A 72089-nucleotide genomic window follows, 5' to 3' on the forward strand; every position below is an offset into this window, starting at 1 on the left:
ATATGAGATTGGACTGGAGTAGGCCCCAAACGCGCTTGTGAATTACACTAGGCTCATGCTCCCTGTAACACGTACCCGTGCATTGCATTGCGTAGCTCACCCTAGGGCCTAATTCAGAACTCCTGATAACCAGCTTCTGGGAGAAAAGAAGCTGGGAACATGATACATGATAAGGAGGAACTAGCTGGAGGTTGAGCTGTTACAGCCCTGCTCAGATGTGACCCTGCTAGGAAGCACGAAGGAACAGTACCTCTGGGGGTCATGCATCTGCTTCATCTCCATCTGGAAAGCACCCTGTCATCCCAGAACTTTGAAGGGTGTCAGAGGCAAAAGTGTCAGGAAGTTAAGGGCAGTCTAAGCTACATAGGGGTGTTTGAGACCAGCCTGGGCTACTTGAGACTGTCTCAAAAACTATCACAAAACGAAGAGATGGCAGCAACCTGGTCAGAAGCCCTAATCAATGTTAACTGAGTCATGCTAGAGGGCCAGAAAATAGGGAGAACTGATTGTGATAGCGATATTGGAATAAAATACTACAAAGGCACACATCATGTACCAGGCCCAGTTCTAATTGCTTTGCCTGTAGATATTTTGAGTAGTAAGCGAACAGCTCTCCCAGAACAGGCTGTGTGGGAATATTTATGCCCTATTAACTTACCAACAGCTTTCTTCATACAACTCAGTGCTTGTTCAATGAACTAGTGTACAAATTGCCCCAGGGCAACAATAGTTGCTATGTGTAATTTCTATGTGTTGCCTTTCACATTTAACTTTTAGCTTAAAACACGTTATCTAGTCATTATTAACCTTGTGTTGGATTTTTTTAAGTGATGCTGGAGATTGAAGCAAGGGCCTTGTAGATGATAGGCAAGCACTCTACCACTGAACTACGTTCTCGTCTCTCTTTTTACTTCTTGACACAGGTTCTCAGTAATTTGCCCAGGCTGGCCGTGAACTCACTCTGTAAACCAGACAGCCTTTGAACTTACAATCCTCCTACCCCAGCCTCCTAAGTAGCTGGGACTGCAGGCCATGCTTTTCTTTATACATGAATCATAACTATGTCACATTATTATAGTCCACTTAGGGAAAACAAATGTCAAGGGAAGGGAAAAATTTAGACAAAAAATATCTATAGGCTTTTTGGAAGGTGAGATTGTTCAAAGGGCTCTTCCTACTCCTAGCCAAGGAGAAGATACATGCTATAATGCAGAATTATTTGGATTTAGCTAATGACATCCTAAAGGAAGGCCTAGAAACTGCAGTGTCTATTTGTTACAATAAGGCATCTAGGCTGAAAAGGTGGCAGAAACAAGGTCTTCTGTGATCTTCTCAGCCACGCCCTCTGCCATGCTGTAACCCCACTTGCCAGGGATGATTTTTTTCTCCCTGCCCCACCTGCCTTCAAGGCCTGACACTTGGGTTTCCTGAGAAGTGGGGAACTCTATAAACCCAGTGGCCTGTGGAGGACACACAGCAAGGGTGGAGTTCTTTATGACTGATTCACTCTTACCTCTGCCAAGCACTTGAAACTCCGGTTTTATTAGACCTACAGTCCTCAAGTTCTTCAGGACCCTCCATTATCTCCTAGTCCCCATTTTTACATATGTGTCACCTGGCAATGAGGTAACCTTTGACACAGTATCCACTGACTCCTTCCTAGGATGCCAAAGCTGACTCTGACTGGATAGCATAGGTACCATCCAGCCTCCTGAGGAGACCATGGCTTGCACCCCAATTGAAAGACCTGCTTCTAGTGAAGACCTCCGTGGGAGTGCATGTAGATCTGAATCGTTGGCCATAGGTAAGAGGTAACAGCCTGTCTGGCTGCTTTGTGGTTGTTTTTCCCCCCAATCATTTTTCCTAAGCAATAAATGTTGCTTTAATTGCATATAGAGTGGAAGAGGTGGCCATTACAAGGGCCTCATTACCCACAAGACTTTCTCAGTGACGGGGAACCTATTATCACAGGAATTAGAGATGGTAAGTCTTCCCACAAAGAAAAGAGCAAAACTTCCCACATACACTCAAGGCAATGTCTGGTAGCCTTTGTGCTATGTCCCTTAGTGAGCAACGGCAGAAATGCCTTTAATCCCAGGAGAGGACTCTGGGTTTCCTGTCTATACAGGTGCTTTGACACCCATATGGATAGATCAACTAACATTCTGGCTTCCAAGCCATCATCTCCTTACATACAACTACCCTACTGTGTGACTAAAACTTAAGTTTTCTCTCTACCCTTCCCCCAGACACCTGGAACACCATCAGACATACAGCATCCACCAAGGATATTAATTTAGCTTGGTGCCCCATTCTTGGGCTTAAGACTCCTAGCCACAGACCCCACACACACCAGTCCTTAATCTACCTGATCTACGAATCTTTCTCCACATCTGTTCCATTGTCCAGTCTCTTCTGTCAGTCTTTGTAAGCACTGTTTTAAGTCAGGCACCAGAACACAGTAGCTAAGATCTAGATTCATGCTCACTCCCCTTGGTCCTGTGTTCTTATTCTAAACCCAAATGCCAAAAACCCAATCCTGGGAGTAAACCAATACTCATTTTCTTGGTTGCTGTACCCAGATTGCCATTCATACTGTTAGGGCTCCAGCCCTTCCCTGCCCTAATCATGAGCTCTATGCACTATCAGGATCTTCCACTGCTTGATGTCTCCTAAGTCCTGTCTGCACAGTGCATTCTCCCAGGCTTTGCAGCAGTCCAGGCCTTTCATCTCCTCAGGGACTGGAATGCATGGATCAGTGGTCAATTTTTCCCTCTCCACTGTAATATATTACACTCTTCTTCCCCGAGAAAACGTTCTTTCGTTTGGGTCTAACCACTCCCATTTCTCAAAAGGAGAGTCAGGCCTCTTTTTGAAACAGTGTCTTCTGAGACTACAATCCCCATGTTTCTACCCCACAGAAAGCCTCCCTACTCTAGAGGAGAGAAATGCCTGACCTACTCCAGAGAGATGTGCTCATTCTCATTCTCAGGAATCCAACCACCGTGATGGAAACTTTGCCAATTGTTTTTAGGATGTGACAACCTACCCCCAAAAAGGCAATAAACTCAGAAATGGCAAATAGATTTAATATAGAGTGTCGACTTCAATGGATAGATAGTGGCTGCCTAGAGTGCTGCGTTGAGTAGATTTCTGGGAGCGCACCCTGGCTTGAGAAGAAGATGCTGCGATTATTAGCAATATCTGCAAACACAAGTAAAGGAAAATCAGTCAGGCTCTAGCAAACAGGTCACAGTAAAATCACAGAAGAGTTCCCACGTGCTTCATGCGTATCTCCAACCCAGGCCTCAGCTCCCCATCCCACCCCCATGGGCCCCCAAGACGGATACCTGCATCTCACTTGTAGGAGAAACCACAGGCACCAGAGCTGCTGCTGGGACTGGCCCCAGCCCCACTAAGGCCAGCGAAGAGCCCAAATGTGAGAGTGGCAGTCAGGTTGGAGCTGGGACTGAAGCCACCACTGGCACCAGCACTGGCACCAGCACTGGCACCAGTACCAACACCGCCACTGGTACTGGCACCAGCACTGGCACTGGCACTGGCACCACCACTTTCTTGGGCCTTGGCTTTAGTTTCAGCTCCTGCCTGGATCCGGGCCTTTGCCCAGGGCCCAATATCAGCTTCGTCCCAGTTGCAGGGCCCAGCGGCATTCTCGGAGCCGAGGCCAATGCCCATCTGAGCTCGAATCTCAGCCCTCGCCTTGGCTTCAGCAGCAGCCTCAGCTGCAGCCTTCAAATCTGCTTCCATCGCCTCTCGGTACTGAGCTGCCCATTCCTTGGGATCCTTCTTTTGCACCTGAAATGGAAATAATAACCTTCAGAAAGTTCACAATCAGAGAATTTAGAATCCACTGTTTGCAAGGCAGCATACTATACACTGTATGTCATGTAACAATGCAGTTAGTACTCTAAGTAATCCTGCACTGACCAGTCCATCCCTTCATCAACTCTTAACTGGCTCTATGATTTGGCTACATTACCCGCCAACTACTCTGAGGCTGTTTTCCTATGTGCAATACAACAAAGCCATACCAGTTGTAAGGATTAAATGATCTAGATACAGTGCTTGTCACAGTGTTTGATATCTCAGAAGCTTTAAAATGTCCAGATATGAATATCTGGACACTCTGAACATAGAATGCCCCATCCCGGGGCACCCCATAACCTTCATATTCCAAGTACAAATGGCTCTCCAATTACCTTACAAGCAAACTTGAGAACCTTCATCTTGCTGGTTTCATAGTAAGAGCGCAGGCCCCAGAAGAACTCATATTCAGGAGGATTGCTATTGGGTACTCTGGCGTAGTCCAAGTACCTATGAAAGAGAGATTCAAAGTCTATTTCTAGGGTCAAATGTGAACCACTCATGAATGGACTAGATAGGCTGTAGATGCACACATTCTCAACTAAATACTTCAGTCCTTCCCCAATATTGAACCTTATCGTATTGGTTATGCCCAGAAACCACATGGAAGAACTGGAGAGAAACATGTAGGGCACTTGCTCACAGGAGAACAAAGTGTTGTACTCCTTGTTACAATGGCCCCAGATTCCTGTTGGGTGTGTTGTAAACAGAGAAGCCATTCTTCAGGGTCCCTGCTCTGAGGACACCACACTGCAAGGATTTGGAAGGAGGACTGGCCAAGCTCTGGAAAGATCCACTATTTAAAAAAAAAACTGGCCAGGCATGGTGGCACATGCCTTTAATTCCAGCTCTCAGGAGGATGAAGCAGGAGTTAACAGTGATCCTTAGCTACATAAGTTTGAGGCCAGTCTGGTGTACATGAAGAGAGAGAGAGAACTGTTCTTGACTAACTATTCCTTTCTTTATAGACTCTCCCCCTCTGTCTTTGTGTGTGTGTGTGTGTGTGATCATGCTCCTAAACACACCTGTTTCTCTATGTGAGAGCATGCATATTCTTCTCTGACACCTAATGATACAAGGTAGACTCCTAGTTACAAAGTTAACAGGTTAGGACTCCAAACCCAAATGAGCCTTTTTTTAATCCCCTGTGGGCCAGGCTCAACCATCCCCTCTTAGGGATCATATCCCTTACCCATGAATGGTACACAATTATGTAAATGAAATCAAATGCACAAGTCTAGAGTACCCAGCACTGTCCTGGGTTGCCTAAGGGTACCACTTGATGCCATTTTCATGGAAATCAATTTTTACAAAGCACTACTTAGCAGAGTAAAAAAAGCCATGTTCTAAACACAACTTTTATTCTGAGCAAATGGCATTAATTCATTAAGACTGTTTCCATCTCCCTCACAGAGCTATTCTGAAGCCACATATAAAACAGAAATCTGTGACTGCTCTCAGAAATAACCTGCCAATAGCATACACACATGCACACATTCAGACCACACATGCAGAGACTTGCACAGAACACATCCATTATCAAAAGAGACAAAATGCATGGAACACACCAACAACAGACACAGGCACTTACTTCTGCTTCACAAACTCATCAGTAATGAGCTTCTTCACATCCCCAAAGAGTGAGTGATGTATCCTGAGAACATAGAAAGCTGAATAAACAAATAAATATAATCAAATCTGTCACACCTCCCAGATGCTGGTAGAGGCATTTTCACAAGAGAAAATAGATGTACAGTACAGAGAAAGCTCTGTGGAAGCTCAAGAGACAGTGAGAAGGTGAGCAGAGATGAGAGACATTTCCCCATCCACACAGGTCAGACCCCTGGACCCACTACCCAGCTTAGTATTCCCCACCCCCACCCCACGCTCCCCAGACCACCAGGTTGATGCAATCCTGGGACCGTCCTCTCTTGCCAAAAGACAACACGGACAGCAAGCGCTGAGAGAGCCCAATCATACCCAGGACGCAGCCCCAACTTGCGCAGCACCTCCCAGATGACAGCTGTAAGAGGAGGCAAGGAGAGAAAATGAGCATCTGGAATTCAGACAATAGCCACCTATTCAACTGCATGCCCAGCCACTCACCCTCACTGGACCGATTTCCATTCATGAAAATGATGCTAAGAAGCACCATGAGGAGGCCGAGCTTAGGTGAGTCCTTGGTCCTAAGAGGATAACAGGACAAAGAGAAAGTTTATGATCATAAGTCATCATCTATCCAACACAGTTCATTAGGCCAGCCTCTCCTAGATTCCTCAGATACAGAGAATTCGGCCTACTCTGTGGTCCCAGCTATCTATGGCCCAAAACAAGGTGCTTTCACTCTTGAGTCAAGGTCTCCAGTAAAATGGGAAGCCACATACTATCCCTACCCAGGGTTAGCAAGACATGGACGAATGCCTGTCAACCACACAGGCGCTCAGTTAATGGGAGTCTTTTCTTCCTCTCCTAAAACCCCTGGCCCCGAGAAATTCTAGATGGAACCCCAGTGACACCCCTGCCCTCAAGCATCGTGATCCACACCAGAAGTCCCTCTGAGAGCCACCCTTCCACAGCCAGGCCAGGCACCCAGTAGAAGAGACAAGTAACAAGAGGCTGATTTCCTGGGAGCCTGTGAGAAAGCAAATGTGGCAGCAGGAATGCCCCAGTCCAGGCTCTGAAACCCTTCTGTCATAATCTGGTACCACTGTTGCTCACAGGGATCCAGTCATGTGTGGGAGCTGGGACATGGGCATTTAGACCATCTTTCCTGAGCTTCTCAGAGGAAGCAGAAGCCCCTTCCCACCCTAGCACTTTCCCAGCTTACGTTCCCAGTATGCCTGCATCAGTGGGCTCTAGGGTACTGAGAAGAATATACAAGTGGTCACTCTTGTCGATTTCCTTCAGTTGGATTCCAAATACCTGTGGATGAGAATAGCTTATAAATTCATAAAACGCAGCTTCCCATGGCTCCTTATAGCAGCTAAAGATTTTTTGTGTGAGAGAAACTAAATATTGTATATAAAGCACATCGTTAAGTGCATATTATACATGTAACAAACATAGGGTGGTCATCCATAGCATCTTTGTGATCAGTGGAAATTTAGGGAGACAGAGAGGTGTGCATCTGCAATACATGAGACGGTGTATCCAGCAACAGACACAAGCTAGGACTGAGCTACATAGCTTTAGTACTGGCTGTGTTTCCACTGCTGACTTGCTGAGTGATCAGTGGCTGCCCCTCCCTAGGCCACTGTGTGCTCATCAGCACAGTAATGAGAACGTATTAGGTCTCTGTGCTTCCTCCCAGGAGGGTGATCATATACCTTTCTTCTGTTTAAGGTTTCCCCAGTGCACCCATCCCCCAGGGCTGCCCCTTCACCTTCTCCAAGGAATAGCCTGCTCGTTCTATGATTTCAGGGTATACATCAGTATATTCTTTTATGATGTCCTTCAGCATATCTGCAAAAGGAGAGTGTTGTAAACATCTGTGCTGTAGAGATACCAGGTGACCCTCATGCCCAACCTACAGACCCTTTCTTGTCCATGTCATGGGTGGTATAGTCAGGTTTGGGGCTTATCAATAAAGATGCCAGTACTGGGAGAACTCTGGGAGAAAAGACAGGGACAGATGTCCCCGGAACACTGGAGAGAAGGCAAAGCTCAAGAGAGGGAAAGTGTTTGTAGGACTGTACCTGAGCGCCTGATGGGAATCTTTGTCTGATCTTTAGCCAACAGGTACTTCACCAAGTCATTTGCCTAGGGGAGAAGGAAATGGTGAAAAGACTAAAAAAGTCTGCAGAAAACTTCAAAGCACAACAGAGAAGAAGTCGGACAAGGCAGTGGGAAAGGTGGGCTGCAGAGGATGGAGTTCATACCCTTCCTTGTAAAAGGGCCACATCTCTAGGTGGGGGTGCCTCAGGTTCTTGGGATGACTGCAGCTTGGCAGCTCTTCTTCGGGCCTTGCCTCTCCGAGCTCTAGGTGACCTCAGAGAAAGCAAAGCTCTCCGAGCCCAAGCAGCCAACCGAGTCCTTGATGCCCTGCGGGCCCAAAAGGCTATGGGTCCCCTTGAAGCTCTGCGGGCCATGGAGGCCATTAGGGCCTTTGAGACCCTCCGACCACCTGTGGTTTCCGAAGCCTGACTCTGATCACTGTTGCCATCCTCTTCCCCATCCAGGTGTTTCACCTGCATCAACAGAGGAGGGTCAACACCAACAAGTGCAGCAGGTAGTTCTTTCTCCTACCTCAGTCTCTTCTGGGATGTATCCCCTAAGCCTGCCCTTGTAGTAATAGTCTGCCTCACTGGACACTAGCCATCCTGAGTCATGGGCTTATCACTGAGTACCAGTTGGGAATTTCCTCCTTGAGTGGATCAGGAACAACTCAAAAATGAGGCGCGAGGCTTTTCTTCTCCCTATGTCCACCACTGACTCTGCTTATACCACCCTGGACTAGTCCTGTCTCTGGACATGAGTTTCTTTCTCTAGAGAATGAAACCATAGGAGGTACGTTCAGATATGAGACTACACATGTGCATATGGCCAACTCGAGGCCTAAAGTGGACAGCTACTGTGTAAATATAAACTGATCACAGTCAGATTGCAGCTATGTGTATTCCCGTCTCAGCTCCCCACCAGCCTCTGAGCTCTGTGGATACAAGCACTATAATACATTCCTCTTAGTGTGCCCTGTGTCTTTCATGAGGACAGGAATCCTTTTAATGCTTGCAGAACAAATGAACCGAATGACACGATGACTGTGGAGAAGCAAGGGCAGTTAAGGCAGAGGCCTTACCTTTTGGGTATTCTTGGCTTTGACCTTGGGCCGAGTATCCTGATTCTCCTGGACCTGGGCAGCTGCACCCTCAGGCTCTGGTTCATCTGCTCCAGCCTGAGAGGCAGCAGCCTCAGTCTCAGGGGCCTTTGTATTGACCTTCGGATCAGTAACAGAGCTGACCTTTTTGGTCTGGGTTGCAGGCACTGTCACGGCCTGCAGGTCAGCCTTCTGCGTTTTGGTGTCAGCTGCTGGGCTCTTGGTTTCAGCTGCTAGAACCTGGGTGTCAGTCGGCTGTGTGGTAGGTGAGGCCTTGGTGTCAGCTGCCTCAGGAGCCTCTGGAGCCTTTGAGACCTCTGGAGCCTTCGGGTTTCCAGAGGCTTTGGGGACCTCTGCAGCCTCTGAGACCTCTGGTGCCTTTTCAGCCTTTGGTTTCTCTGAGACCTCCAAGTTCTGGGTCACGGTCAACAGGTCCTGCATCGTGGAACCGCTGTCCTTTTCTGAAGCTTTGCCCTGCAAGGGGAAACAGGGAACTTCACTGACCTTCTCCCCACCCTCAACTATGCAAATGATCCCCCCAAATTCCGAGGCAACACTTCTCTAACCTGTAAAGACTCCTACCTGCAGTGTGCTCTGACCATCTCATCCTAAAAACGCCTCCCATTCCCTTTAGCAAAAAGTAATGACAGAACAAGGGCCCGCCCACCCTCTCTCCCTTCCTCCTGGCCTCCTGGCCTCCCATCCACTGGGGAGAGGGGATGCACCCTGGCAAAGAAGTGGGTGGACAATGACAGGGATGGGAGGAGAAGCTCCAAGGATTTGGAATAGCAGAATGGGCTGGAAAGGCAAAGCATAAAGAAAGAGGGGCCAAAAATCGGGCTTACCTGAAAGCTAGTTGGACCTGCACCACTCTCGCTTGATTCAGACATGTCTCAAGTTCAAAGCTGAGTCTGAAGAGAAGGCCTGGGTCAAGTGGAGAGCCTGCTGAACGTCGTATCCCTCGTTCTGCCTAGAAGCTGAGCCTCACCTCCTCTAGGGCCCCAATGCCCAGCCCCTCCCCGAGCCCCAACCAGTAGGTTCTCAGATACAGAAATTCTGTCTCTAGGTCTCAGTTCTCTGCAGCCGCACCCTCCCCTCCTCCAGGAAGATGTGCCAGCGCGGCAGCTCTGAGGACCCCGCCCCCTTTTCCCAGCGCACCCCCCCCCAGCCGCAGGCCTGGAATGCGCATGCGCGTCTGCTGCAGCGCCCTTTCAACCCCGCCTGCTTTCCCAGTACAAACCCGTTCTTTGAAGTTCACCGTGCACATGCGCATTCAGCAGCTGGCCCTGTCTCCGTGCTAGCCCTTCTCAACACGCCCCTTTCTCGCTATACATAAAGCGCATGCGCAGTGGCCGCGGTCTCAGTCCAGCACCCAGCCCCTACACACGCCCCTTTCTAGGTCCGCAATGCTGTTCGGCCCCGCCCCCTCCTCAACTAGCCTTCCTTCCAAACTGTCGCAGTGTCTGGTGGTCTTAGCCCCTCCCCTACTCACATCCACCCTATCAATTTCACAGAGCCTCCAGGTCCCGCCCTTTATCCTAACACGCCCCCCTCCAAACGGTAAAACCCAAATTGGGTTTGGCTCCTTCCCTGTAACACCCCCTCCTCAACTCAGGACTGAACTTGTGATTCCATCTTGGGCCCAGCTAAACGGGGTCCAGTCCCCTCCCTTCCTAACTGGATGGATTCGGTAAGATTTGGCTCTTGAGGCAGGTTTTCTCCAGATCCCAGAGGGTGGGGCCGACCCCTAGCAGGCTCTCATCCAAAGCTGGGGCCCATGGCTCACCTCGTCCTCCTACAATTCCCGAGTGTGTCCACTCTCTCCAAGCCCCTCCGAAACTCAGATACTGCCCTCCCCACTAAAGGCCGGAAGTGGTCCCGCCCCTTTCCGCCTCCCTAGGGGGCCTCCGTCCCAGCCCGTCTGCCCTTCCCCCCCCCCATCACTCCTTATCCTCCCCCCCACCTCCTTATTCCCTCTGCCTGACTCCGGACTCCCTATTTCCCACCGCATTTCCTATTTACTCTACAAAATCTCTTCCCATTCCTTACATCCTCTTCTGTATTACCTATGCACACACACACCCCAATGTTCCTTAACCCTTCTCTGCAAACCCCTATTCTCCTCTCTGGATCTCGCCTTCCCCTTCACATTTCCCCGTATTCCTCGTTCTCCTCCCAACATGCACAGTTCCCCCCTTTTCTCGCCTCCACCTCCACCAGTCTCTGCTGTCCAGTCCATATACAGCCTACTACTTTCTTGGTCGTTCTCTTTCCCACACCACATTAAATGCAGCACCTCTTCTCCAGCTACAGTAGTGAAATAAGAATTGTCCACCTGCCCAGCTGTAGATTTCAGGGGGTTAGAACCAGTGTCTGGTCACCAGGAAAGCCCAATCTTGTCCTCTCACCTTGTCCTCTAGCGAGTCTGGGATGCGTGTGCCTGCTCTCAGTCCCTCTTGAAGTCTCAGCCTCCTGGACTAGTGCTGCAGACAGCCCAGCCCAGCCCAGCCCAGCCCCTTTCCGCAGCCCCCTACCCCCGCCCCCCTTCCTCGGGGGTGGGGCAATGGGGCCCTGCTCAATGCTGTCTGACGCCAAAGCCCATGTTTATGCCACTGTACCAGGCTCGGTCTGAAGCCCTTCCAAGCCAAACTGCCCCACGAAAACGATTCATTCATTGAATTTATTTATTTTATATCGTTATTTTCTCATACTACAAAGGTAGTGTGTTGTATGAAAATCAGAAAAATGCAGAAATATGTAACAGATAATGAAAGGCTACCTTTAATCTCATTCCCCAGAAATAGTCATGATTAGGACATTTTTTTCTATTCATAGTCTGAATATTTGTGCTTTCTCTCCACACAGGCTACATACTATACGTACTGTTCTTATAACTGCTTTTTTCAGTTATATATTCAAACTTCTCTTCCTTAGTGTGTATTTTTCTTAGTAGTGCATAATGTTTTCATGTATAAATGTCCTATAATTTATTTGCTTGGTTCAGCTTGCATGTACTTTTGGATTGTTTCCCCCTTTCCCGCACGATTACAAACAATGCTACAAGGAACATCCTGGTGTCTATATTGGACTCTTTCGTTACTTTATAATGTTTTTGCTGACTCAAATCGTTTGAAAAAAAAACTTCCATTTTCAGCATAAGTTAATTGTACAAAGTAATGAGTTTTATTATGGCATTTACATACTCGCCCTCATTAAGGTTTCTCACTAATTTGAGAGGGCACTTCTGTTACCTAATAAATTCACATAAAGAATTGGGTCTCTTCAAGAGAACAAGATAGAATACAAAAACAAAGTGAAGTAGACAAAACCATTATTAGCAATAGAGCATATGAATGCAGACCCAGAAAAGTTTATTAGAAACTATAATGTACTACACGACAGTTATAAAAGTCAAGATCTTTCTTATTCACAAATGGTCGCTAGTCTGCTTCATGAGGTCACCTTTCCCTTTACTCAACAAAGGAAGTATGACGAATCCCTATGCTCTATGCTCTACAGACATTTGACTCACATACATTTCACACATCATCAAGGCAGGTTTACGCACTCCTGTTTCACCTTCTGCGAACGGTTACTTCCCCAAAGTTTGAATGTCACACTACCACTTTCTTACCTCCTAGCTGTCTCTGCTGATCACATTAGACTAGTCTCTCACTTTTCTTCCAACTTGGGCACCCCAAATTCCTCTCCCTTCCAAGTTATGACAAATCTTCGATATCAAGATAATAAAGTACCCAACCCTGAGTGTACTGAAGGTCTGTTAAAGAGCCCTACAGCTGAAGACAGCATGGATGTTGTAGGTGTGTGTTTTAGTGAGAAGGTCTTGGGTGCTGTGTGGAGATTAAGTGTCTTCTTGGAAATAGAGAGCATAGCTATGACCTTGGTGGCCGTCCAAGTGAGCAGTGCTTGTGGTTCGTCCTAGAGTGTTAGCAGGAGAGATAGTAAGGAGATGGGTGGGGGTGGGGTGGGGTGCACATCAGGACTTGAGTAACTGGATTTTGTAGGGATGGATCGGAAGGAGGAACATATTCAAATCTTGAATCTTTATTTCATAGAGTGTGTGACTCTTTCACTGAGACACGGAAGAATGGATTTAAGAGGAAATGAATGTTGATTTTGAGGCACCCGTGGTACATCCAAGTGGAAATGCTGTATTGGCAATTGAATAAGCACGTTGGAAACTCAAGAAAAAGGCCTAAGTAAAGGCTGTCAATCTAGAAACTGTCATTATATAAATGAGTCTTTAATTCACAGGAAAGTAAACCCAGGAGGAAGGAATTCATCAGGTTGGAAGATACTGGACCTAGAAATGAGCCCTAGAGACCAGAAACATGTATGGATAGTATGGATGAAATAAAAGAAAAGAAGCTGCAAGGAGTGACCAAAGACAAGACAGGATTTGAAAAGAATTTTTAAGAAGTAGTTCTCAACCTGTGGGTCGAGAGGGTTGAACGATCCTTTCACAGGGATTGCATATCAGATGTCCTGCATATCCGACATTTATATTACGATTCATAACAGTAGCAAAATTAGTTATGAAGTAGCAATGAAAATAGGTTTGTGGTTGGGAGAGTCACAACAGGAGGACTGTATTAAAGGGTCGCAGCATTAGGAAGGTTGAGAACCAGTTCTACAAGATAGAGAGGTTGGCCTGGGGAACCAGTTTAAGTGTTAGAGCACACGTCGAGCGTGTATGAGCCCTGGGGTTGATCTCTTGGCACTGGTTTAAAAAATACACATAGTGCTGATTTTTTTTAATGGCTGGGCATACAGTGACAATTCCAGCATTTAGGGGCCAAAGACAGCAGGATTAACCTACCTGGGATACATAGGGGAGGACAGCAGACAGGGAGAAGAAGAGAGAAAAGGAAGGGAGGGAATAAATGCATTTATGATGTTAAATATTGCTGAAATCTAAAAAAGCAAAGCACAGAAAAAAAGTATGGGCATGTTTGCAGGTAAATCTCTGGTGAGCTTGGAAGGAATATCTTCAGTGCAGACATTTGCAGAGTCCATTGCTAATTACTTAACCTGATATCCACTCTCTTCGTTTTCTCTAGTCATAGAACATCTCATTTTTAGGATACATAAGCTCTGCCCTGGATAAGACCGAGAAGACTACAGTTATACTTTAGGACACCATCACAGTAAATGAAAAGAACCTTATTCCTGACAACTTGGTGGAATGGGCTGCCTACCTCAGGCTTTCTTTTAATGAGATGAATAAGTGTATGTCTCGTTTAGCCATTGTTATTTCGGAGTCTCTGCCATGCAACAGTTCCCTTGTGGTCCTGAATGTCATACGTCATATTCGTGACAGTGAGTAGATTTTCAAGAAACACCTGAGTTTACCATCTAGCCCTATTTGCCAGCCTTTTTTCTGCTGTTTTTTTTTCTTTTGAAAAGTATATGTAGTTGCCTATATTCCGGTTAAACAGAGCACTTCACTATCAGCTGGCACTTCCTCTTGCCTGGAAACCGCTTCTCATGCAACTGCTTCCCTTGTTCTCTGTCTACCCTCTCTCACAGTTTCCAACATTTAGAGTCCCACATTGTTTCACTCGTGGTCTCGGGAGGAACAAAATTAGAACCTTGAATATTATCGAATTCAGTGAAGTAAGCTAAATCTCAGTCCAAGTTCATCAGAAAGATAATGCCCTTCCGTACTTTTACTGCCTTCCTAACACAATGTCATAAATATCCTTATCTTAGGACCTGGAGACCAGAGAAGGGGCGGCAACCTTATGTGAAAAGAAAAAAACAATTAGCTCAGAGTCTCTGCCCTTTGACTAGAGAAATTTCCTTCCATTTTCTTCTTATGTACTGTAGAATCTTTTGATCATCAGCATTAATCTACAAAATCTGAAGAGCCTCAGTCATTATGCCCAAGGCCTGTTTCCGATAACCATAAACCATCAGAAAAATACCTGAGATTATGGTCAGCAGGCACATGTGCTTGCCCTAGAACATGATGACCTGAGTTTGGTCCCAGGGTCCCACGTGGTGGAGAGAATGGACTCCAGAAAGTTGTCTTCTGACTTCTACATATACACCATGGGGCGCGCGCATGCATGCACATACATACACACACACACACACACACACACACACACACACACACACACACAATGTATAATAAAAGTGTTTTAAAAGAAAAGAGATTACATAGGTCCCACATACCAACTTGGGGGAAACATGAAAAGCTGAGTTTCTGTTAGACATTGCAATTAAGGAAATAGAGAGGCCTGGCTAAATATTGCTTAGCATAGAAGAGCTGGATGAAACTGTCTTACGTAGGAACACTGAGATTCCAGACCCCTGAAACTGAAAGACAGAGTGCAGGAGAGCCTACCACCAATCCTGCCTAGCAAACTTCTCTTCCCCTGGACTACAGAGAACCAATGTTGAGGATTTTGAAAAAGTCAGAGACAAAGCTGGAAAAGAGTGGCAAAAATTCCTTCCAGGGCTACTTGTCATTCCTTTTGACACCTGAGCTGCCCAGCACAGCAGATTATGAATTGTCGATCAGACTTTCTCATTCTTCAAACCCCACAGCCTTTCTCAGTACCGGGAAAAGCCCTGTGCCTCATGCTTGGTGGGCATCTTCTACCCTTATTGGCAGCCTCCTCCTTTCCACTTCAACGTCTCTCTTTCTCCTTCTCTCTCTTCCCCACCTTCTGATAAGGTTTCACTATGTAGCTCTGGCTTTCCTGGAACTCACTCAGTAGACTAGGCTGGTCTAGAACTCACAGACACCTCTGACTGTATCTACTGGAGTGCTGGGATTAAAGGTGGCACCACACCGGCTGTTTTCTCATTTGATCTACTGGTAGAACCCTGTTGTAAGGCAATTTAACTCATTCTGTGTTACTCCAGACTCTGAGGGCTATCTGTTCAAAAGGGGAGACAAAGAGAGAGGGGGGCAGAGAGAGAGACTACCTTTTGTTAAAGAAAAGGCAGGTTCCCCATATATATAAAATCCTGATACCTACTTCTGCACTAATACCACTTCTACCACGTTCTTTGTACAAAGAAGCCTCCTAAAAACAAACCTGTGAGAAAGGATTGGGCTACTGAGAAGAAAATGGGGACCAACTGTCTACCAAGCACCATCACAAAGGTGGCCCTTGCTCATAAAAGGCTTAGATTTGAACAACTCGTTTTCAAGTCCTCTTCTGGCTACAGGGAGCTGTTTCCTCTACTCCCCAGTAAACTTTACGAAAGCAGAAAGGCTTACATTTCTAGAGTGGGAGTACCAGCCTCATGGGATGGAAGACACTAGGGGATAAGAAAGATAACTGACCAGAGGCAAGCTTTCGTCTAATGGGTATACAGCAAAAAGGGATTTGAGCCTAGCTCAATGGATGTCCAATACCAGCGTTTTAACCACAATACGACATTGCCTGTGAGGTGTTAAGACCCATAAGCTTTCCAAGTACTATGGTTTGGTTTGGATGTTGTTTCTCTCCTAAGGGTTCGTGTGCTGAATGCTTAAGACTCGGTGGACTGATTTGAATTGGTGGAATCTTTCAGAGATGGGGCCAGGGAAGAGTGACAAGGTCCCTGGGCTAATCACTGTTGAGAGATATTGATGTCATTCTCTTGGGACTCAGGTAAGTTTCTATAGTTGTGAATTGTTAGTAAAAGACTCACGCCTCACCACTGGACCTCTCCTTGTTTGTGCTTCCACCATGAGGCTATTAGTCTTGTTGAAATTCAGGCAAGGCTGCAGGAGATGGGACCAACTAACCTTGGACTTTGAACATGCAGCCTCAGGCACTTTGCTATAGCAATAGAAAACAAAATAAAACACCAGCACCCTTCCTAAGTATGTGAAGGAGATTGCAGTATGATTTTCATCTGTGGAGGCAAGTCTAACCGGATATTCCCATTTAGAAAGTGTCAAGACGTAGACATTTCGAGCCAGGTTTGCTGGTGGAAACCAGTAATGACCATGCTTGGGAGGCAGAAGCAGGATGATTGCCACACATTCCAGGCCAGCCTGGTTTACATAGTGAGTTCCAGGCCAGCCAAGACCTACAGTGTAAGACCCTGATTCATGGGAGAAAGCATTTTATTTTGTTTGTGAGGTCAGCATAATGTTTTTAATATTTTTTTATTAAATTCTGAAGTGTACGTGATAACAACTCAAACAAAAGAATATTATAAAAATGGTCCCATGTGCCCGGCGGTGGTGGCACACGCCTTTAATCCCAGCACTCGGGAGGCAGAGCCAGGTGGATCTCTGTGAGTTTGAAGCCAACCTGGGCTACAGAGTGAGTTCCAGGAAAGGCGCAAAGCTACACAGAGGAACAAAAAGAAAAAAAAGAAATAAAAAAAATGGTCCTGTGCCTCAATCCTCCACATCTCCATCCTACACTTCTGAAGCCACCTTTTGAAATGTTTTTTCAGTTTTCATGCAAGTAGATATTGCATTGCTGCCTATATTTCCCCCTCCTCCTTTTCTTTTTCTTTTTTTTTTTTGGTTTTTCAAGACAGGCTTTCTCTGTGTAGCTTTGCGCCTTTCCTGGAACTCACTCTGTAGACCAGGCTGGCCTCGAACTCACAGAGATCGGCCTGCCTCTGCCTCCCAAGTGCTGGGATTAAAGGCGTGTGCAGTCACCACCCGGCTTCCCCCTTTTCTCATCCCTCTTCCCCTTAGCCCTCTTCGTTCTCCCAGGCACTTTGACTTCTGCTTTCGTCGACATGATTGTATGTATCTATATACAGTCTAGGAACCACAAAGAAGAGAAAACATGTATGTGTTTCTGAGACAAGCTTCATTTGACTAATAAAATGATCCTCTCCAGTTGGATCTGTTTTCCCAGAAACAAAGTAACTTTGTTCTCAAAGCCACTTTTCCCATCCACCATTGGGTCTCTAAAGCTCTTGATAATGCTACTTCTTAGTTCATAAAATTGAGACAATATCCCATTAAATAACTCCCCAAGATGGCAGTGAAGATGCTCTTCATGGCCAGAGCGTCCCTGCTTTTCTCTCTGCTCCCCTGCAAAGGCTAGCTTTTTTTGTTATTGCTTAATTTGTAGCCTGAAAAAAATGTAGGCCTCTATTCAATATTTTGCCAATTCTTTTACAAGTATTTCAACTGCTTGCTTTTTTATTTTAAATTTTTTTTATTTTTTTGAGATTATTACTACATCCTTCCCCCCCTTTCCTCCCTCCAGTCCCTCCCATGTACCCCTCCCTCACTTTCCTGTCAAATGCGTTGCCTCTTTTTAAAAATTGGGGTTACAGTTTTTCTATAAATGTATATGTGTGTTACATATATATCCCTAAATATATAAATATAAGCTGCTGAGTCGTATTTCTGTGTTTTCAGAGATGACCCTTGGTATGGAATAATCAGTGTGCTCTTCCTTGGTCAGGACTCTTTCTCCCACTCTCAGCATTCCTTAATTGCCTGGACTTCTTTGACCTTTCCACCTTCTATGGAAGTATATCTATTGGGATCTTCCTTGTTCAGATCATGTTTAGGCAGCCATGTTGTTGAGAGACTTTATGGGTCTAACTTCTCTGACATTTCTAGGAGACAAAATCTCACAGGAAACTTCCTGTTTCTCTGGTTCCTACAATCTTTCTGTTCCCTCGTCCGCAATGAGCCTTGAGCCTTAAGTGGAGGAGATGTCTTGTAGGTGTGTCAGTTGGGACTGCACATCTCTGCAGTTGGATTGGTTGTGATTTTCTGTAATGGTCTTTCTCTCTGTTGCAAGGCTTCCTTGAGGAGGGGTGAGACCTATGCTTATCTGCAAGTATAAGTACCAGAAGGTGCAATGGCAGTTTCAAAGGGAGGGGGGCCACCAGTACTACTTACTGCACAGCCATGATGGCCATGGACACAACAACAGCTGTCATGGCACTACAACCATGAGGGTGCAATGGGAGCTGGATACGGTTGGCAGTAACCAACCTCTCTCTGAGGAAAGCATGCCTGGTACTGGAAACCTCGCCAACTACCAGGGCTAATGAAGTCGTGGATCTTGGAGGAGAACCTACAACTACCACTTTACAAAGCCAGCATTATTCCTAGCTGCCTGCTTTGAAAAACAAAGATATTAGCCGCACATTGCCCGTCAATGTCCTACATTATCTCTGTGATCTTTCCTTTGACGTTATACATATTATTGACATTTATGTTCTGTTCTGCAGTATTAACGAGATCTTCCTCTCTTTGTCTTTCCAGGGTAGCTCTTAAACCTAAAAACCAATAAACAGTATTTACATTGTCTTGACTATGTAAATATTTTTTCCAAAATCCAGTTAAGTAGTGAGCCAAGAATACACTTCCTCCTTTGTAAGTCCAATGTCATAAACCTTGGGCCTCTTAAAGGAGATTTTTTCTAGCATCAAGGCCTGTCTTATACTCCATTAGTTGCTTATAACCATATTTTATTTTGTTTTATATTTGAACCACTACTTTCTTGCATATATGTAGACTTTGTAACAGGTTTTATTCTTCTATAAATGATATCCCTTTATTATGTCAACTCATTGAACAAATACTTATTGAGTGTCTACTAGGTACTGGATGCTATTCTGGGAGCTGAAGACATAACAGTGGAGAAGACGGATAGCAATGCCTGTTCCTCGTGGAGCTGATTCTAGTAAGGGGAGGAGAGGAAACAATCGGCTCAAGGAATGAGATCTGTAACAACTTAATAAAGTGCTATGGAGAAAACGAAATCCAGGTGTAATGGTGCACTCCTTAATCCCAGCGTTCAGAAGCCTAGGGAAGGGAGATGTGGCGTTTGAGACCAGTCTGAGTTACACAGTGAAGCTCTGTCACATAGAAACAAGGTGCAAGGGGACAGAGAGGAACTAAACAAACAAACAAACAAACAAACAGGGTAAAAGAGAGAGGATAGCAGTGAAGAAAGGAAGTTATTTCAGTTTTAAATAGGTTGCTTAAGAAGTAACTCAATGAAATGGCAGGATGTGAACAAATGCTTGCATGAGGTGAGAGAGCTAAGTAGACATCTGGGAAAAGATTTTCCAAGCAGAAAGGATGGTGCAAAAACCTACCCATGGCGTCTTTTCCCATCCTTGGCATTTGGGAAGAACATGAAGAACTCCAGGGTTGCTAGAGTAGTGGAAGAAGAGAGAGAAGTAATGGGCTGTGTGATGAGAACAGTATTGAGGGCTTGCCACACTCGCTCGGCTCACATAAGGCTCTGTAAGTGAGCCTTGGTGGTTTCCACCATTTTAACAGAGAGAAGAAAGAAGGTGGATTGGGTTTTAAAGGGACCTGGAAACATGCTGATGGAGGACAGAAGGAAGGATGATAACGTGGAAGAGAACTGGTGTGCGATCTGTTGCAGTGACTGAGATGGAGTCACAGGCTTCTGGGTTCACTCTTCTGGCACCTACTCTAGAGATCTTTCTTTAGCTGTAGGAAATTAACTTCTAATACATTTTTATTTTGGTTTATGGCTACAGTTTCTCACTATGTAGCTCTGGCTAGCTTGACACTCACTATGTAGACCAGACTGGTCTCTGAGTTGCAGCAATCCTCCTGCCTCAGCCTTGCCAGTGCTGGGATGACAGGTATGCACCATCATGCCCAGTTCCTGATTCATTTTTTAAAAACTTTTGTTTAAAAATTTTTCCATCCCTTTTCCTCCTACTGGGTTGCCTTGTCCAGCCTTAATATGAGGGGAGATGCCTAGTCTTACTGCAACTCGATATGCCGTGTTTGGTTAATATCCATGGGAGGCCTGCCCTTTTCTGAACAGAGACAGAGGAGGAGTGGATGGGGTGGGGGCAGAAAGGAGGGGGAGGGACTGGGAGGAGAGGAGGGAGGGGAAACAGCGGTCAGCATATAAAAATAATAATTTAAAAAACCTTTTTCCATATAATATATTTTGATCACATTCTTTCCCTTCCCCAAGCTCCTCCCAGATCCTCCCCACTCTGCTACCCACCCAATTTCATATTCTCTCTCTCTCTCTCTCTCTCTCTCTCTCTCTCTCTCTCTCTCTCTCTCTCTCTCTCCCTCGCTCCCTCTTTCCCTCCCTCCCTCCCTTATAAAACCTAGGGAAACATTTCTTTTTAAAACTAATTCTAAAAAAGGAAAGATCAATATGACAAATATACCAAAACAAAACCAAAAAACACACAAAATATTTCATTATTTTTCTTTGAGTCTGTAACTCGTTTCTCTAAATGGGTCTGCTGTGTTGATCTGTATCTTTGACATTTTTTCATATTTCCTGTTTGTTTTGTTGTTTCACCTTACATTCCAAGAGATTTCCTCTATGTTATTTTCCAATCTTTCTGTTGACCCTTTTATTTCCAGCAACTTCTTTTCCGTTTCTGAGGTGTCTTTCTGTTCTCCGATTGTTCTTGTTTAGTAGCATCTAATTCTTGTTTCACGCATGCATATTTGTTTGAGTGATTGACAAGTATAATTTTTCTCCTGAAGTTCTCTTTTGTTACTCAAATTCCCAACCTGCTCTGGGTTCATTTGTTCCATTTGTTTTGGCTTCTTGCTTTCATGGTACAGGCTTTCTTTGCCTGGGAACCCCTGGTTATCTGTTTGTCTTTACGAGAGAGAGTGGGAACCTGATGGAGTTTTCTCTGTCGGTATATAAACAAAGCTTTTCTCAAGCTAGGACTGTCCCCTATGAGGAAATTCTTTTTTTCCCCCTCTTCATTTTTTAAAGACATGGGCTCATATATTCTAGACTGTCCTTAAACTCCCTATGTGGCTGAGGATGACCTTGAGCTTCTGATTCTCCAGCCTCTACCTCCTGAGTGCTGAGATTACAGACAAGCTGCACCCCATCCCATTTACACAGTACTGAAGACTCAGCCCAGCACTTCATGAGCGTTGGCAAGCCTTCTGACATCCCTAGTGTCTGCACCTCCACTGAGGAGACAGCAATGGGAAGCTTTGAGTGGCCTTAGGGCAGGTGGCAACTAGTAAGATTCGGAACCCCCAAAGGCTAGAATGAGACTTTGTTGTGTAGTGCTTAATGCCTAGGGCAAATCCTTTGCCATCTTTGTGCCAATTTATCAAAAGTCCTCAGAGAGTTTTTCCCTTGTTGCTAGATGCTTGAAGTCTTGTGAATGTAATCTGTGTTCATATAAGTGCGATAAAGGTTCTGATCCGTGCTAATGGCCCCTGTGCGGGCACTTTCCTCAATCCATCTTCCACAGGACCTTCAGACACTAGGCTCAGAGCATCCCAACTGTTCATCTTTCTGCCCCTTTCATGTCTCCAGTGTGACGGGGGCTCCCCATGCTCTTTTGTTGGTGTTTTCGAGGCAGGATTTCACTGTGTACTCCAACCTGGCATGGAACTCACCATGCAGCACAGGCTAGCATCAAATTCATAGTCCTCCTGCACCAGTCTCCCAGATGCTGGGATTATAAATGTGTAGTACTATGCCTGGCCGCCATACTTTGATTTTTGCCTCTTTAGCACTTTGTTTCTTCCTTTTCTCGTGTGGTCTTCATTTACCATGGTCTCCTATTCCTTGTTCTCCCTCTCTGTTCTTGATCCAGCTGGGATCTCCTGCTCTCTTTCCCTCGACCATCGCCCTTCATTGCTCCCACTCATGTCCAGGTTGTTTATGTAGATCTCAGCCATTTCTCCATCACTGGGCGATCCTCGTGTCTTTCTTGGGGTCCTGTTTTCCAGGTAGCCTCACTGGTGATGTGAGTAGCAGTCCAGTCATCCTTGTTCCACATCTAGTATCCTCCTATGAGTGAGTACATACCATATTTGTCTTTCTGAGTCTGGGTTACCTCACTCAGGATGATTTTTTCTAGATCCATCCATTTGCCTGCAAACCTCATGATGGCATTGTTTTTCTCTGCTGAGTAGTACTCCATTGTGTATATGTGCCACAATTTATTTATCCATTCTTCAGTTGAAGGGCATGTAGGTTGTTTCCAGGTTTTGGCTATTACAAACAATGCTGATATGAACATATACCTCATCCCAGTATGCATTTACTGAATACCTACCACAGGTCAAGCATTCCAAAAGTACAGGCCCAATGTTCATAACTAAATGCTATTGTTATCCTCATTGCACAGATGGGGGAACTGAGGCGGCAGAGTGGTAAGTGTCCTCACTGAATATCATGCAGCCAGTGAGCTGTGAACTGCAGTTCCAACCCAGATGGTCTCGGTCCTGAGCCTATACTTTAAATGACTGAATTATGCTCTTTCTCATCTCAACTGCAGCCCATCTTAACCTCTGGGTATTCGTGAGACTAGAAACCTCATGTCTGTAGAATCTCTACACTGCTAGAGTCCCTCCTCCTGTGTCAGGACTAAAGTGAGCAACAGAAAAGACCGATGCTGGGGACTTGCCTCTCCAAGCTTCTTTAAAGGCTGCTACCTTTTTAAGATGATCAGTGCTCAGTGACCTTTCTCTGGCTCCAGTGGATGTTTATAGGAAAGAAAAACCCCACCCTGAGCCAACATAGCAAACAGACAGACCCAGCACTCTGGTATGTTTAGTTTCCATTCATCTTACAGCTGGATGAAGGGGGAAAAGGAGGCACGGAACTGGCCCTTCTCCAGGCACGATGCCAGCCTCAGCTCTTGGACAATCCTGGTTTGTGTAGGCCTCAATGCCACATTCAGAGACTTCCCCACCCTGTAGCATGGTCCCTCCCTCTCAAGAGAAGGGATACCTGGAAGTTTAAAAGAGGGAGGCCTTGGAGAGCAGGGCCAGACATTGTGGATGAGAACAGCAGGCCCGGGCCAGAAGTGGCACCATGTCTGCATGGAGGTGCCTCAGCTGTGTCAGTGTTTTGCTGACCGTCCTCCTAGACCTAACACACCAGGGACCCCATGGCTCTGCCTCGTCCAACAGCAAGGTCAGTTCTAGCATGAGAAGTCAATGCTCTGGAAGCTGAGAGAAACAGCTCCTTGGGGCGGGAGGAACAGAGGTTTCTCGGTCTGCTTCTGCAGGGCTGAGAAGCGAGGGCCAGAGACGAGAGTTGCTGATTGCTAAGTGCCAGTCAGGTGGTGTGCCAGTAGCCTTGGTTCTGGTTTCAGTTAGTCCTCCCAGCGCCCCTGTGAGCCACACTCTCTTGTTATTCCCATTAGAGAGAGGGGAAACACAGGCTCAGAGGTTAAGACAGGAAGCAGCAGAGCCAGAGCTTGAACCTACACCCAACTGATTCCAGATTGCCTCTTTGTCCCACTTCCCCACACTAAGAACAGACGAGATGTACGTGATGTGTGGGTGGAGGGAGGGGTCATAACTTCAGGGAAGACAGGGAAGAAGATAGTTATCTCACTACTGTGTGACCTCAGTGTCTGAGCCTCAGTCAACGTATCTGTCAGATGTGGAAAATACTAGAACTTAACTCCTCACACTGTGAGGATTAAATAGGATCATGAGTGCTGAGCACTTATCATGATTGCAGTATTTTACTGTACTTATCAGGCTCAATCTTTATAGCTGCAATCATAAAAACCTAAATATTTATCCCACTGCCTTGTAATAATGTAGGGCCCTGTGACTCCATCTTTTCTGTTCCATTCGAAAGCTTTTGCTAAAATGTTATGTTCATTCTAAAGTGAAATCTGTGGATCACCAGCAGCAGCGGTGGCAGCTTCAGGGAATTTGGGAGCAAGGAAGACATCAATCACCCTCTCCCTGGCCCAGGGTTGCTAAATTAGAACCCATGTTTTGTGAGATCTGAGTTCAGTAAAATCAGAGAAGTGCTTGTCCAGAAGCACTTTGATTTGGAGTCATCTGGGAAGCTTTACTTTGAGATTCACTTGCTGCACTCTCAGGTATATCCATCTAGAACAGAGGTCACTTTCTCGAGGTGCCTCAGTTTCTCCTCCAGTTCAGGAACCTTGAGCTCCCACGTACCAGCCCATCTTGGCCAATAAAGGGCTCTCTCTAAGTCACCTCTCTTGTATTCTCTTCCAGTTATTGATGACGAGCTATTCCGTACATTCCACTGTGGTGTCTCGTTATGCACACACTCTGGTCACCTCTATCCTCTGCAATCCCCATGATGAAGCCCATGAAGCCACCTTTGACCTGGATCTACCTCGAGTCGCCTTTATCTCCAATTTCACGATGTAAGTCTGCTTCCAAACTCATGGCTTCATTCATTTGTGCATGCATTCATTCAGTCTGTTTGCTCTTTCACAAGTGCAGAGCAGTTAAGAGGATGGATTGGAAAATCAGACTCCTTGATTTTGAATCCTGCCTCTGCCAGCTGTGGGACTCAGGACATGCTACCTAACTTTTGAGTCTTATTTTACACACCTGTAAAATGCGGATAAAATTAGAAACCACTTGCAAGGATTAACATGTGGAAATCTATGCTAACATCAGTGTCTGGTGTATGATAAATACTTGAAAAAGTTAGCTTTTTCAAAAAAAAAAATCCTTTTCCTGACACCGAAGGCATGACTTACATGGTTCTGGTTAGCTGCTCTCAGTCTACTGTCTAGTGGGGAACACACAAAAAAGGAATCAGGTAATTGAAATAAATAATGGAGGAGGAAAGAGAAATCTGAATGCAAAATGGTGGAAACCCCGAGGCCCAGCAGGAGACAGTGATCAATTCTGAATTCCCGTCAGTGGAAGAAACCCTTAGATAATGACACTTAGAGCAGACCTTAAATTATGAGATGCTCACTAGCTAAGCGCTGTGGAAGCAAGCCTGGAAACTCAAGGCCAAGGAATTAAGACACAAGTGTTCCCTCATGAGGAGAGAGTGCATGTACTTCTATGTCACTGAAGTCTGGATGATAGGCAGAGTGTAGAAGTGTGATCAGAAACGAGAACTGAGAGGTAGGAAAAGACTAGGCTCTTGGGGGCTTCCAGTGTGAACGCAAGGTCATGGAGCACACACATATTAAATATACTAAAGGACAAATATGGATTATGAGGAGTATACATCTAAGCCATCAAAGAATAATGGGAATCTCTATAAATAGAGCACTAATCGTCTTCCATTCCCTTTTCTTTGTCCCCAGCATCCCCAGGGACCTGTACACCCCATTGTAGAGATAGTGGGGCCCCTTAGAGAAGAGACATGGCAATGTGGTAAGTGAGCAGTGACAATAGCGAGGCAGGGCTGAGCTGGGAGAGCCAGCCAAGAAGCTGGGAGGCTGGGAAGTGCCCTGTGCTAGAGCATGGAAGGAGAACATGACGGTGGGATTGGAGAGACCACTGGAGAGAGGAAGAACCCGCTCATGGGGGGAATCTGAATGGTGATTGCCCCTTTTCTGGTTTGTTTGTTAGATAGGCCATGGATGAGATGAAGAATGAGGGGAGTCGATGAAAGGAAAGCTTAGTGGGGTTGCATTAGCCCACATATATCACAGTGAGAGTTATGAAAAGGCTTCTGGAGTTGGAGATGTAGCTAGGTCAGATGTTTTCCTAGTATGCCCAAAACCTTGGATCCAGTTCCCATCACCAGATAAAACTGCCATGATGGCACACGCCTGTCATACAAGCACTGGGGAGGTGGAAGCAGGAAGCTCCGAAGTTCATGATGATCATCCTCAGCTCCATGAGATCCTGCTTTAAAGGGACAAAAGGAAAGGGGACTTCTGTCTTGGAGTGGAGACATTCTCTGAGTTAGTGGATTAGGGAGTGCTAGCCAAACAGACTTTCTGTCCTTGCTTGGTCACTCCCACCCCATGACTGCAGAGAAGGCTCTTGTGCTATAAACAATCTTACAGCCCTAAGCCCATGTCCTGCCATCAAGAACCTCCAGGCTGCACGTTGGAGAATGGCTAGCTTGGAAGAGGTGCTTGGTGCGAAGTCTGTATAGGGAAGAAGAACTGAGATAATGAGAGGGAACTTCCCTGGAACAGGATTTCTAAGTGGGTAAGACTTGAAGTAACCAAGATCGTTGCAAGTAGAGGATCAAATGAACCAAATATGAGAATAAAAGCAGTCCCACAGACAAACAAACCAACCCCAGGCATGATATGAAGTGTGGGGCCAACCTGAGAGGTTGGCAGTCAGTTGATGTAAAGACCAAGCAATAGGCAGAATGGGGGTTCATTTCAATAGGGGGAAAAACACCAAAAGGATTTTTTAAAATTTTAGCAAAGCAGGCCGGAGAAATGTTCCTGGGCAGACTCTGTGGAAAGTATGCTGGCTGGAGGCAGCTCACACACAGAGGCCCCAGTGTGCTACTGCCAGAGTCGCCCCACCCTACCACCCCAGCCCCCAGGAGACCTTGAGGCCCAGCCAGCTCTGTCCACCCCCACACTAGCCCAGCCTCAGCAATACTGTTTCAGCTGCCTTGAAACACTCCTTGTCTAAGTAGTCTCTTCTGCCAGCTGCATATCTTCCCTTCGCATTCCTGGAAGCTGCTACTATCTGTGCCCTAGTTACTCCGTTCGTGAAATGGAGACAGCTGTTCTTACCTCCCACGGAGGTATATTCATGTCCTCTAGGACACCAAATTCTCACAGCTCAAAGGTAGCTCTGACCCCATCCATTTCTTCCCAGTTTGAGATTTATCCAACACTTCACATTCCTTGCTGCAACATGAGCTCATGGAGTCTTGAGTTCAAAGTCCTGGATTCTCTAGCCTTCTTTCTATAGCTCCCTTCTCTTTGATCCACTATTCCATGAAATGCACACTGGCTTTTCTTACTGTCATCCTGGGTCACTCATGAGATGATGGAGTGAGTACTGCATGCCAGGCATTAGCAGCAAACCCGGCAGACATGCCTTTGCCCTTAAGGAGCTCATAGTCTCCTAGAGAAGATGTGACATGGAAAACTTAAACTAATATGCATCAGTTTGTCTATGAGAAAGACTACAAAAAAGAGAGTAGCAAATAGAGCAAAGGAGACAGACTGGGTAGAGGTATCAGCTTAGAGTGATCAAAGACCAGGTGACATTAAGCAGAGACCCGAAGAGAGAAGTGTGAAGACTTACAACAATCTGGAAGAGGAATGGTCTAGGCAAACGGAAGAATAACTACAAAGCACTCTGGGACAGGAGTGCTGGACAAGTTCAGGGGGAAAAAAAGGTCAAGGAACACAATACACAATAGCTAAAAATACAGACAACCCAAGGGTCTAATTGATTAATTAGATACCTAAATGCACCATACTAAAAAGGGAATGAAGTCCTGCTACTTGGTTTTTTATTTTATTTTATTTTTGTTGTTGTTGTTTTGGTTTGGTTTTTTTTTTTTTTTTTTTCCGAGACAGGGTTTCTTTGTGTAGTTTTGATGCCTGTCCTGGATCTCGCTCTGTAGACCAGGCTGGCCTTGAACTCAAAGAGATCCTCCTGGCTCTGCTTCCTGAGTGCTGGAATTAAAGGTGTGAGCCACTACTGCCCGGCAAAGTCCTGTTACTTGTGATAACATAAATGGGCTAGTCCATGCCTCTAATCCCAGCATAGAAAAGGTTATGGCTAGAATATTGGGAGCTCAAAGCAGCTTAGACCACATACAAAAACCCTGTTTCCAAACAGTTGTTTTTTTGGTTTGGTTTGGGTTTGTCTTTTGTTTGTTTATTTGTTTTTAATCTGGTTTTGAGTTGGGTGTAGTTGCTCATGCCTATAATACCAGCATTTGGGATACTGAGGCAGAAGGATTGGGAGTCCAAGACCAGCCTTAGGCAGAACAAAACTCTATTTCAAAAACAACAGCAAAACACCGCCCCCCTCAAATTTTGGTTAGAAAGATGACTTGGCACCTAAGACCGCTGTCTGCACTTCCAGAAGTCCTGGGTCCAATTGCCAGCACCCACAAGATCACAACAACCTGTAACTCTAATTCCAGGGGATTCAACATCCTCCCTTGTCTCTGCAGGTACCAATCATGTACATAGTGTACGGTCATATATGCAGGCAAAACATCCATGCACATAAAATAAAATGATACATTTAATTCTTTTCAAACTCTCAAACCCTGCCAAGTGGATGGAATGGTCATTATGCTAAGTGAAGGATGTCAGGCCTGGAAAGGCAAGTGACCCATGATATCCTCACATGTGGAATCTAGATGGCTAAGCTCATAGAATTTGAGGGTGCAATGATGAGTTCTCAAGGCTGGTAGGAGGAAGGGGTCAGGAGAGGTGGGGAAATCTGATCACAATGAGAGAGGGACAACAAGCTCCAAGACACTGTTGTACAGCACAGGTGACAATTGTGCACCGTACTTCAAAGGGTAAAAGAAGGATTTGGAAAGTTTGACCACAGGTGATAAATGTTTGAGGATATACGTGGTTATTCTGATTTAAACATTACACAAGGCATACATGTATCATACAGGTATCAAACATTAAATACTCATTAGTACATACAACTTTTATGAGGGTTTTTAACATGCATGTGTATGTGTATATATGCAATTTGCATGTGTTATGGAGTCCAGAGGTTAATTTCAAGTGTCTCTCAGGCACCATCTACCTGTTTTGTGAGATAAGCTCTCTCACTGGCTTGGAACCCGCCAGTAAGCTAGGCTGGCTGGCCAGTGAACCCCAAGAATCCACTTCTCTCTATCTCCCCAATGCTGATAGTCCAAAAATGTCTCCACTATACATGCCCTGTCTCTTTTAGCATCGGTTTTAGGGATTAAACTCGGGTCTTGTACTTACAAGGTAAGCATTTTATTGGCTAAGCTATCTCCCAGGCACCACCTTATATACTTTTAAGTTAAAAATAATTTTAATTTTTAAAATTATTGAGAGACAGAAGCAAGAATATCAAGTTCAAGGCTTTTGAGTTGCAGAGTAAGCCCTGTTCAAACAAAACAAAAACCAAGAAAAGTGAAGGAGAAAAAAGGCTACATGGTGAGTTCAAGGCTAACTTAAGCTACAGAGTGAAACATTGTCTCAAAAAGTTAATGATATAGTTTAGTCACATAGAACTTACCCAGCATGTGCAAGAACCTAAGTTCCACTCCCAACTTTGCCAAAAGAGAGAGGGGAGGGGGAGGAGAAGAGGAAAGATGGAGAGAGGAAGAGAAGGAGAAGGAATGAGAGGAAAGAAAGAAAGGAAGGAAGGAAGGAAGGAAGGAAGGAAGGAAGGAAAGAAAGGAAGAAAGAAAGGGAAGAAAGAAAGAAAGAAAGGGAAGAAAGGGGAGGGAGGGTGGGAGGGAGGGAGGGAGGGAGGGAGGGAGGGAGGGAGGGAGGGGAAAAAAGTAGCAGCATGAGCAGAGCAGGGTGAGTGGCAGAAATAGTCATGGGATTGAAGAGGTAATAGCCATAATGTGTAGACTGCATAGTGCCTAGTGAAGAGTTTCGTTTTTATTCTCAGTTGAGATAGAAGCTACAGAGAATTTAAGCAGTAGAAATAAAGTGGCTTGATTTAAGATTAACAATATATGCCAGGCATCATGGCGAATGCCTTTAATCTCAGCTCTCTGGATGCAGATGCAGGTAGATTTCTGTTGCTCTAGGCCAGCCTGGTCTACACAGTGAGTTCAGGCCAGCCTGTAGTATGTAGTAAGACCCTATCTCAAATAAGCCAATGATCAAGAGATGTTTCTACTGCTATGAGATCAATCTATAAAGAGCAAGAGTTTAAAAGGGAGACCAGTTAGTAAGTGTGATTAGTAGTTTTTTGTCAACTTGACATAAACTAGACTCATCTGGGAAGATGGAACCTCAACTGAGAAAATGCCTCCATCAGACTGGCCTATAAGGAAGTATTTGGGTTCTTTTCTTGATTAGTGATTGATATGGAAGGACCCATCCCTCGTGGATGGTCCCACCCCTGGGCTGGTGGTCCTGGGTTGTATAAGGAAGCAGGCTGAGCAAGCCATGGGGAGCAAGCCAGTAAGCAGCGCCCCTCCATGGCCTCTGCAGCAGCTCCTGCCTCTAGGATCCTGCCCTGTTTAAGTCCCTGTCCTGACTTCCCTTCATGATGATGATAAGACACAAGCTGAAAGAAAATAAACCCTTTCCTCCACAAACTGCATTTGGTCATAGTGTTTATCACAAAATCAAAAGGCAATCGAGGATGGAAATTGGTAGTGGGTTCATGGGGTATTGCTGTGACAGGCCTGGCCTTGATGCTTTGGGGAGGACTGTGGGAGATTTTGAAACTCTGGACTAGAAAAGCTGTTGAGTGATTAGATGAGCTGTTCTGTGGGAGCGTGAAAGATAAGAATGCTGAGAGCAATGTAGATGACAGAGACCTGGACGGTCAAGTTTCCTAGGGAAGCAAAGACTTTATCAGACTGTTCTTATGACATTTTGAATTGAGAATCCTTGGTTTCTGGTCAGCTGGGGCTGAAAAATCAACTGATTAACAAGAGACCAGTATCACTAAAGTGAAATTTTTGCTTTTCTGGAACAATCGATGCTGATTAGCTGGGGCTGAAGAATCAGCTGTGATTAATAAGAGACCAGCATCATTAAGGTGAAATCTTGTGGGAAGTGATTCCTGGAGGTTAGCATACTGAAGCTGTGGTCCAGGAACACCAAGGTTGCATCTCAAGCTGGTAGCTGAACTTGGAAATGTGCAAGAGTCTCCTATATAGTGTTGTTTTTGAACTTGTGAAAGGGTCATAGAGAGCAACTGAGGCTTGGCACTGTGAGAGGCCAGGAGAGGCCACTGGTGAAGGTGCAGCCTCAGTGGCAGTGCAGATCCAGCATGCAGGTGCCAGGACTATGGGATGACAACCAAAGACAGTGGCAAGTGTGGTGTGGAGCTGGCCTGAGCCTAGGAGACCAGCTGTGTGTGTTGTAGATGGCAGAGCTGAAGAAGTGGAGCTGCCCAAGCACTCTGAAGCCCAGGAGATTGTTAGTAAATTCCCAACACTGGACTTTTTACACTGTTGGAGTTTGGTTTTGCTTTGATTGTAGCTGTGCCCTGATTCTTTCCTCTTGGGATAAGAAGTATGTAACTTTTTTTCCCCTATTTTACAAGAGCTCATAGTTAGGGACTTTGAATTTTTAGAGAGACTTTGGCTATCTTAAAGAGGCTGAACTTTTTTAAAGTGTTTGAATTTTTTAAAGAGTGTGAGACTTTCAAAGTTGTTCTGTTTTACACTGTGATATTAACATGAGATCTTGGGGATAAACAAGATAGAAATGTTACAGTTTCATAGGGATGTATTTGTGTGTCATGTTGACAAGGGATCACTTGTGCTGATTAGTTTTTTGTCAACCTGATACAAGCTACAGTCATCTGGGAAGAGGTAGTTGAACTGAGAAAATGCCTCCATCAGATTGGCCTATAGGCAAGCCTGTAAGGGCATTTTTTTAATTAGTGATTGATGGTGGGTATGGCCCAGGGCATTGTAGGTGGTAACATCTCTGGGCTGGTGGTCCTGTGTTCTATAAGAAAACAGGTTGAGCAATCCATGAGGACCAAACCAATAAGCAGCACCCCTCCATGGCTTCTGCACCAGCTATTACCTCCAGTTTTCTGCCCTGCTTGAATTCCTGCCCCGACTTCACTCATTGATGGAGAGTGACCTAAGAATTGCAAGCTTAAATAAACCCTTTCTGTTTCTTCCACTTTCAGTATTCCTTAGTTTCCTGCAGTAGGGTTGAGGCCTCATGACCTTTCCTCCCATGTTAAAGTACCTATTGGTGTCTTCTTTGGTCAGGTCATGCTAAGACAGCCATATTGTTGAGACTTCATGGGTGTAGTTTCTCTGACATTCTAGGAGACACAATCTCACAGCAAACTTCCTGGTCCTCTGGCTCTTACAATCTTTCCATTTCCTCTTCTGCAATGATCCCTGAACTTTAGGTGCAGGCATTGTGTTGTAGATGGACCAGCTGGGAATGGGCTGCACAACTCTGCATTTTGATTGGTTGTGGTTTTCTGTAATAACCTCTGTTTGTTACAAAGAGAAGTTTCCTTGATTAGGGGTTAGAACTATACTTATATGTGAGTATAAGAATAAATATTTAGATTGTACTTAGGGATTATGCTGGTTTAGTAAAGTGGCCGTTGTAGGTTCTCCTCCAAGAACCATGACTTCATTAGCCTGGATAGCTGGCTAAGTTTCCAGTATCAGGCATTTCTCTCTAGTTGAGAATATCTTAACTCCAATTAGAGAGCTGTTGGTTACCACCAAGGTATGTGTGCCACTACTGCACCCTTAGGGTTATTGTGCCATGCTGCTTGTTGCTGTGGCTCACAGGCATCAAAGCTGGGTAGGACTGTTGGTTGCTTCCCTACTTTGAAAGTTTGTAGGGTGCATTATGGGGTACTATGAACACCAGTTGTGAGGGAGGGACCGTTCATGTCAGATCCAGCTCAGGTCCTTTAAGGCCTGCGTCACTGACAATTTTTACCACTTATACCATTCACAATATTATTTACCTAATGTGTTTTCTTTAAAAAGACACATTTTTAGGTTGTTATTCATATCCCAAGCAACAGTGCCTGTGAGTTACTGAAGTATATAGTGTGTGTGTGTGTGTGTGTGTGTGTGTGTGTGTGTGTGAAACTTGAGATGGAATCTCATTAAATTGCCTAGCTTGTCCTGGAACTCACTATATAGCCCATAATGGCCTTGAATTTGTGATTCTCCTGCCTCAGATTCCTGAGTACTGGGATTATAGGACTGTACCACCATGCTTAGCTTGGTGTGTTTATTTAAAAATAAATGTTCTAGCAAATATTCAACAATTAAAATAAAAATGTTACAACTAAAAATATTATTGTGTCTTAAAAGGCAAGCATTCAACACTTTGAGAAACACAAAACTCCAACAGGTCTACCATATGTTATGTGGTCTCTCTTTCCCCAGTTGACAAATAAATTTCAAGAGAATATTTTCCTCTTCCTCTCTTGCTGTCATTAATTCTTTCCACTCAATCTTAATGACAGATTTTTTTCTTTCTTTTTTCTATCCCCATTCTTCTTCCTCTTATTTGTATCTATGTTTTGGACCATCTTTTTTCTTTTCTATCTCTGCTACCTCTTCTTGTTTTCTGCCCCATCAGGACCATCGACAATAAAGTCTATGTTGCAGAAATCAAGGAAAAACACCAGGCAAAGAAAATCTATGACAAAGCCTATCAGCAAGGAAAGACAGCTGCTCATGTGGGCATCAGGTAAGGCTCCATCTGGTCTGAAATGTGACTAACTGTCTTAGTTGTGTGACCAGGAATGATATTCCTTCTCTCTGGATCTCATCCTCTGCTTCAGTAAAATGCAGACAATAATTTCTACTTCACAGGATTACATTAAGATTATGTGAGTCAGTAAATATCAATGCCTATAACCGTAGATGTTTAGTAAGTGGGAGTTTACTTCTTCCCTAATTCCAGCTTTCTTCTGCTAGTAAAATGTAGCTTATTTAATAAGTGGTACTTTGGGGGAAAATTATGTGCAAGTGAGTTTTTCTCTTCTTTCCTTGTTTTTATTTTTAATGGGATATTTTATTTATTTATTCTTTGAAAATTTCATATATGTATACAATGTATTTTGATCATATCCAACTCTCATCCTCCATCCAAGTCCTCATATACCCCTATAGTGAATTTCTAAACGGTCTTATAAATAAAAAAAAAAAAAAACACGGAGCCAGAAATTGAGGTTAAAGCCTGAGAGAGATCAAAGGAATAGGAAAAGCCACCAGCCAACCTTACCTCACCAACTCTGCAGCTTCCAAAAGTGCAAGATACTTCCTGTCTACTCAAGCCTATATGCCTTGCTGTTCTGCCATCTGATTTGCTCTCTTCGTTCAGCTACATCACTTCCTCTTCCTGCCCAGCTCTGTCACTTTCTGTCTGTTTGTACAGACCTCCAGACCTCCATGGTTAACTAGTGTTAGAATTTAAGGTGTGTGCCACCACACCTGGCTGTTTCCAGTGTGGCCTTGAACTCACATAGCTCCAGACAGATCCCTGCCTGCCAAGTGATAGGATTAAAGGCATGTGTTAACATTGAGTGACTTTTGTGTTTACTTATAATGGCTGGAGTTTTCCTCTGATCTCCAGGCAAGCTTTATTTATTAGAGCACAAATAAAATATCACCACATACCCCCCTCAATGCATCCCTCTTCCAACTTCATATCCTCTTCTTTTGTTCTTTATAATGCTCTAAGTCCAATCAGTGCTGCACATTTACAAATGGGTGTGGGCCATTCACTGGAGCATAGGCAACCTACCAGTGACCACATCTTCCAAATAAAGATGACTTTCCCTCCCCCACAGAAGCCACCAACTAATTCTTTAGTAAAGAGCAGGATTTCATGGGCTCTTCTCCCATTCGTGCTGGAATTTTGATTGGCTTGATCTTGTGCAGGTCTTATGGAGGTAATTACAGCTGCTGTGAGTCCATGAATACAAAATCCATGTCATATAGAAGAGATTGTTTCATAGTATTTCTTCAAATTCTTCAGCTTTTGCATTCTTTCTGCTCCCTATCCCATGATGTTACCTGGACATCAGAGGGGATCATATGGACATCTTATTTAGGGCTGGGTCACTTATTCTCAGCATTTTGATCAGTTATGAGTCTCTTAACTAATCACTGTTGAGTGTAAAAAGAAGCTTTTCTGATCAAGGTGGAGAACATTTTAACAATATGACCATTTAGTAAAACAACAATAGTAGGTTCTTTCTTTGGGCCTGGGACTTCCTTAGCCATAGACTTTTGACTAGGTTTTCAGTACCAGGCATGAAATTCTTCTTGTGAAGAATGCCTCAAATCCAATCAGAGAGTAGCTGGTTACCCCTGTGACAGTCACTCTGCTATTACATATCTTGCCTGGTAATCTGATACTGTGGTATGGTAGATACAGCTCTGGAAAAGACCACTGATAAATCTCCCCAAGCAGCCTACATAAAACCGTCCAGCGCTAGGGAAGCTAGCTAGCAGGAAAGAAGTTTCCTGGTCAGTTCAAGACTGATTTATCTATTCCCTGCAACCGGTGTGTGGTGTCTTCAGCAATAAGGTTTAACCATCTTTCTATTGTGGGAAAGCTAGAAAAATGGTAATGGCCTATATTATTTGGGGGCTTCCGGGGACTCTTTGAAAAAATAATTCATAAGGAGGTATCCCACACCTCACATTAGGATTTTAGTTTAATAACCTATGGCTTCTGGGAGTAGCATTTCCACCTGTGGAGGGTACCTCCATTAAAACTACTTTTTGAAATGTTATTTTAAATTATCTGACAAAGTAGTAGGTTTGCATACACTGGCTTTTTCATACATTCTTAATTTTGGTTAACCCATATCTCATATCCTCATCTCCCCATACACAACTCTCTTCAGTATTTACAACTTCAGACTCCCAGCGCATATACTACGATTCCTGTCCATCTCTGCTTCCCTGTATGGGTCCTGGCCATGGACAAACCTTACTTCAGCAGTTCTCTTAATCGGGCCACACCCCCTTCGTCCCCCACCTCCCAAATGTTCTTCCCTCAGATGTGAACACAGCTGTAATTGCGTCACCCGGGCAGCTCAAGAGCAGCACAGTCAGGAGAAGAGCGGGTTCTTCACTTTTTCCGGTACCTAAGGCTCTCTGGGTTCCGTTTCCCCATTAGCTTTGCTTCCTTCCAACGTCATCATATTGACTGTGGCTAAATGGAACCCAGGGGTCCTCAGCTCCCCCTGGAGCTTTGCCACCGTAAAGCCCTGTTCTGAGGGTCCCCTTAGCATTCTCCCATAATCATTCAAATGGTGTCCTTTCTTCAGAAACAAGACCAACAATCATCCCTCCTGTGGAACCTAATTCTATCCCATCTACACAAAAAGAAAAAAAAAAAACCTTTAGACTCAAATATCCCTCCTTCCTTTAAAGGACATATGCCCTACTCATCCCGTTAAGGCCTTGACTCCTATCCTACATTCACGGGCCGTTTCTGGCTTCCTGACTTGGACAGACACTTCAAGTTAAACATAGATGTCTAAAAGTTTGAAGTTAGGATCCACATGTGAGAAATAAAATGCAGTATTTGTCTTTCTGGCCTGGGTTAACAAGTGAGACTTGCCTAGATTGACTTACTTCTTAAATGAGTCCCATTTGTCTGGTGTAAATGTTGTATTTTTTATGGATTCCTCTCAACTTCTAAGAGAGTTTCATCTTACAGGAATGCTTTAGATTTTACTACTGAAAACTCAGTTGTTGCCATATAAAGAAGCTCTGTTTAACACAAGGATAAGGCAGGTTTGGGAGACTATTAAAGGGAGAGAAGCATTGTTTGTGTAAATTGAAACCTTTTTTTGTTAAACAAAGCATTAGCCCCTAATTGTTCTGTTCTGGATTCAGATATTTATCAAACATGTTTCTGTAAGGGAGAAAGCTACCTTTGAGATCACTTTCCGGGTAGAATGTTCAGGAGGAGGAAGAGGAAGGAAAGGAGGTTGGTGAGTAGATGCCTGGATGATTGACTGCGGCCCAGGGACTTGATTGAGACAGAAGCCTGATCAGGTCCAGTTGGTTAAGAATGAGGCTTAGCAGAAGCATGCCATCTAATGATTCCCCTATGCCACAGGAAATCCAATACCGTTTCCATCCATTTCTACTTCTTGTCCAGGGACCGGGAGTCAGAAAAATTTCGAATCTCCACTAGGCTGGCAGCAGGCACAGAGGTAACTTTTGCCCTTGCATATGAAGAACTTCTACAACGACATCAGGGCCGGTACCAGTTGGTGGTAAGCCTGAGGCCTGGACAGTTGGTGAGGAAGCTGAATGTAGAAATCACGGTGTCTGAAAGGACAGGCATTGCCTATGTGCACATACCTCCACTGAGGACCAGCCAAGTGTGCACCAACAACCAAACAAGTATGTGGGCAGTGCTATGAGATACTAAAGACAATGCCATTCTTTGAATGGAAACCAATCCTTCAGTAATGTACCTATACCAATTTCCTTCCCAAAGCAGAGAGAGGGGGACTTGCTTAGAGTTCAAGATATTTGCACTCCACTACCTGCCCAATTCTTGAAGTCAATATGAACTTGGCATGAAATAGAAGCTTCTGAAAGTATAGATTCAATTACTAAAAGTAATTAATGAACCATGCTTGGTGGCACATGTCTATAACCCAGGCACAAAAAGGCAAAATCAGGTACCTCTGTGAGTTCAAGGCTAGCTTAGACTACATAGTGACTTACAGGTCTAAACAGTGAGACCCTATCTCAAAAAAAAAGAACTAATGTTTGACAGGCAAAAGTATAGTGGATCATGAAGTACTGTGTTAACAGTGTTGAAGGCTGTGGGAATCATGGGGGACGAGTCCTGCTTTTCCTAAATGACCACAAAGAGAAGAAGGAAAGCAGAAAGGTAGCAGAGGTGATGCCAGATGCAGGGCACCAAACGATCTTGACTAATAGGCTTGCACTCAAGCCCATCCGGAGGAGTGTGATATGAGAACTGGCTGCAGTGCGATCACGATATAATATGAAGGAGACACAGAATCCAGGACCTTGCCATACTGGAACCTGGTACCGTAGGCTTGAGTTAGGACCACAAATTTCCATGTTTAACCAGTCTCAAGTGAACTGGATATCCAGCCAAGCTCGGGCACCACTAAACCAATTTAAACACTTTCGTGTGAGTTGAGAAGACAGAAACAGGGAAATTACATAGCTCTAGTGGCTACCCTGGCAGAGATTGTCAGCACTAGAGACTACAGCTGATGGGAACCTGCCCAGCCAGAAAGACAGCATGATGCATGTGGTGCAAGCTGGGTTCCAGCCAGGATTGACTTTGCCATAAGATGGGGCCAAATGAGCAAGGCTTCCCTTTGTTGATCTGTCAGATGAAAGAGAGAAAACTATGATCTAAGACCACAAGGAGAGGTTTGATTTCCCAGAGCTGAGAATGGATCCTAGGGCCTGGTTCATGTCAGAGGTCATTCTCTCACAGAGCTACACCCTAAGACACATGCAAAAAAACGGGACCATTCTCCCTCCATGGGACATAGCATCATAATGAATACTGGTGGTGATGCAATCATTTCCCTTCATTTGACACTCATGGAGGTCCAGGTGTGCTGCCAAATGCCTTTTCCCATAAGCTCACAGTTGACCCCTAAAACAACCTCCTCTGACCTAGGAGCTACTGCCCCCCCAACCCCCATGCTGTTTCTATGGAGACCAGAGCTCACAGAAAGGGAACAAGGGCCCAGGCACACAGGGCACTATCAGGGACCTGAGCCCACAGGGCAGCTGAATCTAGCAGCCCTGCATGCTTAAGCCCCAAGCTAAAAATGGCAGCTCCCTCCCCCTTCTCCTTAAAGGTTAAAACAGAGGATAGAAGGAGTCCTGTGGGGATAAAACAAAACAAAGAGCCCTGGAAGGAAGGAAGCCCAGGGAATGTATGTGAGCAGGCGCCTCAGAGCATGGGGGCTTGGTTTGCCCCTAAGCTTCCTGACAGCTGTAGCAGGAAGGAGGGGGGAGCAGAATTCCCAGGTCTCCATTTTCTGGAGAAAAGGAGGCCCCGAGACATTTCTAAATGGACACTTGTCTTGGACTAAAATTCCAGAGGAGTTGATCTTGCAGCCGGTTCAGCAAATGTCCAGAAGCAAAAGTCGTGAGTGATTTCACGAAACTCTGAAGGGGTCATTCACACGCATGATTCTGGGTGACAGGGGGAAGAGGGAGAAGAAGAGCCAGGCGGTTGTGTCCCAGAGGAGATCCCTGCTAGCCTGGCCTGTCCCAGAGCAGGAAGGACAGGAGAGGAGCCCAGCCCTGCCACTGTGTCTGTCTCTGTCCTCACCACCCACTACACTGCCCCTCTGGAGGAGGACACTGAGGCTCCTGGGGGAGCTGGGGACATGCGAGTCCTCAGAGACAGGCCATGGGTTGGGTGGGAAGTGAGGCAGGGTGAGGTCATGAGGGAAGGACAGACCCTCTACCTCCAGTGCGGGGAGCTGAGGGAGGACGGGGTCTGGCAGCAGGGTGTGATGAGCGGGGCAGGGCGGGAGCTGCCACAGGGCTCCTGACAGAGTGGCCATGGGGCAGCTGGAAGGGCATGCTAGGCTGGTGGAGCCCCTGGGAGTGCGGGGACTGCACCTCTCACTCTCCCCACACATGGCCCCGTCACTGTCTCCATCCATGGCTTTTCTCTCCACTGAGCCTCCCTCCCACCTCAACACCCATACAGGTGAGGGTGACGCGCCCCCATCCACCAGGATACAGAGGGGAGAGACCTGTGTCCGCATCACCTTCTCCCCAACACTGCACGACCAGTCTGCCTTCTCCAGATCAGGCATCATGGCCGACTTCACGGTCCACTATGACGTGGCCATGGAGGACATCATTGGAGACGTGCAGGTACCTGGACCCCAGAGATGTAGGTCTTGGGCACACCATCACTCGGGCCAGGGTCACGCTCTAGGCTATAGGAGCTGTCCCTCTGAGTGTTCCTAGGGACATGTGAGCGCTAGCCATCAGGGACAAAGTAAGTGGCTTCGCTCCTTGGGAATCATGTCTGCACCTCACAGACACAGAACTGGAGGACTTGAAGCAGGGCCTGAATGGACCCACCTAGTCGTGCCAGTTCCTAGCCTGCTCTGAAGCAGCCCTTTTGCAAAGCAAGGCATTGCTGAGTGTTAGGTTTTCATGCTTGTGTAGCTCTCAGAGTATCCTGTTGTCCTTGGCTTTCTTGCTGTGGTTGGCTTCTGAACACTTGTTCCCCATCATGAGGCCCTTTCCTGCACAGGAATGTGTCAACTCTGAGCCTGAACACCCCTGGATAGAGGGGGGAGCTCCTGAGCACCAGCTGAGTAGGGCAGCCCTGACCCAAGACCCCTTGGGCTTGCTGGTGAGGTTGGCCAAAGACTGGGAAGTCAGTCCCCAAAAGTCTTTTCCTGCCTCCCTGCTCCTGCCCAGCACACGAGCCACCCTGCTGAAAGGCCTCAGGCCACCAAGCAGCTTTCTCCACCACCACCTGAGCCAGGCCCAAAGAGCACAGGAGCAAAGATTTGCTCAGGCTCACTGCTGAACTGGTGTGTCTTCCTCCATCTCCTCCACTGCTGAGCATCTGCCTCTCCACCTTGATTCCTTGGTAAACTCCTTCCTATCTGCATGCCCTCCACATACCAGCTATCTACATTTCCTCCACTTCTTGCCATCTATATCCCCTCCGTGTCTCACCTCTCTACATCCCCTCCACACCTCACCCATCTACATCCCCTCCAAATCTCATCATCTACATCCCCTCCACATCTCACTCATCTACATCCCCTCCACATCTCACCATCTACATCCCCTCCACATCTCACTCATCTACATCCCTCCACATCTCATCATCTATATCCCCTCCACATCTCACCATCTACATCCCCTCCACATATCTCCATCTACATCCCCTCCACATCTCTCCATCTACATCCCCTCCACATCTCACCATCTATATCCCCTCCACATCTCACTCATCTACATCCTCTCCACATCTCACCATCTACATCCCCTCCACATCTCACCATCTACATCCCCTCTATATCTCACATGTCTACATCCCCTCCACATCTCACCATCTACATCCCCTCCACATCTTACCTGTCTACATCCCCTCCACATCTCACCATCCACATCCCCTCCACTTCTCACCCATCTACATCTCCTCCACAATCCACCCACACTTGCTCTCCTCTATCCCACCCCATACAGTGTTGTTGACAAGACTGCTCCTTCATCCCTATCTTGACACATCCTCCAGCAGAACTAGTCCAGCCTAGGGCCTAACTCTTTGGTGCTAGAAACTCAGGAGGGATTGGACTAACCTCCCAATCTCTCCCTTGGCTAACTCCTGGTTGTGAAGCAGACAAATCCATGTTGGCATCAGAGATCAAATACACCATAGGTGCTGAGATAAGCAGTGAGTGAGTGAGTGAGTGAGTGTGTGTGTGTGTGTGTGTGTGTGTGTGTGTGTGTGTGTGTGTGTGATGCCAGGCCTGTAGGCATTAGGACAGTCTTCCTGAGAGATGGTAACAACTACCTTCCTATGGCAAAGTGAATAGATCTGGCCTGGAGTGAATGAAGGACCCGGCACAGGGGCGGGGTGGGGCATGACAGAATATGCAGAATTATGGCAGGGACGCATAGAGAGACTCAGGACAGTGATGGCTATTGCCAAGAGGCAGGGCTGGAAGGACTGCAGTAAGACAGGGAATCTTACAATGAGCTGTCTACACTGTCCAAATGGCTCGGGGTACCGGGACCCAAATCGAAGGGCCTGCTCAGAGCACTCAGCCCCACCAGCTTGCTTCACTCTCTTAAGTTTTCCCAGTGCAGGCAATGACCTGGAAAACTTTGCCCGTGCTGTCTTGGCTGGGGTGGGAGGATGGGTGTGGGGGCAGAGGGACAGAGAAAGTGCTCTGAAGAGGTGGCCTGTGATGGCAGGAGGAGAGCTCAGGGTCTCAGAATCCCTCTTGTAAGAGGGAAAGGCATCGGGGAGGTGGGGTCTGCTCAGAGTCCAAAGGCTTCTGCTGGCTTAGGAACCAAGCTTGTCCTAGATGCCTTTAGTGTTGGGGCAGTGAGTCTGGGAGCAGCACGTGCTGTGGGTTCAACGGGAATGAACACTGGTAGGGGACTCTCGCAGCTGTCTTTAGCTGGGATGCTCCCAGTGGGAAAGAAGCTGGGTAGAAGTCCAAGGGCAACTGGGAGCAGGGGGATGTGTCTGTGAGTGGAAAGCACATGATTGCCCATGCTGTAAGGAAGACCTAGTATGGGGCATCCTGGGAGAGCAGCTGACACAGAAATAAGGTGGTTGATCTCATACAGGGTCCATGGCAAGAAGGCATGGCCCTCAGCGGGAGGCATATGAACCCCTCCCCAGTCAAGGAGGTTTGTGCAAGTGCATATGACTTGGTGCCCTTCAGTGGGCTCAGGGACTGAGACTATGTGGTGACTGACTAAAAGGGCTGTGGGAGCTTGCTGGGCAGTTTCTGGCACCCAGGCTACAAGCTAGCCACTAGAAATCTGGTTAGAATGCAGTCCAGGATTGGTGGGCACATCCCCCTCACCCCCACAGGTATACCAGGTACATAGGAGCCCCCAAGGATTCTGCCCATGGCTTGACAGTGACAGGGTGGGTGAGTGATAGAAGCCTTGGGGAAGTGGGACAAGGAGCCGGGATTGTGTGGAATAGGCCCCCCATTCTGTGTGAATTAATTCACAGGCAGGGATGGAGGGGGAAAGCATTTCCTCTTCCCATTCCCTCTCCTCTGGAAAAGGGGAGCTCCCAGGGTGATTGAGGGCAGGCAGGAGCAAATACTGCTTGCCCTGGGCAGCCCTCAGGCCTCAGGCCTGGAACTGCAGGCTCCAGGACAGCCTAGACCCCTAGGCAGCCTAGGCCTCCCTGGGCTGGAGAGGACACTGGTCCTGAGGGCCTCCAGACCCATCTTCTTTCCTTCCCTGCACAGACCCAGCCCTCAGGCTCTGCAGAGGGAAGATGGAGTGTGGGGGCAGGGGCCGGCAGCCAATCACATCAGGACAGCCCAAGGCATCTGTACCTGGTGCTAACCAATCCCCTCTGCACAGACAGCTCTGTTGGCCTCTGCTTCCTCCTCCCCCTCCCTGCTCTGCCCAGCAACAGCAGAAAGGAGTGTTTAGGAGGAGAAGGAGGCCCTGCAAGCTCCCAGCCCTTGGCAGCAATGAGCTGGGCCCCCGGCTCACTCTGTTGAGGGAGGTTAAAACAATACTTTCCGTTCCTGGAGCCCAGACAAACGTCCCCGGGGACCCCCAAGCCTGTGCAAGTCCGCCTGTCCCAGGGACAGGAACTCACACAGTACAGAGATGCTGACCCTTGTAGGCCTGGGCCCCAAGCCTCTCTTCTCCCCTCTGCTGCTCCTGGCAAGGCCTGCGATGAAGGGCTCAGGCGCAGAGGTTCAGTTCTGGTGTGCAGAGCAAGGCTGAGCCAACAGACAGCTAAGGAGAGGGAGCTGGCCTGGGCAGGGAGAGCAGGGTTGATGCAGGAGAGTGCGAGGGGCCGATTCGGATTGGCTCTCAGCGTTGTTCTTCTTGGCTCCCCTTCTCTTTGTCCAGATCTATGGTGGCTATTTTATTCACTACTTTGCCCCCCAGAGGCCTCCCGCCAGTGGAGAAGAATGTGGTATTTGTTATAGATGTGAGCGGCTCCATGTTTGGAACGAAGTTGCAGCAGGTAACAAGGCCTTTTCCTGGGGCCTCTGAAATCCATAACTGTCTCCCCTTTTGATAGTGTAAGATGATTGTTTTTACTCCTTTTTTTTTAACACTTACTGCTCCTTTTCTGAATCACTGCTTCTTCTAATAGCCCTGGCTGCCCTCAATCTCAACATGTAGCTGAGGGTGACCTTGAAATTTGATCCTCTTCCCTCTAAATTCTAAGTGCTGGAATTATAGGTATGCACAACCATGCCCAGTTTATGTGGTGCTGAGATCGAATACAGGGCTTCCTGCATTCTACGAAGCGCAATACTGACTGAGCTCTATTGCCATCCCTTAACACCTCTCAATGTTTGTTTTGTGTCTCTGATTCATCAACTACTAATTTTGTGACTCTGAGCCAATGACTGTGTCTATCTTTCTGAGTCTCAGTGCCGTTACCTAGAAATGGGGATCATATTAGTCTTCTTCACTATGCTTCTGTAAAGCTTATAGGAACTGATACAGCCAAGGTATTCAACAATGTCCGGAACATAGGAGGTGTCCTATAAATGGTACCTAATACTAGAATCTACTTTCTATGGAACCTCCTACATGCCTAGCTCCATGTTAAATATTGTCATGGGGAAAAGAGAGAGGAAGAAGCATTCTGTGACTTGTTATCAGAGTACTGGATATGTGACTGGAGAGTGAAAATATTCCATGGAAGGGTGTTAGTGAGCAGTCTGGGGTAAAGACTATCTGGGTGAGAAGGTTGAAAGCAGAAAACTCAGGAAAGTTCTTTCCAGAGAAGCGGCAAGTAAAAGCCCATTGAAGATGTGAACAAATAAAGGAGAAATGGTGTGCTATCTGAAGGGCACAAGGGCAAAGTTATGCAGTTGAAATGGAATCTGGGTTATCCAGGGTCTGACGAGACAGTAATCCTGGAGGAAACAGAGGGGACTGAGGATCAGAAGCAGATCTGAGCGGAAGCAAAGCATACCAAAGTCCAGCAGCCAGCTAGCCAGCTCTGTAATCATGAGGTCCTCCAACTTGAAAGGATTGACATCATTCTGCCCAGAATCACAGGCTCAGAAACCATTGACCATGCAGACTGTAGAGCTCTGGGAAGGACAGACCTGAAAACTTGAAAGTGAAGCTGTCCAGTAGACTTTTCTTGTGTTTATTCGGTTTTTTTTTTTTTTTTAGATAGTCTATGTATCACAGGCTGTCTTAGAACTTGCAATCCTTCAACTTCAGCCTCTTGAGTGGTGTTTACAGCCATGCACCACCATATATGGTTCCATTGGAACTTTCTTGATGATAATCTCTAATTCTGTACTATCTAGTACAAGTAGCCACTGGCCACATGTGGTCATTGAACACTTGAAATGTGACTCTTGTAAATTAAGAACTGAATTTTTTCTCTATTGGACAGTGAACTTCTAAGCCTACCATAAAGCCTGACAAACATTTTGACCTGACATCCTCAACTCACAGGAAGAAAGGGTCCAATACAGTTAAAACCATAAAGCACTCAGAACTAAGTGTCTTGTGAAAAGAGCCTTTCAAGTTCATGGAGCTCAAATTTTCTCTCATCTCTTTCACCCTTATCCCACAGACTAAAAAGGCCATGGACACGATCCTCAGTGACATGCAAGCTAGTGACTACTTCAATATCATTTCCTTTTCTGACAAAGTTAACATCTGGAAAGCCGAAGGCTCCATCCAAGCCACTGTCCAGAATATCCACAGTGCTAAAAACTACCTGAGTCGCATGGAAGCAGATGGTTGTAAGTGTTATACCTGCCTACCCAAATGGACAGGCTGTGGTGATAGGCTGTGGTGACAGGCCATTTCTGAGTCCTTCTCTTCATTCACCCATGCCTCTCATTTACCACACTGCCAGAAACATCACTTTCACATTTTGCATACATAACCATACCTTTTCATCCTCTTCTTGGTTCCCCCCATCTCCGTCTCCTGATAGAAAGAACATGGTTGATTTCCCCTGGATCTTAGCATATTTCTCTTTGGACCTCAGTTTTTTCTTCCTTAAAGCAAACACAATGTTGCTAAGACTTTTAAACTCAATATTGTAGATTTTCTTTCCAAGCATTTGCCCCAGTTCTGACTTTTGTTAAATCCTGCATCTCAAATACTTACTCCATTTCCCCAGATTTCTGCCTCTGTCACCTAAGCCATCTTCTCCCCTGTGGTAAGAAGGTGGTGGTGCTCTCTTTGGGTGGCTCTCATCTGACTAGAGAAGGAAACAATCCTGGCCCCCATCCCACACACACCCTGGGAAATAATCAGAGAATGGTTTGAGACCAGGAGTGATAAAAGGCAAGGACATATGGGCGCCACTATCAGGTCACGTGAGCCAGGGTGAGTGTGAAGGAGTTAGGAGGGACAGGCAGTGGGAACATCGTGAGAAAAGATAAAGTGGGGAGGATGAGCCTGGGAGCATGGTGTGTCTGCAGTGGGGGTAAGAAATGGCCTGAGAAAGTGATCTCACAGTCTGCTCCCCAATTAGGGACCGACATCAACGCAGCTCTGCTGGCAGCTGCTTCAGTGCTGAACCATAGCAACCAGGAGCCTGGAAAGGGCCGTGGTGTGGGGCAGATTCCTCTTATCATGTTCCTGACAGATGGGGAGCCCACAGCCGGCGTGACAACTCCCAGTGTGATCCTTTCCAACATCCGTCAGGCATTGGGCCACAGGGTATCTCTTTTCAGCTTGGCCTTTGGGGATGATGCTGACTTCTCACTGCTGCGCCGTTTGTCCCTGGAGAACCAGGGAGAAGCAAGACGCATATATGAGGACAGTGATGCTGCTCTGCAACTAGAGGGCTTCTATGACGAGATTTCCAAGCCTCTGCTGGCAGATGTACACTTGGACTATTTGGGGGGCTTGGTTGGGGCCTCCCCTAGGGCCCATTTCCCTAACTATTTTTGTGGCTCAGAGTTGGTGGTAGCTGGCAAGTTGCAACCAGGTGAGCAGGAACTGGGCATCCACCTAGCAGCCCGTGGCCACAGTGGTCAGCTTCTTGTGGCCCGCCGTAGTGAAGAAGCCACCAACAGCAGCCAGAAAGCCTTTGGTTGCCCGGGGAAACCTGCCCTCAGTGTGGCACATTTTATCCGCCGCCTGTGGGCTTATGTCACGATTGGGGAGCTGCTGGAGGCACGCTTCCAAGCCCGGGACACTACCACTCGCCGTCTGCTGGCTGCCAAAGCCCTCAACCTATCCCTTCAATACAACTTTGTCACACCTCTGACCTCACTGGTCGTGGTGCACCTCGAGAAGACCAATGAGAAATCCATGAGCCAGCCATCCACTACAGCTGAGACAAGCACAGTCACACCCTCATCCAGCAAAAGCCTGGGCCTAGGAGCAGGCACAGCTCAACCAGCCTCAGTCCTTGAGGTCTCTTCTAAATCAAGGCCCATGAAACCAACCTCAACTATTACTGCCCCTAAAAAGAAAGTGCCCAGTTCCAAGGAGCAGGGGCCACTGGGTCAGTGTTCTAATAGCCTACCAACTTCAGTACAACCAAAGTCCCAAATTCCAGCACAAGATTCCAGTACCTTGGCACTGCCAACTTTGAAGATGAAACCTCTTGCCCCTGTGCCTTCAAGTTCTAATGTCCCATTGCCTCTGCAGCCCAACACTTCATCACACCAGAATCCTGGTGTTATATCACTTGTTAATTCTAGGACACATGTCCTACCTCTGAATCCTGTCACCCCTGCCCAGCCCAAAGGTAGCACTATAAAACATTTTAATCCATTTACTCCTTCCAAACTTCCTGCTTCAGCAGATGCCCAACCTACACCAGATGCCCCATCATACCCTCAACCTGGGGAATCCATATCACAGACACTCCAAAGCCTGCCACAGCCCAAATCTATCTCCACATTTCAGATTTCCAAACACCCATTGCACCTCAGCTCCAAGGGTCTTGTTCCCAAGACTCCCCCAAATTTACCACACCCTAGATCAGGGATTGTCTTGCCCAAGTCTCCTAAAATTCCTTCATCTCCTAAATCTAGTGTCTCATCTCACCAAACTTCTACTAGCTTACCACTTTCCAAGTCCAGAACCCCAACTCCCTATAATGCCCAAATCCCACTACCTGCCAGGCCCAGGCCACTAGTTCCTCAGAGTCTCGGGACATTTTCGAACACGCTCTCGAGTTCCACAAGTCCCAGCAGTACTGTGCCCACATCTAGTCCCGGGGAACCTCTCCCTTCTCCCTTTAACCCTACTCCGATCTCTCTGCTGCCCACTGCAAGACTCTGGCATCAGCAAGAGCCGCCACTAGGACCCAAGAGCACCAGGCAAGTTCTGGGACCATCTCTGCCAGGGATTCTAATAATGGCCCTAACCAGCAGCTCTGGTCCTATGCCAGGGGGGCATCTCCCCAAAACCTCCCAATCTTGCTGCCTTCCAGCACTCCCCCTGAGGCTATCAGTCTTCATCTTCTCCCAGAGAAGCTCCAGCTGCTGCCAGAGTCAGTGGTAGAGTCCAAGTTCGTGGAGTCCTTGAACCCACCAGTCTTCTATACGTTTCTCACTCCTGACAGAGATGGTGAGTGCTGCTGGCAAGAGACCAAGGCAGAGCGGGGGAGGTGGGAATGGGGAGAGCTGAGTGTATGAGGTATGCATGATTTCTAGTAGTGCTCCAGAAGCTTCCTTGGTTGCTTTGGGACTTTGGACTAGTTAACATTTCTAGACCTTGGTACATAGGCACAGAATCAGGGGCCTTGGCAGATAAGACTGGAAAGGTTAAACAGAAGCAAACTGGCTAAACTAGAGTTGACATTTGTCTTGTTGAAAAAGAATGGTTGCTGACTCCCAAGCAGGGGAAGAATGTGGTAGTCTAAATTGGAACATCACTAGGTAAGGCAGGTCTGCTTGGTTGTTCTGTACTCTGTGAACAGTCCCACTTAATAAAAGGGATATAAATTTAATGGAAAATAATGGTAATTACCATTACATTTCCCAAAGACTATTAAATTATAATTTCTAGCTCTCCCTATGTACAGGTACTTCTCTGCATATCATGTTTCTAATCTACCATTTAATTCCCCATGAGAAACTATTGATAATGCATTTTATACACAGGGAAACTGAAGCACAGAGAGGTGAAACAACTTGTTTAATGTCACACAGCTAGCCGGGGACTGGAACCCATACTTTCTGCTCCTGAAAGAAATGTGTCTCACCATGCCACTATTCAGCATTTTTTAAAGAAAAATTTCTTGAGTTACTTTATAACAGAGGGTTAGAAAGGGTTAGGGGGTAGCAATAATTCACAGGAACACAAATTTGGACCACATCTTTGACATACCATGTCCCTCACTTCCCTCAATATCCCACCTACCTCTACATCCTGGTGATGTTACCTCCAATCTATCTCCCAAATCCACTGACTTCCCACGATCCCAACTGCCACTATCACAGATCAGACAAACTCTACCATCTCATCTCAAATGGCTCTTCTTGTCTCCATACCAGTCTCATCTTGCCCTCTTGTAGGCCAAGAAATTTTTCAAAGAAACAAATCAATTCATGTTCCTTTGTTACATAATGCTCCTCAAGGATTTCCCCTCACACCTGGAGTACAGTTCAAAGTCTCCTTTGTGGCCTGCAAGACCCTGCATGGAGTGCTCTGCATGCCCACACCACACTGACTTCACCTTCTCCCATGCTCCCACTTGTCCTCTGAACTCTAGACCCCTGGTTTTATCCCTGCCCCTCCCATTGGACCCTCCCCAACCACAACTCAAGTATGTCTTTCTTACTGCTTCTCCTTGATTCACCCTTTCCTCTAGTCCTAAAACTCCAGCCGGTGCCTTGGATCTCAGATCAGCTTTCTTACCCACCTTCCTCTTCCACAGGCCACTTTAGGCCTTTTTACTTCCTTGATCAGTCCAATTTTTTTGTATAACATCCACCACCATTGATAATCTTGACTAAGATATTTCACCAGGTAAGAAGCCACACATGTCTTTCTCACCATCATATCCTGATGCCTACCTAAGCAGTGCCTGAAAGAATAGAAGAGTGAATAAACAGATGAATATATAGGTGTTATGAGTAAGAAATTTGAATGTATCTGAGCTTGAAAGGGGCTGTGACGAATATAGACACAGGTTAGTTTGGGTAGCCGGTGAGGACTCTCCCAGTCAGAAGGAAGAAAGGACCAGATATGGAGGTCACATAGAATCCTGGTACTTGGGAAACTGCAGCATTAGGATCAGTAGTTGGAGGCAAGCCTGGACTGCACAGTGAGACCCTGTCTTCTCTTTGACCCAGGCGTGGGGAGGATTCTTTTTATTCCTTTGTGTTTGGCAGGAAGTCCACACTGGGATGGCAATTCTGAGAGGATCCTGGGAGGAACTGAACATGATATGGACTCCAAGGAAAGTTCCGTGGAGCTAGCAAAAGGTAAACAAGGGGCTCCTCTGTCCAAGACCCCTCTAAGCCCTCGTCTCCATTCAATGTTGACAGTGTGGGAGCCTAGAGGAGGGGCAAGATATTCATTTTCCATCACCATGTAACAAATTACCATGAATTGAGCAGTTTAGAAGAACACTCACTGTAGAATTAGTTTTCTCCAATGGATTCTTACTGAGTGGTTCAGCCACACACCAGGGCAGGTCCTATGCCCATGTTAGCCCACACAGAATGAATTCAATGGTGTTTTTGTAGACCTTTTGTCTCATATTGCTTTCTTTGAACAGTTTTTTATCTTATTGTTCCTTTGCTTGTTTTTTATTTTCATTTTTGTGTTTTTCTGTTTCTTTTTTTGTTTTTGTTTTTTGTTTGTTTTGAAAGAGAGAGAATATAAAGTTGGGTATGTAAGGAGGTGAGGAAGATCTGGGAGGAATTGGGGAAAGGGAAACATAATTAAAGTATATTATATGAAAATGTTTTTCAATTAAAAATAAGACAACCCCCTTTCCCATCACCGTGTTCTCCTCCTGCTGTAATGGAATGCTACAGAATGGGTAATTTACAAAGAGATTCTTTGAGGTCCAAAGTAGAGTTGGCTGTATCTCCTGAAAGTCTCCTTGATGATAGGAACTCAAAGAATCTCAAAGTAGTGCAAGTCATCACTTAGCAAGCCAGAGCAAGCTAGCCCAAAGAGGTAGCTTTTAGAACAATCACTCTCTAATAATCCATTAATCCATCAATTGGTCTGACCTTGAAGGATAACCAGAAATTGACTTTGAGTAAGAAAAGGAACGGAAAACATTCCAAATGGCAAGAAAAACAGGAAGCAGCAGCAGCAGCAATAACAACAACAAAAAAGGCAAGACACTCATAACAACAGTCAGTTCAGGGTCAAGTGTGATGGTCATGTGTGATCCCGGCACTCCAGAGGCTGAGGGAAGGAGGATTAAGAGTTCAAGTCCAGCCTGGGCTATACAGTGAGACCCTGACTTAAAAAAACAAACAATAACAAATAAGTCAATTTGACTAGTATAGCATAAAGCATAAAGAAAAGATTGGAGAAATAAATTACAGAAAAAGTTTGAATACAGAGCTCAGGAATTTGGCCCTTACCTAGGACTCAGAAGCCAGAGGGTCCCAGGGTTGTTAGGGATGTTAGATCAATTCTTTATCGATATATGTCCTCTGTCCTTTGCAGGCACATTACCAGGCATCTTCACCTTCTCGTCCTCTGGTAATCCACTCCCAACCCCCCACCACTCTGTACACTGGACTGACACTGGGCGCTCTCTCTCTCTCTCTCTCTCTCTCTCTCTCTCTCTCTCTCTCTCTCTCTCCCTCCCTCCCTCCCTCCCTCCCTCCCTCCCTCCCTCCCTCCCTCTCCCTCCCTCCCTCCCTCTCCCTCCCCCTCCCCCTCTCCCTCCCTTCCTTCCTTCTCTCCCTCTCCCTCTCCCTCCCTCCCTTCTTCCCTTCCTCTCCCTCTCCCTCTCCCTCCCTCCCTTCTTCCCTTCCTCTCCCTCTCCCTTTCCCTCCCTCACTTCTTCCCTTCCTCTCCCTCTCTTTCTTTTTCCCTCTCCCTCTTCTTCTCCCCTCTTCCTCTTTCTTGAAAACAGACACTCTTCCATTCTCCTCTTCTCCTTCACTCTCCTTTCTCCCATCCCTTTAAGACTCATAACTTCAGAGTTCCATCTCCTGCCTTACAGTGGATGGGGACCCCCACTTTGTGATCCACATTCCTCACTCAGGAGAGAAGATCTGCTTCACAGTGGATGGGCGCCCAGGGGACCTACTGCAGCTTATAGAGGACCCTAAGGCAGGTGAGAACGCCAAGGACTCCATTCCCACACAAGACCACAGCTGGGTGTTCTCATGTTAACAACCCTAGACATTTAGCACTTTGCTATATATACCTTATAGTAGAGTATATAAAATAATGGTATATTTTATATGCTGGGGCACTATTTTATAAAGAGACTTTGTGTTGGCTTACAATTCTGGAGGCCCAGAGTATGTACATATATACATACATACACACATATATGCATAGATGATATAATATGTGTATAATACATATATGTATAATATAAATATTATATGCCCTATATATTTGTATTTTATAACATAAAATAATAATTATGTATAGTACCTTGTAATATACAAGAATACATAGGAAAGCAAACATATGACTCACAAACATCTGTAACTCCAGTTCCAGGGAGGATTTCACACCCTCTTCTGACTTCCATAGGCACCAGACATGCACATGGTATGCATACATACATGCTGGCAAAATATTCACACACATAAATAATACATAGATAAATCTAAAGCTAGGCATAGTGGTACATACCTTAAATCCCAGTTGTCAGGAGGCAGAGGCAGAAGGATTCTCTGTGAGTTCGAGGTCAGCCTGGTCTATATAGTGAGTACCAGGACAGCCAGAGCTACATAGTGAGAGGCTGTCTCAAAAATAAATAAATCAAAAATGAAATAAATAACATGTAAAAGTACAAAAAAAATGAAAACAAGCACATTTGTAAAAACACTAAGATAGTCAGAGATACATACCAGGGCATATGGTAAATTATTTTGACATTCCACATACCCACCCAAAAATATGCAAATATGTACCACACAGTATAACCCACACACATCAACACCTTCAGACATAGAAGCCCTGTTGCTTCCAGATTCATCCCGATTTCCAGGAATCAAATGCACAGAAGTAGCACATACTCCCTGCCACATCAGACACATGAAATACACTAGTGCACAGAAATAGTCACCTGATACACACTGGCATGCATCTAGGTGCATGCGTTCTGACACTTCATACATGCCAACATATCTTACAACCAGCCAAGACATAGACCATCAACATATCCAGAGGCACATATAATCATGCAACCAAAAATACACATTGTAACATGCCATCTTCTTCAAACATGTGGATGCACTGATATTCCCAGAGATCTTCATCAGAATATAACCAAACACACAGATTTATACAGCAATGGGCAAATATTCACATATACATGTAAATAGTCACATTAGGATAAGCATTGTGTACATGCTCCCCTTACACACAGCTCAGGATGGACCATGGTGGAAGCATTTCCACATGAGAGAGAGCATTCTAGCCACAAATCCGAATTATATCATCTAAACCCTGGGACCTGAGACCTCACACCTGCCTGTGCAGTGGGTCACCATGTGCATGCTGGGGTGGAAGCCTGTGTGCTCTATGCTGCATCTCCCCCTTACAGGGTTGCATGTGAGTGGGAAGTTGCTTGGAGCACCACCAAGGCCAGGCCATGAGGACCAGACCCGTACATACTTCCAGATCATCACAATCACTTCAGATAAACCCCGGGCCTACACTATTACAATAAGCCGCAGTTCCATATCTGTGCAAGGTGAGGGTACCTTGAACTTACGCTGGGACCAACCTGCCCTGGTGAAGAAGCCCCAACTGGAGCTCCATGTCGCTTCTGCAGCCCATCTTACCCTCCAACTTGGGCCCCACCTCAACTTCCTCATCCTTCGTCACCACTACAGACACCCCAGCACACTACAACTACCCCATTTGGGGTTCTATGTGGCCAATGGCTCAGGCCTCAGCCCCTCAGCCCGTGGCCTGATGGGTAAGTGCTGCTGAGGTTGAAAGGAACTATGGTGTACCAGTGCTAACGGAAACCTCTTTTCTTCTTTCTTTCTTTCTTCTTTCTTTCTTTCTTTCTTTCTTTCTTTCTTTCTTTCTTTCTTTTTATTTTTATGTATATAAATGTTTTGCCTGCACATATGTGTGTGTGCACCGTGTGTATGCTGGGTAACCTCAGAGGCCAAAAGAGGGCCTCAGATTCCCTGAGCTGAAGAAGTTTGTGAGCCTATGTGGGTGCTGGCAACCAAACTCAGGACTTCTGCAGGGACAGCAAGTGCTCTTAACCTCTGAGCCTTTTCTCCAGCCCAGAAACCTTTTTTAGGATGAAGGTCTAGTGGGCCCCTCACATTCAGTCCTCTCAACTCTGAAGAGAAATGAAAACCAAACTCTGCCTTTGGGAAGCTCCTGACAAGGGAAAAGGAAAGAGTCAGCCATAGAATAGTGAACACCAGGAGTGGCGAGTGTCCAGTGAACTGCACAGGAAGCTACAATATCCCACGGGGTCTCCGAGCTCAAGAAAGACCTCCCTGAAGAGGGAGAGCATTGCAGCTGCGCGGCTAAGCAAGCCAAGCAGGAGCAGCGTGGGGGAAAGGAATGGAGACTGGGAGGAGCTAGCGCCTGCCGGCATCATCAAGCTGAGCTCAAGTTGAGGAATTTTACTTTATCTCAAAGGCACCATAGGAGGGGGAAGCCATGAAAGGTTCTAAGCAGAGAAAGACACAGCAAGCTCTTAGTATTATAAAGCACCATCTGCATTTTGAGCCTTCTGTGAAAGCGGGCTGTAGGGAGCCAGACTATAAGAAGTCTGAAGACCCTGGCAGCACCTGAGGCCAGCGATGATCCGTCAGACAGATAGCTTCACCTCCCTGAGGTTCCTTGAACCTCTTCTTCCCCTGTATCTTCCTGTCTTCTCCAAGCCCAGCTGCTCTCTTTATCTCTGCTATCTTGACTGTCCACGTCCACACCACAGCCCCGTCCCATCGGACTCTTCCATGGTTTCCACGGTGTCCAGCCTCTCCCCTCCTGTAGGCCAGATGCTCCACCCTGCCACGTTCCTCCTAGATTCCTTGCTTTCAGGCCTCCTCGGAGCTCTAACCGCTGCTCCATCTTCTCTCCCTCAGGACAGTTTCAGCACACAGATATCCGGCTGGTAACAGGACCTACGGGGTCTTACATACAGAAGCACCAGGGCCCAGATGTGCCAGTGGTACTAGGCAAGAAGCTGCTGAAAGCGTCGCCAAGGCTTCATCCCCGCTGGACTTCATGCTGGCTGGTGAAACGCTCTCATGTGGAACGGCTGCTGGGTCGGCCCTACCTTGCCTATGTTCTGTGATGGCTCCTGGACCTAGAGCCAGGAGGTCTAAATTTGTAGATCCAGAGACCAGGGCATGGAGTCAACCAGGACACAGGCCTGGGTACATGGAAGTGCGCATAAAGGCCGCCTATACATGTGCTAAGGGACAAATATAGAGCTAAGCAGAACTTCAGGCCTAAAAGCTTTAGTACGCTCACCTCGTGGTTCTTCTTTATACTCTCTGCTCCCTCCAAATTCACATTAGCCCTGGAAGTGACTTTCCTTTTTTTTCATTCCTTGAGAATTCCACACATGTGTACAATGGACTTTGACCTCATCAACCCCTCCATGCCCCCATCTATTCCTCTCAGAATCCCCCACCCTACCTCCACCTCACCTTCCCAACTTCATTTTCTCTTTTCATAGCCCACAGACTGCCTTTCCTAAAGCCAAAGTCTCACTGAGTCATGAGTCCTGCTCACGGCGTTCCCTTATGCCTACGATGTACTCCTAGCTCTTGGGATTTCCCTAGTAAGCTATGATGGTCCCCATCACTGCACTTCTATGTGTATTCCACCTTCTGTGTGGGACACTCTTCCCCCATCTAGGTAAACTCAATTCATCTTTCAAGTCTTAGTTGCCCCCTCTCCTAGAAGGCATTCCCTGGGCCTTCCATGAGGTGAGCGTGGCACCTGCTTTATGTCCTGCCTGATCTCATAGCAGTTTTCATACTGTCTAGTAATCATCTGTTTCCTCATCTAGATCCTGGCTAAGCCTGTAAGCTCTCTGAGAGCAAGAATCTGTTCTGGATCCTCTGTAGCCACAGTTCATGGCACATGGCAGGTGCTTAATAAATATGTGTAGAATAAATGAATGTACAAGAATAGCCATTGAATCGCAGTAAGCATGCAACCAAAGACATAGGTCACCTGCCACAAAGACACGAATATGGAAGTACAGTGACAGAGGAGACATGGCCACCGAAAGTACAGGGACGCAGAACAATGAAACATGGACAGCTGGGCGTGGGACCACATGCCTGTAATCTCAGCATTTGGAAGGCTGGGGCAGGAAGGTGGCTTTAATTTCAAGGCCAATATGAGCTACATAGTGAGTTTGAGGCCAACCTGAGCTATGTGACAAGGACCTGTCTCAAGCAACAACAGCAGCAGCAATAAAAAGAAAAACATGAATATACGGACACAAAGAGATAAAGAGGCCAGAGTGCCAGAGTGACTGTATCAGAGACAGAAACATATGTTTTCTTGCTGGGGTTCAATGTTCCTGTAACTTTAAGTTACTGTCCCTTCACAGAAATGCAAAGAGACAAAAAGAAGAGATGACTTTGGCACAGTGGCAAATGTGAAGAACGAGACATGACAAATTACAAACAAACCGGCACAGAGATCCAGACTGGAGCAAAGATATTAAGATCACAGAGACACAAAGATACAAAGATAACCAGGAAGACACTGGCAGGATCACAGTCCAAAAACCAGCCAAGGATGGAAAAAGTAGAAACACGGAAATATACTGACAATCTGATTTGCAGACATAGGTAGGGATGAAATGATAACCCAGAGACACACACGCAAGGTGTGGAAACAGACATTGCGGAGTCCCAGATGCAATGGCAAAGATCCAGTGATATCAGCACCTGCGGAAGAAGAATGAGTCAACATCAGAGATCCACATACTCCAAAGATCGAGAAAACCCCTGAACAATGAAAACTACGGAAAAGAGATAGCCATCGGGCCAGACAGCACAGACAGAAGGGGAGGCAGCTACCAGCACAGGGACCATGGGGCACTGTGATGCACAGACAGCAGACTCAGAGACAGAGAAGTAGTAGACGGGAATGTGAACCCACAAATCTAGTCACGTGAACGTAGGGTCGATTTGGAAATAGAAATAGATAGATATGCCTGGAAAGGTGGAGATAGAAAGAAAGAAAACTAGACACAGAATATAGGTCAGGAGGCAGAGGATGATGAGAAGGGTAGGGATGCAATGACATTGAATCAGGATAAACCTGAGGACACCTATAGCAGAGACATATATCAGGTGGCAAACCAAGGCTACAAATGCAGGGATAAGAACAGTGACTTCAACCTAAGCACATAAAGGTAGTAGGTTCTGATTCAAAAGCATGGCTCCAGACCCTAGACAAAATAGGGAGGCAAAGACATGGAACCAAGGACAATGAGACAAAAAGAAAGAGATGCAGAGAAATACTGAGACAAATAAATTCACAGAAACAGGAATCCTCTCACATGGGACCCATGACAAAGACTCGGGGACTAGGAGAGCACAGGTTCAGTACTATAAGTAGTCACACAGAGACATTGACAAAGTGTGGGAGAGAGAGACGGAGAACAGAACTAGCAGAGCACAGAGGTTTAGACATGAGAGAGGAAGTTCTGGAGATGCACAGACCTGGGGACTCTTTGATATCGGGCACATGGAAGGCAGCATATGCAGACCATGAGCATGTGGACACCGGAATAAAGGAACTCAGGGACACACAGACACAAGAAGACAGGAACACGTGCTGGATCACAGAGTGTCCAGTATATGCAAAGAGTCAGGGTCACACAGAGAGAGGAACAAATTGAGAGTGGAATACAGAGGCTGCTGGGTACCCAGTCACCTTGTGTAGCCAGTAGGTAGCATGAAAACACACTCAAGCCATGTAAAGGTTCTGCATATACAGACTCAGGGATGCACAAAGATTCAAAGACATATGAAGAATTATGAATATACAGAAATTGGGAAACATGTAAAGAATCACTGGTGGATAATCGGGAATACACAAAAACTAAGTGCTACACAGAAAAGGGGACACACACACACACACACACACACACACACGCACACACACACGTGCACTGCAACAATAGCAACTCACTAGATAAGCAGGCAGTGAGACATGAACTTTATGGGCACACAGAGACAGGAAGACACAGACACTAGCAAAGAAGCTTGGGACATGCTAAATCTCGGGTACATTCAAGGGTAAGGATACAGAAGCATTTAAACATACAGCCAGAGCACGTGGAGACAAGGGCAGAAGTAAAGAATATAGTGTCATAGTGATACCCAGAGATAGGCCATTGTTGGTACACAGAGACTGATAGAATTTATGACATGGAGAAGTATTAAGAGTTCAAAACAAACACTCATAGACTTACTGACAACCAAGGACATACAGATTATAGATCACAGCATACCATAGAAACTACAGACACCAGGACACAGAAACCTTGGTATACATAAATCTTAGGAAACTGAATTATGTAGACAAAATTCAAGTGCTTGTCATACAAATATTATGATTCATACAGACAAAGGAAAACATACATAGCCACTAAAACACACAGACACACTGGCATGAATAAATATTTAACACACACATAAGCTCTATGACAGGTGTCAGATACACAGAACTACAGAGGCAATAGATAGTACCAAATGCTGGTACACAGAGACACTGGTATATGTACACAAAGGAACACACAGTACCTGAGATACTACAACACAAAGAGCTGGCACAAAAAAATGAAACATATGGGAAACTAATCTCAGAGCCGAAACAAAGTACTAACACTAGAACAAAGAAATGCGGCGGTGTAGAGACAGGAGGCTATAAGATACCTCTGAGACACAAGGATACATTGGGAAAAGTAAACCCCGGGATACACATATGCCAAGGTAAACTGGCAGTGAGACACAGGAAAGCCGGTGCATATGCTGTGGGGAATAGAGTCAATGATGAGGCATGCACACACAGACATAGAGTTACATAGAACTGGTCTTTACAGACACTGCGACAATGACACTAGAACACAGAGACACAGGTGTAGAAATGTCAAAAACTAAGAGACGCACTCTGGTCAGGAAAATACGTAAGCTAACTGTACATCTTCACCTCTCCCTCTGTTCCTCCAAGTCCAGTACCCTAGTCTCATCCCCAGATCTGCAGCAGAACACCTGCGGCACCTCCCCCCTCCTGTACCCATCTCCAGGGGATCACACAGATCTTCCCCCTCCAACCTTCCTTACCCCCACTCATTGCTTGATCCCAGCCCCCAACTCCAACACCACAGGCCACTCTGACCATGGAAGCAGGTAGGCTGACTGCAGATCTTCACTTCTTCTATTTCTCCAAATGCAATCCCCCAGTCTCATCCCCAGCTCTGTAGCAGACCTCCTGCTGTAGCCTCTTCACACTCTGCGCCCTCATTCCCAGGGGACTAACTAAACAGATCCGGGTGGAACCCCCTCCTTTCCTCACTCCTCCAAAGCCCCTACACCACCTCAGCCCACGCCCATTCCTAAGTTTTTTTTATAATTTAATTTAATTTTACATATCAGCTATGGATTTCCCTGTCCTTCCTCCTCCTGCCCCCCCTCTCCCCAAGCCACCCCCCCATTCCCATCTCCTCCAGGGCAGGGACACCCCTGGGGATTCAGTTCAACCTGGTAGACTCAGTCAAGGCAGGTCCAGTTCCCTCCTCCCAGGCTGAGCAAAGCGTCCCTGCATAAGCCCCAGGTTCCAAACAGCCAGCTCATGCTCTAAGGACAGGTCCTGGCTACACTGCCTGGGTGGGTGCCTCCCAAACAGTTCAAGCTACTCAACTGTCTCACTTATCCAGAGGGCCTGATCCAGTTTCATGGGGGCTCCTCAACTATTGGTTCATAGTTCATGTGTTTCCACTAGTTTGGCTATTTGTCCCTGTGCTTTTTCCAATAATAGTGTCAACAATTCTTGCTCATACAATCCCTCCTCTTTCTCACCGATTGGACTCCCGGAGCTCCACCAGGGGCCTGGCCGTGGATCCCTGCATCCGCTTCCATCGGTCATTGGATGGGATTTCTAGCATGACAATTAGGGTGTTTGGCCATCCCATCACCAGAGTAGGTCAGTTCCTGCCGTCTCTCGACCATTGCCAGCAGTCTTTTGGGGGGGGGTATCTTTGTGGATCTCCGTGGGCCTCCCTAGCTCTCTGCTTCCTCCCCTTCTCATGTGGTCTTCATTTACCATGGTCTCCTATTCTTTGTTCTCCCTCTCTGTTCTTGATCCAGCTGGGATCTCCCGCTCCCCTAAGCTCTCTTTCCCTCAATCCTTGCCCTTCATTACCCCTCCTCACATCCAGTTTGCTCATGTAGATCTCATCCATTTCTCTGTCGTTGGAGGATCCCTGTGTCTTTCTTAGGGTCCTGTTTTCTAGGTAGCCTCCCTGGAGTTGTGAGTAGGTCCCTACCCAGAAACACATTTTATCTGGAACATCCAGTGCCAACACCTATCAGGACACCAGAAGATTTTCCTACCAGGCAACACAGAGCGACCACACTCTTCCTAAGAACTAGAGAGGGCAACAGAAACCACAGAATAAAATACCCACCAAACAAAGACAAGACCAGATATCAGCACCTAGAATTAAAATCTTCCTAATCCCAGATGCCTAGACCCAGTATAAAAACACAATCAACAACAGCCAGGATAATATGTCTTCATTACAGCCCAGTAGCCCTACTACAGCAGAGAATTCCAACATAGTTGGAGCACAAGTAAAAGACCTTAAAACAGCCTTTATGTATATGATAGAAGTCCTTAAAGAAGGAATGAACAAATCCCTTAAAGAAATCTATGAGCTGGGTGGCAATGGCACATGCCTTTAATCCCAGCACCCAGGAGGCAGAGGCAGATGGATCTCTGTGATTTTGAGGCCAGCCTGGTTTTCAGAGTGAGATTCAGGACAGGCTCCAAAGCTACACAGAGAAACTCTGTCTCGAAAAAAAGAAATCTATGAAAACACAAAAACAGTGACAAGAAATGAATAAAAACATTTAGAACCAAAGTGGAAGTAGAATCAATAATGGAAACCCAAACTGAGGAAATTCTGAAAATAAAAATTTTAGATATTCAAACAGGGACCATCGAGGCAAGCTTCACCAACAGAATACAAGAGATGGAAGACAGAATCTCACACATTGAAGAAACAATATAAGAAATGGGTATCTCCATCAAAGAAAATGTTAAATCTAAAAAAATTCTGACACAAAACACCCAGGAAATCCAGGATGCTATGAAAAGACCAAACCTAAGAATAATAGGAATAGTGGAAGGAGAAGAAACCCAGGTTAAAGGCACAGAAAATGTTTTCAACAAAATCATAGAAGAAAATCTCCCTAACCTAAAGGGGGAGATGCCTATTAAGGTACAAGAAGCATACAGAATACCAAATAGATTGGAGCAGAAAAGAAAGTCTCCCCCCCCCCAGGCCATAGCAATCAAAGCACTAAATATATAGAACAAAGAAAGAATGTTAAAAGCTGCAAGGGGGAAAGACCAAGTAGCATATAGAGGCAGAGCTATTAGAATTACACCCAACTTCTCAATGCAGAAGGACAGATGTGCTACAGACTCTAAGAAGCCACAGATGCCAGCCCAGACTACTACACCTAGCAAACCTTCAAACACTATAGATAGAGAAAATAGACATTCTGTGATGACACCAAATTTAAGCAATATCCATCTACAAATCCAGCCCTACAGAAGGTGTTAGGAAAACTCCAACCTCAAGGAGTTTACTATACCTAAGAAAATACAGGAAATAAATAATCCAAGATCAGAAAAGTCAAAAGAAGAGAAGCACCTCTCTCTCTCTCTCTCTCTCTCTCTCTCTCTCACACACACACACACACACACACACACACACACACACCACCACCACCACCACCACCACCACCACCACCACCACCACCACCGCTAATACCCCCACTACCAACAACAAAATAACAGGAATCAACAACCATTAGTCATTGGTATCTCTCAATGTCAATGGTCTCAATTCCCCAGTAAAAAGACTCAGAGTACCAGAATGTATTTGAAAACAGGATCCATCCTTCTGCTGGAACCAAGAAACATATCTTAACATCAAGGGTAGACATCACTACAGGGTAAAAGGATGGGAAAATATTCCAAGCAAGTTGACCTAAGAAACAGGCTGGTGTAGCCATTTTGATATCTGACAAAATAAACTTCAAACCAAAACTAATCAGAAGAGATAGAGAAGGATACTACATACTCATCAAAAGAAAAATCCACCAAGAAGACATTACAATTCTTTTTTGTTTTTCATCTTTATTGAAATGTGTTGGGGGATTCTTGATGCTTATTAAGGAGAAATGTACCTTATAGAAGATAAAGTAGATGAGCCACTTTTAGCTCATGCCATCACTTGTTCTAATTTAACATAAATTATCATAAAAAAGAAAAGATTCTTTTCTCATACAATATATCCTGATTGCAGTTTCTCCTGTCTCTACTCCTCCCAGTTCCTCCCCACCTCCTCTCCCATCTGGATCCACTCCTTTCTGTCTCTCATTGGAAAAAAGCAGGCTTCTAAGAGATAACAAAACATAACAAAATAAAATATAAGATAAAACAAAAACCATCACATTAAAATTCAACAAGACAAACAAACAGAAGGAAAAGAGCCCAAGAGAAGGCACAAGGATCAGAGACCCACGAGTTCACACACTCAGGAGTCCCATAGAAACACTAAACTGGAGGCCATAAATATAGACACAGAGGACCTGGTGCAGACCTGTGTGTGCTGCTTCAGTCTCTGTGAGTTCATATGAGTGTTGCTCATGTTGATTTAGAGGGCCTTGTTCTCCTGGTGTCCTCCATCCAATCTGGCTCTTACACTCTTTCTGCCTCCTCTTCTCTGAGGACCTCTGAGCTCTGAGGGGAGAGATTTGATGGAGACATCCCATTTACAACTGTGTGTTCCAAGGTCTCTTTCTCCCCCTGCCCCCCCTCCGTGTGTGTGTGTGTGTGTGTGTGTGTGTGTGTGTGTGTGTGAGAGAGAGAGAGAGAGACAGAGACAGAGACAGAGACAGAGACAGAGAGAGATATGTCTGGGGCTCTGTATCTTTTCCCATCTGCTGCATGATGATGGCTAAGTAAGGCACTGGTATGTGAGTGTAGCAGAACATCATTAGGAGTCTTTTTATCACTACTTTCTTTTTTTAAGTCTGGTAGTATTGGGTTTTACCCTACATCTCTGGGCTATCTAGTCTCTGGCTCTTGGTGACCCAAGCAGTGTGAGGTATGGATTTCATCGTGGGGAGCTGGCCTAAGTCAAAGGACATTTCAATTTTTAACATCTATGCCCCCAAAACAAATGCCCCTAAGTTTGTAAAAGAAACACTACTACAGGTTAAATCACACATTGACCCTCACACATTGATAGTGGGAGACTTCAGTACCCCACTCTCGCCAAAACAGGTCATCCAGACAAAAACTAAACAGAGAACTGCTGGAGCTAACTGACATTATAAACCAAATGGACCTAACAGATTTTTATAGAACATTTCATCAAAACACAAAAGAATTTACCTTCTTCTCAGCACCTCATAGAACTTTCTCCAAAATTGACCACATATATGGACACAAAGCAAGTCTCAACAGATACAAGAAAATTGAAATAACACTGTGGTTGTTTGAAAGAAAATGGCCCCCAAAGGGGGTGGCACTATTAGGAGGTGTGGCCTTGAGGAATAAGTGTGGTCTTACTGAGGAAGTGTTCCACTATGGGGGCAGGCATTAAGGTCTCATATATGCTCAAGATACTGCCCAGTGTCAGAGACCATTTCCTGTTGCCTGAAAGACGTAATACTCTCAGCTCCGGCACCATGTCTACCTGCACACCACCATCATCATGATGATAATGGAGTGAACCTCTGAAACTGTAAGTGGGCCACCTTAATTAAATGTTTTCTTTTAGAACGGTTACCATGGTGTCTCTTCACAGCAATAGAAACCCAACTAAGACAAACACCCTGCATCGTATCTAACCACCATGGATTAAAGCTGGGTATCAATGACAACAAAAACATTACAAACTCATGGAAACTGAACAACTCACTACTGAATGAAAAATGAGTCAAGACATAAGAGATACTTCCTAAAATTTTATGAAAACGAATACACATCATACCCAAACTTATGAGATGCAATGAAAGCAGTGCTAGGAGGCAAGTTCATAGCAATATGTGCCTACATAAAAAAAAAATGGAGAGATCTCATACTAGCAATGCCTGAAAGCTCTAGAATGAAAAAAGTATGCACACCCAAGAGGAGTATATGGCAAGAAATAGACAAACTGAGGGCTGAAATCAATAACATAGAAACAAAGAGAACAATACAAAGAATCAATGAAAACGAAGAGTTGGTTCTTTGAGAAAATCAACAAGATAGATAAAACCTTATCCAAATTAACTAAAGGGCAGAGAGAGGATATCCCAATTAACAAAATCAGAAATCAAAGGTGGACAGAACAACAGACAATGAGGAAATCTAGAGAATCATAAGGACATAGATTAAAAATCTGTACTCCCGGGCGGTGGTGGTACATGCCTTTAATCCCAGCGCTTGGGAGGCAGAGGCAGGCGGATCTTTGTGAGTTCAAGGCCAGCCTGGTCTACAGAGCAAGATCCAGGAAAGGGGCAAAGCTGCACAGAGAAATCCTGTCTCGAAAAACAAACAAACAAACAAACAAAAAACAACAGCAACAAAAAACCTGTACTCCACCAAAGAGTAAAATTGAAAAGAATTGGATAATTTTCTCAATAGGTACCACTTACCAAAGCTAAATGAAGATCAGATAAGAAATTCAAATAGACCTATAACCACCAGTGAAATAGACAGGGTCATTAAATGTCTCCCAACCAAAAAAAGCACAAGGCTAGATAGTTTTAGTGCAAAATTCTACCAGAATTTCAATGAAGAGTTAACATTGATACTCCTCAAATTCTTCCACAAAATAGCAACAGAAGGGACATTGCCCAGTTCATTTTATAAGGCCACAATTACCCTGACACCTAAACCACATAAAGACCCAACAAAGAAAGAAAATTACAGAACAATTTCCCTTATGAATACAAATGCAAAAATATTCAATAAAATACTTGCAAATAGAATGCAAGAACACATAAAAAGATTGTCCACCATGATCAAATCGGCTTCATCCCAGAGATTCAGGGATGATTCAACGTATGAAAACTGATCAATGTAATCCACCATATAAACAAACTGAAAGACAATATCCACATGATCATCTCATTAGATGCAGAAAAGTCCATTGACAAAATCCAATACCCCTTCATGATAAAAGTCCTGGGGAAACTAGTAATACAAAATACTTACCTAAACATAATAAAGGCACTTTACAGCAAGCCCATAGCCAACATCGACTTAAAGGGAGAGAAACTCAAAGCAATTCCACTAAAACTAGGAGCAAGACAAGGCTTTCCACTCTCTCCATATCTATTCAATATAGTACTCAAAGTCTTAGCTAGAGCAATAAGACACCTGAAGGAGATCAAGGGGGTACAAACTGGAAAGGAAGAAGTCAAAGTATTCTTACTTGCAGATGAAATGACAGTATACATAAGTGACCCTAAGAATCCTGTCAGGGAACTCATACAGCTGTTAAACACTTTCAGCAAAATAGCTGGATACAAAATTAACTCACAAAAGTCAGTAGGCCTCCTTTATACAAATGACAAATGGGCTGAGAAAGAAATCAGGGAAACAACACCTTTCACAACAACCTTGAATAATATAAAATATATTGGGATAACCTAACTAAGCAAATGAAAGACTTATATGGTAAAAAAAAAATTAAAAAAAGCTTTAAGACATTGAAGAAGATATTAGAAGATGGAAAGATCTCCCATTCACTTGAATCAGTTGGATTAATACTGTAAAGATGGCCATTCTTCCAAAAACAATCTATAGGCTCAATGAAATCCCCATCAAAATTCAATACAATTCTTCACATATCTTGAAAGGACAGTTTTTGGCTTCATATGTAAACACAAAGGACCCAGGATAGCTTAAACAATCCCGAATAATAAAAGAACTGCTCGAGTTCTCACCATCCCTGATTTCAAGATTTCAAGTTGTACTACAAAGCTATACTAATAAAAACATCATGGTATTGGCACAAAAGCAGATGTGTTAATCAATGGAATTGAATTGAAGATCCAGACACCTGAGTTTTGATAAATAGGCCAGAAATACACTTGGATAAAAGACAGTCTCTTCAACAAATGGTGCTGGTCAAAATAGTTGGCTATGTGTAGAAGAATCCAGATATATCCATGCATATCACCCTGCACAAAACTCAAGTCCAAGTGGATCAAAGATCTCAACATAAAACCACATACACTGAACCTGATAGAAGAGAAAGTGGGTAATAGTCTTGAACTCATTGGCCCAGGAGAAGACATTCTGAGCAGAACACCGTTAGCACAGGCACTAAGATCAACAATTAATACATGGGACCTCATGAACCAAGAAGATTCTGCCTGGCAAAGGACACCATCATTCAGAAAAAGTGTCAGCCTATAGAATAGGAAATTTTTTTTTACCAACTGTGCATCCAACAGAGGGCTATTGGACTGAAGGCCCACTCCATGAAATGGAACCCATACCCAACACTGCTTGGGTGACCAAGAACCAGAGAATAGATAGTGCCTTATTCAACTATCATCAGAGAAGCTTCCTCTACAGCACATGGGAACAATTACAGAGGCATTATGCAGAGAGTGAGAGATATTCGAACACTCAGCCCTAAATGGGATGTCGCCATCAAAACCCTCCCCTCAGAGCTCAGGAAACCCTGTGGAAAGGGGAGCAGAAAAAGTGTAAGAGCCAGAGGGAATGGAGGACACCAGGAGAGCAAGGCCCTCTAAATCAACTGAGCAAAGCTCATATGAACTCAGAGACTGAAGCAGCATGTACAGGACCTACATGGGTCTGCACCAGGTCCTCTATGTATATATCATGACTTCCAATACCAAGCTGTTTTTATTACTGTAGCTCTAGAGTAGAGCTTGAAGTCAGGGATTGTGATGCCTCCAGAGGTTGTTTTATTGTACAGGATTCTTTTGGCTATCCTGGGTTTTTTGTTTTTCCATATGAAGTTGAGTATTATTCTTTCCAGGTCTGTGAAGAATTGCGTTGGTATTTTGATGGGGATTGCATTGAATCTGTAGATTGCTTTTGGTAAGATTGCCATTTTTACTATGTTAACCCTGCCTATCCATGAGCATGGGAGATCTTTCCATTTTCTGACATCTTCTTCAATTTCTTTTTTCAGGGACTTAAAGTTCTTGTCATATAGGTCCTTCACTTGCTTGGTTAGTGTTACCCCAAGGTATTTTATGTCATTTGTGGCTATTGTAAAGGGTGATGTATCTCTAATTGTCTTCTCAGCTTCTTTGTCCATTGTATATAGGAGGGCTACTGATTTTTTTGAGTTGATCTTGTATCCTGCTATGTTGCTGAAGGTGTTTATAAGCTTTATCAGTTCCTGGGTGGAATCTTTGGGGTCACTCAAGTATACTATCATGTCATCTGCAAATAGGGAAAGCTTGACTTCTTCCTTTCCAATTTGTATCCCCTTAATCTCCTTATGTTGTCTTACTGCTCTGGCTAGAACTTCAAGTACTATATTGAATAAGTATGGGGAGAGTGGACAGCCTTGCCTCATTCCTGATTTTAGTGGAATTGCTTTGAGTTTCTCTCCATTTAGTTTGATGTTGGCTGTTGGCTTGCTGTAAATTGCCTTTATTATGTTTAGGTATGTTCCCTATATTCCTGATCGCTCCAAGACTTTTATCATGAAGGGGTGTTGGATTTTGTCAAATGCCTTTTCTGCATCTAGTGAGATGATCATGTGGTTTTTTTTCTTTGAGTTTGTTTATATGGTGTATTACATTGATGGACTTTCGTATGTTGAACCACCCTTGCATCCCTGGGATGAAGCCTACTTGATCATGGTGGATAATTGTTCTGATGTGTTCTTGGAGTCTGTTTGCCAGTATTTTATTGAGTATTTTTGCATCAATGTTCATGAGGGAGATCGGTCTGTAGTTCTCTTTCTTTGTTGCATCCTTGTTTGGTTTAGGAATCAGGGTAATTATAGCCTCATAGAAGGAGTTTGGTAATGTTTCTTCTGTTTCTATTATGTGGAACAATTTAGAGAGTATTGATACTAACTCTTCTTTGAAGATCTGGTAGAATTCTGCGCTGAAACCATCTGGTCCTGGGCTTTTTTTGGTTGGGAGACTTTTAATGACTGTTTCTATTTCCTTAGGGGTTATTGGACTATTTAAATAGTTTATCTGGTCTTGATTTAACTTAGGTATGTGGTACCTATCCAGAAAAATGTCCATTTCTTTTAGGTTTTCCAGTTTTGTGGAGTAGAGGTTTTTGAAATATGACCTTATAATTCTCTGGATTTCCTCAATGTCTGTTGTTATGTCCCCCTTTTCATTTCTGATTTTGTTGATTTGGATTCTCTCTCTCTGTCTTTTGGTTAGTTTGGATAAGGGCTTGTCTATCTTGTTGATGAAACCGACATGTGGACCAATGGAATCGAATTGAAGACCCTGACATTAACCCACACACCTATGAACATATAATTTTTGACAAAGAAGCCAAAAGTGTACAATGGAAAAAAGAAAGCATCTTCAACAAGTGGTGCTGGCATAACTGGATATCAACGCATAGAAGGCTGCAAATAGATCCATATCTGTCACCATGCACAAAACTTAAGTCCAAGTGGATCAAGGACCTCAACATAAATCCAGCTACTCTGAACCTGCTAGAAGAGAAAGTAGGAAGTAGTCTTGAACGCATTGGCATAGGAGATCACTTCCTAAATATAACACCAGTAGCACAGACACTGAGAGAAACAATCAATGGGACCTCTTGAAACTGAGAAGCTTTTGTAGAGCAAAGGATATGGTCAACAAGGCAAAGCGACAGCCTACAGAATGGGAAAAGATCTTCACCAACCCCACATGTGACAGAGGACTGATATCCAGAATATATGAAATATGACTTCCAGTTTAGTGTTTTTATGGGACTCCTGAATGTGTGAACTCGTGGGTCTCTGGTTCTTTTGCCTTCTCTTGGGTTGTTTTTACCTTCTGCTGGTTTGCCTTGTCCAACTTTGATGTGATGGTTTTTATCTTACTGTATTTATTTTGTTATTTTTTTAAGTGAATGAACCAATGAATCAATGAATCACTGCCAACCTAGCTACTACAGTAAAGGTAGTAGGTTGCTGGTAGAGGCAAACTCAGTTTTCTCCAATCCAGTGTCACGGGGTATGTCAACCACTTCAGGGCAGGCCTCATGCTCAGGAATACTTAACAAACATGTAATGAACTCCACAGCTTTGTGTGTGTGTGTTTTTATTTGGTTACAGTTTGGTGTTTTGTTTGGGTTTTGAGGTGGTGTGATTTTATTTTGTTTTCTTGGATTGGGGGAGAATTTTGTTGTTGTGTTGGGCTTCTTTATGTTTTCTAAGAAAGAACTTAAAGTTGGGTGGGTAACTAGGGGAGAAGATCTGGAAGGACTTGGGGGAGGGCAATAATATGATCAAAATATATTTACATTTAAAATTATTTTGCATAATAAAAATACAATAAAAGAAAAATACATGCCACCTGTACGAGTTATAAATATCAAGCTATTTTCTGTATTAATTATGCAACCTATGGAGGGCATTTCATTAATTATTTCTTAAAATTAAATAAAATTCATGGAACACAACTTTCAACCCTCCCAGCATCTTTTTAAAATACTTATTCTATTTTTAATTATGTGTCTCTGTGTGTGTCAGTGAATGTGAGTGCAGGTGCCCTTGGAGGGCAGAATAGGTTGTCAGATCCCCTGGAGCTAGAGTTACAGACGGTTGTGAGCCACCTGACATACATGCTAGGAATAGAATTCAGGTTCTTAATAAGAGCAAAACGGTGGTTTGAAAGAGAAGGGCCCACATAGGCTTATTTGTGTGAGCACTTGGACCCCAGTAGTCACATGACCAACAAATGCTGGGACACACAGGTACTAAGATATAAATAATGAAATACAGACATTCTGGCACTCAGATACAGGAACACACAAACAGAGTGCTCAGAAACTGAAACATAACACAGACACTGAAATATATAGTCACTGAAACACACAAACATGGGAAGCTGTAGAAATCAGGACATGCAGAAACAAGCACAAATAAACCAAGGCACGCTGGAACACCAAAAGCTAATTCTGAGACACACAAACACTGGGTATATAGAAACTAGAGTAAATAGGAAAGGGATAGGCAGAATCTGAGAAACAGACACTTGGACACAGAGACAGGAAGACAGGAAGATACACATATCTGGGGTTCCACACACTGAGACGTGCAGACAGTGGCTTAAAAATTGAACACTGATTCATATATGCGTACCACACTGCTGTGGGACGGTCTGTATGTCAAATTGCTCTGATTGGTCAATAAATAAAACACTGATTGGCCAGTGGCCAGGCAGGAAGTAGGTGGGAGAAGGATAGAGGAGAATTGTGGGAAGCAAAAGGCTGAGGCAGAGAGACACTGCAGCCGCTGCCATGACCAGCAGCATGTAAAGATGCCAGTAAGCCACCAGCCACGTGGCAAGGTATAGATTTATGGAAATGGACTAATTTAAGCTATAAGAACAGTTAGCAAGAAGCCTGCCACGGCCATACAGTTTGTAAGCAATATAAGTCTCTGTGTTTACTTGGTTGGGTCTGAGCGGCTGTGGGACTGGCGGGTGACAGAGATTTGTCCTGACTGTGGGCAAGGCAGGAAAACTCTAGCTACACCACACAGATGCATGTAGAGACACAGAGATGTAGGCAAGGGGACAGGAAACTACTCAACTAGAGACACAGTGCAACATTCTGCCAAAACAGACAGTGGAACACACTGACACTGAAAACCATGGAAACATACACAGATTCAAAGACACACAGACCCTGAGACATAAGAAAGACAATCTTAAACATGGACACTGGGGTACATAGACACTGATATATAGGGACACTAGTATATAAAGATACTAGGTCTAATCCCAGCACTTGGGAGGCAGAGGCAAGTGGATCTCTGAGTTTGAAGCCGACTGATCTACATAGTGAGTTCCATGACAGCCAGGACTACACAGAGAAACTATGTCTTGAAAAGCCAAGGGGGAAAGAGATATTAGGTCACACAGACAGTGAACATTATCAGCATGACACATTTGAAGACACTGTGACAGAAGCACTGGGAATAGACAATGATAAAGATACAGAGTCAAATCAATATTGAGAGATTCATATCTGAGGCATGTTAGGTCCTGAGACACATAGCCAGTAGGTTCTCAGGATAGATGGATGGAGGTACATAGAAACTGAAGCTGTAAAGTACAAAGCAACATGTCAACACAGGATCATGCTGATAAAGAAAACCGCAGATATCTGACACAAAGAAATCCAGGAAAACACAAATCTTGTGTTTGACCCAGGCATGAATGGTCAATAAAAAATACTCAGTGTGGTTCTGAGCCAATAGAATCTGAGGAAGACAGACATCTGGGCATAAATACACCGAGAAATGTAGGCACAGGGATATGCATTCATTAACACACACACATACACACACACACACACACACACACACACACACACACACACACACACACCCCGTGGGTCATAAATACACTATCACATTCACACATGCATCAATAGACTATTGAACATAGATATGCTAGGACACACAGACACTAAGGTAAATAAGCAATGGATTGTACTGTCACCAAGCCCTAACACTGAAACACACACACATGTAAACACACACTTGCATTCATAAAGACCTCAAAACACAGAGACACTGGGAAACACACAGCTCTGGAACAGATAGAACATGCAATGACATAAAGACACTGAGAAACAGGCATTGGGCTGTATAGACAATGGGACACATTGACTGAGACACAAATTCAAACATTTGTAGTGAATAGACACATAGAGACACCTGCAACACACAACACCGGAACACACAGATTGAGGCAAATAAATATTGGAGTGTATGCAGACCA

The 72089-nt window shown here is 45.1% G+C and overlaps 2 protein-coding genes and 1 non-coding gene across 8 annotated transcripts; 1 reads left to right on the top strand and 2 right to left on the bottom strand.

Moving 5' to 3' along the window:
* Positions 1-3068: 3068 nt before the first annotated feature.
* Positions 3069-11207, bottom strand: Maged2 (MAGE family member D2). Of its 6 annotated transcripts, none has more exons than XM_028883463.2 (13): positions 11107-11207; positions 9544-9609; positions 8681-9172; positions 7764-8072; positions 7581-7644; positions 7268-7347; positions 6713-6807; positions 5992-6071; positions 5866-5908; positions 5477-5539; positions 4221-4335; positions 3351-3816; positions 3069-3204 (listed from the first exon to the last, which is right to left on the bottom strand). In XM_028883463.2, exons 2-12 carry the CDS (start codon positions 9586-9588, stop codon positions 3358-3360), a joined length of 1845 nt encoding a protein of 614 aa, XP_028739296.1. In that variant the 5' UTR covers positions 9589-9609; positions 11107-11207; the 3' UTR covers positions 3069-3204; positions 3351-3357. The 6 variants fall into 6 exon arrangements, with proteins under 6 accessions (XP_028739296.1, XP_028739294.1, XP_037054804.1 ...); XM_028883461.2 differs by having other exon boundaries at positions 9544-9622; positions 11107-11203; XM_037198909.1 differs by having other exon boundaries at positions 9544-9640; positions 11107-11146.
* On the bottom strand, positions 4508-4634 carry LOC114702902. The gene has a single exon (XR_003736065.1). It is a non-coding gene; the product is annotated as a small nucleolar RNA SNORA11 (small nucleolar RNA).
* A 12209-nt stretch (positions 11208-23416) lies between the features above and the next one.
* On the top strand, positions 23417-56000 carry Itih6 (inter-alpha-trypsin inhibitor heavy chain family member 6). Its single transcript, XM_028883465.2, is given in 15 exon segments — positions 23417-23571; positions 24642-24796; positions 33614-33724; positions 37163-37410; positions 39734-39903; positions 43618-43650; positions 43652-43735; positions 45320-45491; positions 46235-48114; positions 48117-48288; positions 50058-50150; positions 51358-51393; positions 51863-51976; positions 53426-53803; positions 54942-56000. Coding segments are annotated over 15 exon segments (3960 nt in total). The 5' UTR covers positions 23417-23469; the 3' UTR covers positions 55154-56000.
* The last annotated feature ends 16089 nt before the right edge of the window (positions 56001-72089 follow it).

This window comes from Peromyscus leucopus, chromosome X, assembly GCF_004664715.2.
Source record: "Peromyscus leucopus breed LL Stock chromosome X, UCI_PerLeu_2.1, whole genome shotgun sequence".
Lineage (NCBI taxonomy): Eukaryota > Metazoa > Chordata > Mammalia > Rodentia > Cricetidae > Peromyscus > Peromyscus leucopus.

Bases quoted from the DNA above. Each gene is read 5' to 3' on its own strand.
- Maged2 (XM_028883463.2), bottom strand. From the start codon at position 9,588: ATGTCTGAATCAAGCGAGAGTGGTGCAGGTCCAACTAGCTTTCAG. The intron at 7,348-7,580 runs GTACAGTCCTAC...CTCCTTTTGCAG, and splicing joins GATTCCCATCAGGCGCTCAG to ATATGCTGAAGGACATCATA. The intron at 5,909-5,991 runs GTGAGTGGCTGG...CTCCTCTTACAG, and splicing joins TGGAAATCGGTCCAGTGAGG to CTGTCATCTGGGAGGTGCTG.